The 72,089-nt window shown below is 38.9% G+C and overlaps 2 protein-coding genes across 2 annotated transcripts; both read left to right on the forward strand.

The window, feature by feature from the left end:
* The first annotated feature begins 35,158 nt into the window (after positions 1–35,158).
* Positions 35,159–40,561, forward strand: LOC131680879 (uncharacterized). Its single transcript, XM_058961594.1, has one exon. The coding sequence runs from the start codon at positions 35,159–35,161 to the stop codon at positions 40,559–40,561; it is 5,403 nt and encodes a 1,800-aa protein (XP_058817577.1).
* A 20,077-nt stretch (positions 40,562–60,638) lies between these two features.
* Positions 60,639–62,178, forward strand: LOC131685067 (uncharacterized). The gene is made up of 3 exons (XM_058968474.1): positions 60,639–61,049; positions 61,118–61,326; positions 61,390–62,178. Exons 1-3 carry the CDS (start codon positions 60,779–60,781, stop codon positions 62,143–62,145), a joined length of 1,236 nt encoding a protein of 411 aa, XP_058824457.1. The 5' UTR covers positions 60,639–60,778; the 3' UTR covers positions 62,146–62,178.
* Positions 62,179–72,089: the final 9,911 nt, after the last annotated feature.

A 72,089-nucleotide genomic window follows, 5' to 3' on the forward strand; every position in this document is an offset into this window, starting at 1 on the left:
CATCAATCATCAATCATCAATCATCAATCATCAATCATCAATCATCAATCATCAATCATCAATCATCAATCATCAATCATCAATCATCAATCATCAATCATCAATCATCAATCATCAATCATCAATCATCAATCATCAATCATCAATCATCAATCATCAATCATCAATCATCAATCATCAATCATCAATCATCAATCATCAATCATCAATCATCAATCATCAATCATCAATCATCAATCATCAATCATCAATCATCAATCATCAATCATCAATCATCAATCATCAATCATCAATCATCAATCATCAATCATCAATCATCAATCATCAATCATCAATCATCAATCATCAATCATCAATCATCAATCATCAATCATCAATCATCAATCATCAATCATCAATCATCAATCATCAATCATCAATCATCAATCATCAATCATCAATCATCAATCATCAATCATCAATCATCAATCATCAATCATCAATCATCAATCATCAATCATCAATCATCAATCATCAATCATCAATCATCAATCATCAATCATCAATCATCAATCATCAATCATCAATCATCAATCATCAATCATCAATCATCAATCATCAATCATCAATCATCAATCATCAATCATCAATCATCAATCATCAATCATCAATCATCAATCATCAATCATCAATCATCAATCATCAATCATCAATCATCAATCATCAATCATCAATCATCAATCATCAATCATCAATCATCAATCATCAATCATCAATCATCAATCATCAATCATCAATCATCAATCATCAATCATCAATCATCAATCATCAATCATCAATCATCAATCATCAATCATCAATCATCAATCATCAATCATCAATCATCAATCATCAATCATCAATCATCAATCATCAATCATCAATCATCAATCATCAATCATCAATCATCAATCATCAATCATCAATCATCAATCATCAATCATCAATCATCAATCATCAATCATCAATCATCAATCATCAATCATCAATCATCAATCATCAATCATCAATCATCAATCATCAATCATCAATCATCAATCATCAATCATCAATCATCAATCATCAATCATCAATCATCAATCATCAATCATCAATCATCAATCATCAATCATCAATCATCAATCATCAATCATCAATCATCAATCATCAATCATCAATCATCAATCATCAATCATCAATCATCAATCATCAATCATCAATCATCAATCATCAATCATCAATCATCAATCATCAATCATCAATCATCAATCATCAATCATCAATCATCAATCATCAATCATCAATCATCAATCATCAATCATCAATCATCAATCATCAATCATCAATCATCAATCATCAATCATCAATCATCAATCATCAATCATCAATCATCAATCATCAATCATCAATCATCAATCATCAATCATCAATCATCAATCATCAATCATCAATCATCAATCATCAATCATCAGTCATCAATCATCAATCATCAATCATCAATCATCAATCATCAATCATCAATCATCAATCATCAAGCATCAATCATCAATCATCAATCATCAATCATCAAGCATCAATCATCAATCATCAATCATCAATCATCAATCATCAATCATCAATCATCAATCATCAATCATCAATCACCAATCATCAATCATCAATCATCAATCATCAATCATTGATCACCAGTCATCGAATGGCGACAAGACGAAAAAACGAAACGACGAAAAGACGGAAACACGGAAGAAAGAGAGGGATTCCATGAGCAACCGGCCGACCGCAAAATATGACCATCGACGAGTCGAACGAAACTTTACAGTTGTGTTCGGCTTATAAATTCCCATATTTTTTCTGGCAATTGCAAAATTTTGATATAAGAGCAATTTTTGAAAAGGGCGTTTAAAAAAATTTTGCTCGAAAACTGTGTTTTTACCAACAAAACAATCTGAGAACTAGTTACCGGGAATTGATACTTCTGCACAAAAAATATACACTGAAAAAAATGTTGTGTCATCCTTCACAAAAGCTAAAATTTTTGTTAAACTTTAGAATTGCAAAAAAACTCATTTTTGATTTTTTTATATTTTGACAACAAAAACCTTTTGACGATTTTTTAAGACGATAAATTTTAGGTTGCCCACATTTTATGATGGGGTAACGTTAATAACTTTTAATAAGGACGTAATTACACGAATTAATTGTTTTTGTTGGTGCAAAATTCCACATATATCGACAATTATCGCATTTTTGAAGATTTTTGTTGAATGCATTTTGATTTGAAATGATTCTTAGAATTTTATTTTGTAATAAATTTACAGTTACGTATGTCAATTAGCATGAAATTTAAAAACATGTATAACGTTATTGTTTGAAAAAACGTTTTTACCGATAAGTTCTCCATCATGATTGATGATTGATAATTCAAAACGTTTTTTTTTCTTTAGGTTTTTGATGGAAAAATATTAAAAATATAAAAAAGTTTTTTTTTTGCAATTTAAAATTTTAACATGAATTTTTGTTTGTGTGAAAAATGGCACCTTTTTTCTGTGTATTTTTTGGTACAGAAGTATTCATTCATTGTAACACGTTCTCAGATAGTTTTGTTGTATAAAATACGGTAAGAGAATTTTTTTTGGAAACTTGCGCTTATTTTAAAAATTGCTCTGTAGTCAAAATAATCTTATTGACTGTGGAACATGTTTAGTCTTCCATGCCGGTGAAACGTGTAAAGTTTCATCGGAATCTAACAAGGTCGTTAACGATTTTAAATATTTTCGGACGAATCTTCGTGGAATTCCTCAAGACCGAAAGACGGAAGCATAACGGAAGAAAGACGGAAGAAAGGCTGACAAAATTCGGAAACAGGAAGAAAAACGGAAGAAGGACGGAAAGGCGGAGGAAAGACGGATAGACGAAAGAAAGGCGGAAAGGTAAAAGAAAGTTGGAAAGACTGAAGAGAGATGGAAGAACCACAGAAAGACGGAAACAGGACAGTAAGACGGAAACAGGACAGTATGACGGAAAGGCGGAAGAAGGACTGAAGACCGGTAGAAAGATGGAAAGACAGAAGAAAGACGCAAGAAACACGAAAAGACGGGACAATGATGGAAAGACGAAAGATCATATGTAAAACAAAAACACCAAAGAAAGACGTAAAGACGGAAAGACAAAAGAATATCGGTAGGAAGATGGAAAGAAAGAAGAAAATCGGCAAGACGGAAGAAAGACGGAACGATAGAAGAAAACCTGAAAACAAAATAAAGACGGAAAGACAGCAGAAGGACGGAAAGACGGAAAAAACGGAACAGCGGAAGAAAGACGGAAAGACGGAAGTAAAACGGAACTATGGAGAAAAACGGAAATACGGAAGGATGGAAGAAAGGCAGAAAGATGGAAGGAAGACGGAAAGATGGAAAGGCGGAAGACCGGAAGGAAGATGGAAAGACGAAAAGTCAAAATGAAGTCGGAAAGATGGAAGAAAGACGGAAAGATGGAAGAAAGACGGAAGAAACACAGAAAGACGGAAGAAAGACAGAAAGGTGGAAGAAGAATGGAAGACCGGAAAAAAGATGGAAAGACGAAAAGACAAAAGAATGGCGGAAGAAAGACGGAAAGATGAAAGAAAGACGAAAAGACAAAAGACCATAAGAAAAACAAAAAGAAGGAAGAAAGACGTAAAGGCGGAAAGACAGAAGAATATCGGCAGGAAGATAGAAAGACAGAAGAAAATCGGCAAGGCGGAAGGAAGACGGAACGGTAGAAGACTGAAAAACAGAAGACGTAAAGACAGTAGTAAGACGGAAAGACGGATAAAAAACGGAACAGCGGAAGAAAGATGGAAGAAAAATGAAACGATGCAGAAAGTTGGGAAGACAGAAGAAAGACCAAAAGAGGGAAAGACGAAAGAGAGATGGAAGAAAGGCAGAAAGATGGAAGAAAGTCGGAAATACGGATGAAAGACGTAAAGACGGAAGAACGACGGAAAGATGTAAGAAAGACGGAAGAAACATAGAAAGACAGAAGAAAGCCATTAAGACGGAAAAGCGGAAGAAGGACGCAATACCGGAAGAAAGATGGAAATACGAAAAGACAAAAAAAGACGGGAGAAAGACGTAACGGAGATGGAAAAACAAAAGATCATAAGTAAAACAAAAACACCAAAGAGAGACGTAGAGACGGAAAGACAGAAGGATATCGGTAGAAAGATGGAAAAACAGAAGAAAATCGGCAAGGCGGCAGGAAGACGGAACGATAGAAGAAAGACTGAAAAACATAAGAAAGACGGAAAGACAGTAGAAAGACGGATAGACGAAAGAGAAACGGAACAGCGGAAGAAAGACGGAAAGAAGTAAAACGGAACGACGGAGAAAACGGGAAGACGGAAGAAATACGAAAAGTCAAAAAGAAAAAAACGACGAAAGCGGCAAAACTGATAAAAATGACTAAACAACGAAAACGACGAAAATGGCGAAAAGGAAAAAAACGAAAAGATGAAAAACGACGAAAACAAAAAAGACGAAAACGTCGAAAATGCGAAAAGACGAAAACGACAAAAACGACAAAAATGGCGAAAAGGAGAAAAATCGAAAAGACGAAAAACGACGAAAACAACAAAAACGACAATAATTGACAAAAACGGCAACACACGACGAAAAAGTAAAAATGACGAAAATAATAAAAACGACAAAAATTACGAAAATTATCAAAATGACAAAAACAGCGAATAGGAGAAAAATCCAACAGACGAAAAACGACGAAAACAACAAAAACGACAAAAATTGACAAAAACGACGAAAAAGACCTAAACAAATGATGAAAACGACAATAACGGCGAAAAGGAAAAAAATCGAAAAGACGAAAACAGAAAAGACGAAAACAACAAAATCGACAAAAGCTACAAAAACGACGAAAAAGACGAAAAAAAATGACGAAACGACAATAGCGACGAAAACTGCAAAAGGGAGAAAAATCGTAAAGACGAAAAACGATGAAAACAACAAAAACGACAAAAATTGACAAAAACGACGAAAAAGACGTAAAAAAATGACGAAAACGACAAAAATGGCGAAAAGGAGAAAAATCGAAAAGACGAAAAACGACGAAAACAACAAAAACGACAATAATTGACAAAAACGACAAAAACGGCAACACACGACGAAAAAGTAAAAATGACGAAAATAATAAAAACGACAAAAATTACGAAAATTATCAAAATGACAAAAACAGCGAATAGGAGAAAAATCGAACAGACGAAAAACGACGAAAACAACAAAAACGACAAAAATTGACAAAAACGACGAAAAAGACCTAAACAAATGATGAAAACGACAATAACGGCGAAAAGGAAAAAAATCGAAAAGACGAAAACAGAAAAGACGAAAACAACAAAATCGACAAAAGCTACAAAAACGACGAAAAAGACGAAAAAAAATGACGAAACGACAATAGCGACGAAAACTGCAAAAAGGAGAAAAATCGTAAAGACGAAAAACGATGAAAACAACAAAAACGACAAAAATTCACAACAACGACAAAAACGACAAAAACGACAACAAACGACGATAAAGTAAAAATGACGAAAATAATAAAAACGAAAAAATCACGAAAATTATAAAAATGACAAAAACGGCGAAAAGGAGAAAAATTGAAAAGATGAAAAACGACGAAAACAACAAAAACGACAAAAATTGACAAAAACGACGAAAAAGACGTAAAAAAATGACGAAAACGACAAAAATGGCGAAAAGGAGAAAAATCGAAAAGACGAAAAACGACGAAAACAACAAAAACGACAAAAATTGACAAAAACGACGAAAAAGACCTAAACAAATGATGAAAACGACAATAACGGCGAAAAGGAAAAAAATCGAAAAGACGAAAGCAGAAAAGACGAAAACAACAAAATCGACAAAAGCTACAAAAACGACAAAAACTACAAAAACGACGAAAAAGACGAAAAAAATGACGAAACGACAATAGCGACGAAAACTGCAAAAAAGAGAAAAATCGTAAAGACGAAAAACGATGAAAACAACAAAAACGACAAAAATTGACAACAACGACAAAAACGACGAAAACGACAAAATGACAAAAACGTCAAAAACGACAACAAACGACGATAAAGTAAAAATGACGAAAATAATAAAAACGAAAAAATCACGAAAATTATAAAAAAACGGCGAAAAGGAGAAAAATTGAAAAGACGAAAAACGACGAAAACAACAAAAACGACAAAAATGACGAAAAAGACGTAAAAAATGACGAAAACAACAATAACGACGAAAATAGCGAAAAGAAGAAAAATCGAAAAGACGAAAACAACAAAAACTACGAAAACGACAAAAGCTACAAAAACGACGAAAAAATGACGAAACGCCAATAACTGCAAAAAAGGAGAAAAATCGAAAAGACGAAAACAACAAAAACGACATAAATTGACAACAACGACGAAAAAGATAAAAATGACGAAAATAATAAAAACGACGAAAACGACACTAACGAAGAAAACAACGCAAACGACGAAAAACGACAAAAACTACAAAAAATCACGAAAACTGACAAAAAATTACAAAAAAACGACAAAAATGACGAAAACAACGCAAACGACGAATAGACAAAACGAAAAGGTGAAAGCGACGAAAATGGCAAAAGGGAAAAAAGACGAAAACGTCAAAAACGACGAAAATGACCAAAACGATGAAAACGGCCAAAACGACGAAAATGACAAAAATCGACGAAAAAGATGAAAATGACAAAAATAATAAAAACGAAGAAAACAACGCCACCGACAAAAATGGCGAAAAGACGAAAAAACGAAAAGGCGAAAACGACGAAAGGAAAAAAAAGACGAAAACGACAAAAATGATGAAAAGGAAAAAGACGAAAACGACAAAAATGACGAAAAATTACAAAACGACAAAAATGACGAAAACGACAAAAACCCACGAAAAACGACGAAAAAGATGAAAATGATGAAAATGACGAATGGAATAAAACGACGAAAACAACAACAACGAAGAAAACAACGCATGCGTCTAAAATGGCGGAAATACGAAAACGACGAAAAGATGAAAACGACAAAAATGACGAAAACGGCAAAAAATGTCGAAAACGACAAAAACGACGAAAACAACGCAAACGACAAAAACAACAAAAACGACGAGAAGAGACGCGAAAGGGCGATAAGACGAACAGACGGAAACACCGCCGTGTTCTTCGAAGATTCTATTTTTTGTCTAAAATTTCATATCAATGTTATGCAGTTTTTATTATTTTTTAAGATGAAAAAAGTCACTTTTTGCAAAAACCGTTCGCCAAATTTTTTATACTAATGACTTTTTTTTATTAATTTTATCCTTTCGGTTGAGCTCTTGAACTGGAATAGTAGTCAAGGGAAACCTCTTTAAAAAATGCATTTTGCGGAAGTTGTTATAACTTCGACAAATATTAATATTTTTTCATGTTCATAAATAGATTCTGCGGAATAAACATTCTTGTTTCCACAGTAAGGATTGTATCGATCGAGATGACCTCTAGTGATAGTGGGGAGATTTTTTTGAACCGTATTTGCACTGCCGTAGTGCATTTTCTTGGTTCCAAGTTAGACCCATACCCATACGAGAAGTTGAGCGCAGACTGAAAGATAAAATTTGTATCAAGCAATCTAATGTTATTTATATTCAGAGCAAGTTATTTCCGTTAACAACATGCGCCACTACGTCGAGAGTGACAATGTTTGGTTCAAGATCCACGTGTATTACGAAGATAACGCAATCGAGGTACGACTACATGATCTATCTGTACACACACACTTGATGGCACTAGTCACCAATTCAAGTCACGATGCGGAGAAGTTCTTTCGATTGGCGATCGATGAAAAATGAAGGAACGTCCTTTCAGACATTAACAACGGTGTTCGAGTGTTTGGAATGCGGCTGAAGCACCCTATATTTTCCTTGGTGACCCTGCGACCTGGCTCTACCTATACTCAGACCACTCTGCGTACTTATGATAACCAGACTCTCACTTGTCAGTATTGCAAATAATCTGCACACTAAGGGAAAGCTTGCGCTGGATTGGCAAAGATTAATCACTATAACTATATCACCAAAATGAAGGTCTTGGATCGTCATAAAACATCGTAGAAGACATCATTACTGTACGCTTTACCGTTCTCGAAATTTTGAAAAAAATTTCGAACGTGTTTGGCGAAAAAAGAACTGTGCAATGCTATATGATCACCAAATATCACATTCAGGTTTAAGAAAATCGGTGCTGTTCAACCATTTTCCAGAAAATAGCACGTATTTTTTTGTATAACATATACAATCGAAATGTCATTAAATTAAATTGCGACATATTTTCTTCTTTACTTTTAAATTTAAAAAAAATCCTCATTCCTATCGTAAATTTTTCATATTGTTCATTTGTGTTATGAAAGAAGTAGAGCTCGGCCCTGATTCAAAGATTAAAGTATCGCATCTAAATTTATATAAAAATGTCTGAAAAAATGTTAATCGGCAACGACCCAATCGTGCGTAAATGGTTATTGAATTAAAATTATGCATGACTTGATAACACAGTTGCGCGTTTACTGCGTGAACGAATTGCCACTTCATGCAAACGCAATAATTAAACACAATACTTATTCATTGTGATGGTTCTATTTCAAATCTATCATTAGAACTCAATCAACCATAATAATGGCCAGAGCAGAAGTTTGGCATGATAAATTTTCGACACGTAAACCGAAATAATGCAAAGCTCCAAGACGCCCCTTCAACTTTTTTTCCGAGCTATTTCCAGAGTGTCAAATGACACTCACGCGCACACCATATCGATTCCACTGTGAAATCAGTAATTGAACCACACGACCTCATTAATTCGCCCCACCAAGTACAAATAGCTGGCACAGAAAAACATTACATCGGTTTGGTTCCATTACGCCCCAACCCCACCCGAGTGTCCAGCGCGTGTCCCATCAGGAAGCATCTGCCAAGTGGCAAAAAGCGCGACAAAAAGCACATCCGCTAAAGCTTCCGTCAGGCGGAAAGCAAATCAATCAATAATTCAATCAACCCCCACATGACAACAGCGCCTGATGGATCTTCCCCCCCATTGGTTGTACTCAGAGGAAAAGATCCACTGGGACCCCATCGAGAGTCCATCACAAAAGTAACGGATGCGTTGGCTCTGTGCCTCCCTGTGCCCCGCTCACTCACTTTCTCCTGAATAGAGACCGGTCAAATCGTGGCATGAGCAAGTTGAATGAATATTCCAACCACTCGCTACATTGTGCGCCCAGGACCGGTTTTCCGTTGCTGATGGTTTCCCAGTACACGCCGGCTGTGGTAGGACAGTCTATTATCCATCATCGTCTTACATGGGACCGATCCACTCGGCAAGCTCCCGCTGGGTATTGAGTGACGGTTTATTTTTTCTACCAGGAACTTGGCTCTCTGCTTGGTACAGTAAAATGAAATGAAAAACGCTTTTAATCCACCTAACAGTGTGATGAGACATTTCTTATAACTCTTATCACTCTCTTCGGATATTATATCGTTTGAGAACATTTAGAACTTGATGCTTCGCGATGTTTTTGATAACACATACTACATGGGATAGTGGCAGGACTCAGAGAATCGCTCAAATCAGCATAGGACAACATCAGTGCTAGAAATCTCAAACCAAATCAATGGGAAGGCGAAAAAATGGCCCATAAAATAGACATACAAACGAATTATTGTTAATGCTCTGTTAATAAAATATCTAAATTCCTCAATCAATGCATTGTGGTGGGAAAACTGATTTTTCTAAAGGGGTTATGTATATTGTACTGAGCCAAAAAAAAATCGATTTTTTTTTAATCGATTTGAAGTTTATACTTTACTCAAATTTCCAACGCGACTGAGAATTAAGAAATCAACGCTTTTTCTTTAAAAAACCCACCATTCCACTATGGGTCACAAGGGCGGTTCTTCGGTACAAAAATCAATAACTTAAAAACCGTTCGTTTTAGAGAAATTATGTCTGAGAGAATATTTTTGGAAATTAAATTTTCTTACTTTTAAAGCAAAATGTAGCTAGGGTGGTCCTCTCAAACATTATTTTCGAAAAATTATGTTTAGAACTAAATGGTATAGCAAGGTACTTACTTCAGCAAAGTTGTAGAAAAATGTTTTTCAAGTAACATTTTCAAATGCATCAAAGTTATAGCATTATAGCATTATCGGTTTTCATGTTATAATTATTTTTCTTCTTTATCTTAGGGTGTCATTTTAGTGTTTCTGAAAAAGTCAGTTTTTTAACTATAACTTTTTAAATAGTTAGTCTATCTTCATACTCTCTATGAAGCAATTTTAGTACTTTTCATTGCGCATATTTCTGCTGAAGAATGTGAATCGATATCATTTTTCGTTATCGAATTACGATCATTTTTTTAAATAAAAATGATAGTTTTCAATGACCTCTAACTCAGAAGGTTGCAAAAACTAGCAGCTAAATTTGTACTCTTTCGAAGGTGCATCAAAAATACTGTAAAATATCTCAAAATCAACTTTTGCTTTTTTGTCATTCAGCGAAAAATGTTGACATCAACATTATGATTAAATGACATCAGCATACGGCTGTTTTTAAGGGTCTGGTCATTGCCATTTAGAACCTGCTTTACTAGATCAAAAAGTCGAGTTGTTAAATGATTTTTTGAGCTTGTCAAATATATGTACACAAATATTGAAAACGTTAGGCTCAGACAGATATTTATTTTACTATTCTACGTAACTACTTTATTATCATCGTCATCCTCATAATTATTATAATCACAATCATCAACATCATCAGCATCGTCGTCGTTATAGTTATCTGAATCGTGTCTCTTTTCTCAAAGTGCTAACTCATTTAATATTCGCGTTTACTGTATCGGGATCTTCTAACTGCAAGAACCGGATTAGACGAGTCCATTGTTCTAAAGAAAACATCTTCCATGTTCGCGACTCTTGAACAATTTCTACCGTGAGTCAGTCGATCGTTCCGAGCCTCAGCTCCTTGTTCGCTCATGAAACTTGTTGGTAATGGAAGTGTTGACATAATATAAAATGTAGCGCATTTTGCCTTAAAAAGCAAATGAATTAAGGATTACCCTTCATTCTGTTCTAAGTAAGCGACGAATTTCTGTGAATGCTGGTTTGGGAGGAAGTGCAGTTTGAATCTTTTGTAGGAACTGTTAACGGCTTCTCAAAATATTTCGAATTTTTATCGAGCACTTTCGTCTCAATTCGATTACTGTCTTTCCAAAATTGATCAAACCTTTTACATGTTTTAATTGTTACAGCTTTTGCATTCTGAGTGAACTTATTTTTTTCATTTTGTCCCACATCAAATTATCTCATTATTTCCTCAAACACAACTTTTATTTTATTTTTATTTTCACCTTTGGCCACTTTCCAGAGATCGAACAACTTTATTTTATCCATTTTAACAGCACTAATAATACAAAGCATTACACGCGTTGATCAAAGCAGTCGTCGGCTACTGCGATTCGATTCATGAATGAGATTGATACCAATTAAACTGTCACGACTCGTGGTGTTGTTGTTTATATTTGACATCGAAGGGCAAAAATGCTGACTTTGATTTTGAAATATTTTATAGTATTTTTGATGCACTTTCAAAAGAGTACAAATTTAGCTGCTAGTTTTTGCAACCTTCTGAGTTAGAGGACATTGAAAACTATCATTGTTATTTAAAAAAAAAATGATCGTAACTCGATAACGAAAAATTATATCGATTCACATTCTTCAGCAGAAATATGCGCAATGAAAAGTACTAAAATTGCTTCATAGAGAGTATGAAGATAGACTAACTATTTAAAAAGTTATAGTTAAAAAACTGACTTTTTCAGAAACACCCTAAGTTAAAGAATAAAAATAATTATAACATAAAAACCGATAGTGCTATAACTTTAATTCATTTGAAAATGTTAACTGAAAAACATTTTTCTACAACTTTGCTGAAGTAAGTACCTTGCTATACCATTTTGTTCGAAAAATAATTTTTCGAAAAGAATGTTTGAGAGGACCACCCTAGCTACATTTTACTTTAAAAGAAAGCGAATTTAATCCCCAAAAATATTCTCTCAGACATAATTTCTCTAAAATGAACGGTTTGGGAGTTATTGATTTTTGTCCCGAAAAATCGCCCTTGTGACTCATAGTGCATTCAAAGAAAATCAACAGTGCATATTTCCAGACTTGGTTTTATTTCCAATTTAGAACTATTGTGTTTTTTACATCCTAGATTGCATGATTCAGTGATCGAAACCCAAAACTTCATGAAGTATTTGAAATTATTAAATTAAAATTTGTGTTTGCTATTGAAATTGACAAAATGATAGTATATATAGTATATAGTCCCTTTGGCGATTGTTTACTTTTTCGGTCCCACCTATCAGCATTGAAGTATCGCCCTTACGTTTTTTTACAATACCAATTTTACAATTGGTGGAGGTTTGGTGAAAATCGATCTTAATGTCTAAACGGCATACTTCCGAAACCGTAATTTTTGAAGTTTTAAAATTATGCAGAATTAATTTTCCAGAAAATAGTAACAGAGCAAATAAGTACCAAAGTCCAAAAAAATCAATTTTTGTCAAACGTTATTTTTTCGAGTTTACATCAAATCTCAATGTTTCATGCATTATAATGTCATTTGGCATCAAAAATACAAATTTGATTTTGAAAATTTTTCATTTCAGTTTATATGGGAATTTGTTGTGTGATTGCACTCTTCAACTCGTAACTCCGGAACCGGAAGTCCAATCAATAAAAAATTCAATAGCAGCCGATGGGAATATTGTACCTTTCATTTGAGACTAACTTTGTGCAAATCGATCCAGCCATCTCTGATTAACAGAGGTCACATTTTTTCCACATACACACATACACACACATACATACAGACATACATACACACAGACATTTTCCGATCTCGACGAACTGATTCGATTAGCATATGACACTCGGTCCTCCCGGTCGGGATTAGATCGACGAATTTTAGAGTGAATGAGAAAGGCAAAAACATTTTAAGCAATTGTTGAAATTTATGCATTTTTTGTTGAGCAGTTCTATGTTTCATAGAATTAAATCAATTTTAACTTCGCTTCCTATTAAATAAAGACCCTTATTACAGTACATTTCTACAAAAACGAGCTCAATTTGAAAATAAATCTGAGGATTATGATTGATTACAGAACTCTGGAATTTTCTATTGGAATGTTTTCAGGCAGGAATTTGATATTTATGCTATTAGACAACTGTGAAATCAAGACCAATAGATCAGTAACATATCAGGACCCCCTTCCGACAATTTATCAAAATTCCTCATGATGTTTACAACAACAGGTTATCAATCTACGGATCAGATAATTGTTATTGTAATATTGAATTAAATCAGTCAGCATCAATAAATTTTCAACTTCAATCCAATATTTGTTTTGGTGTGGTGGGGGGGGGGGGGGGGGGTTGTATGGTGTTAAACCCCAAAACCTTCTCTTGGCTTCGCCGTTGCTTGGAGTTATTTATTTCGCTTCTCATTTTCCGATATGTTTCAGATCGATCCGATGGTTATAAGTTAGCAAAATTGCAGTCAGAAAGTTCGCACAAATGAACATTTTTGTACTGATAAGTTATCAAGTTCCTTCCAGATAACTTGGAAGTGTTCGGTGATTATTTCTAGCGGTTGTAGATAGTAAAATGAAATACAAAATTCGTTTTATCGAAATAATGTTTGGTTTATTTCAATGGATTATTACTATATTGAACAATAAATAAGCGACAAAGAGTAATCAACAAACAACAAGCCATAACTTTTAAAGTATTCAAAATAGATATTTGAAGTCTTCAGTAAAGTTATTCGCAAAAGTAAGAGCTACAAATTTGCTGAAGGCATCATTTCGATATAATCACTTCCAAAAAAATTTGTGGAAATATCTCACTCATAGGGGGATTAATCAGCAAAAGCACAATACCAAAAGAAAGGGCATATTGCCTCCATTAAATTCTCCGAAGATACTATTGACCTAAAATAAGCCGTTTTGGCGTTAATAATAGATTACATGTTTTTGGTCATATTTCTGCCTATGGGAAATGATAAAAATCTTTAGTCCGCATTTAATGTTAAATATCTCTTTTGACAATAGTACGATTTCAACAATCTATAGCTTGTTCGAAAGGTATTCGTTAAAGCTGTCTAAAAACATATAAATTGTTAATCTACATTGTCAATTTCGGCAGATAATTTAAAAAAAACTGCAAAAAACGCCATTTTTGAGCATTAAAACATTCATATCTTGGAAACTAAACATCAGAATCAAAAACAAATTAATAGCGTTCATACTGTTTTTTAGTTCTTTCATTTAAAATCGGTTTGGATAAGATCGGTTCAGCCATTGCTGAGAAACACGAATGAGAATTTGTCCGTTACATACACACACACACAGACACACACACACACACAGACATTGTCCCAAATCGTCGAGCTGAGTCGATTGGTATATAAGACTCGGCCCTCCGGGCCTCGGAAAAAATCTTGAAAGTTTGAGCGGATTCTATACATTTCTTTTATAAGAAATGTAAAAAGCTTGAATATCCATTTTATGGATTTTCCACTTCGTCCGTCTTCAGCCAACTCATTGTTGAATCGAGGGTGATACATTAACTTGGTACGCACTTACCTATACGACTAACGCGGTAAACATCTGAACAGATGTTGTTGAAAACTGTCTAAAATAGATATATCTGTATTAGTTGTGTTCCAATTTCACGCTTGTTGATGTCAATTACGGGGAAACATTTGAAACTGTCGTAGCTCCACAAATCATAGCACCAAGGCTCCAAGCTCGAAACAACGTTCCAGCTGGACAAAGTCAAACTTCAATTTACCGCCCCCCTCCTCTCACACATACACACAGACACTTGAAGCGAAACCACCACCCATTAGAAGCTGATGGTAATTGAGTCTTTGGAGTGTGTTGCTTCTCCATGTTTTTTTTCGTTTCTTTCTCCTGCACCACGCCCACAACCAACTGCACTGACAACGGCTTGGACGAGATATGTAGGACCAGTTTTTTTCCCCCATCGTCGTTGTTCGTCCTTGAGGCGAGTCCAGCATAGCATGTCAAGCTTGACGTTGGTCAGTGTCACTGGCGATGTGGCGATCGTATGTGAAGCACGTGGAAGATACCTCCGCGTCACATTTTCAACCCCCTGGGACTGAGCGTTGAGGGTATTCCTGACAGCGTGTTGAGTTTTGCTACATTTTGAATATTTTGTTCGTTTCGGTAAGAGCTAGCGAAACGAGTAAATGTTATTATTGCGTGCATGCCAGTGTGACTACAAGAAGTTTGGTCGAAATTATATCATTTTTCATCTACAAGCGTTTAGAATGTACGCTTAGAATATGAAAAGGTAATACAATACACAATAATCAACTTGTAGCGAAACAATCACAAAATTCTCAAAATTTTGGTGTTTTTTGAATCAGCGAAAAATCAATCAATAGCAATCATGAAAAAATTCAACCCAAGTGTACTAATTCCTAAATCTTACTGTTGCTTATACAGACTTTCGTTGTTATCCCGACTATCACAGATTAAATAAAAGGAACAACTCATTGCCCCGTGTTACCGAGAGTGGAGCAAGTAAGGTGATTTTGACGCATAACCAAATACATCACGTGGTTTCCACATGCACCCTAAAACGATACCACATTTAAATCGTACGTAAACAGAAACAAACAAAATAGGCCAAAATTCGAAATGTATTCCAATCCATGTTCTCTAGACAGAATTTGTTCAAAATTGTTTTCTTGCACATAGTTGGGTGTTACTAAATTAAATGTCTCGATATATCAAGTCTGATCAGATTGATTCAATTGGTGCAAATTTGTCGGTCATTGGATTTGGTGAAGAAGTTTAAAGTATGCTGGGACAGAAACAACGGAATCTGAAGATAATGTCAGATCATTTTCGATCTGACATGTTTAACCTTTACAGTACCATGTTAAAATTTTTCTGAAAATTTTGTTTAAATTTTGCTCTCATTTCGTCAATGTTTGACCGAATTGGATGGAACCGGCTTTAAAAGAACTGGAATTTACTCCAGTTTCTATGTACCAAGTAGCGTTGAAATCCGTATACCGGTTCCGAAGTTAATCTGAATTCTCGTGGGGTATATCCGGCATCCCAGTGGGGTGACGGACGAGTTTTGAAGAAACATCCCATAAATTTAAGTAATTGTGTTTTGAAATGTGCTACATATTACTACTTCCCATTGATCCTTCACAATAGACATAAATTGGACCAATCTTGGCCACCGGAGAACTGTTCCGAGATAACCTAAGAAAATGTATATATTTTTCTATCATTCCAGCAATTTGGGTTCATAGCTTTATACGAAATGCGAAGTTCTTCCAATCATACGGTTCTACAGCTCCCTCAAGCTATGGCCATTCCGGCACAGGTTCCGGACGGATGGACATTTGACGCCATTTTGAAAACCAAGATGGCGGCTTCCGGTTACCACAAAACAGTGAAAACCACCATCAATATGGGTGTTATTTGAAAGAGGATGGCCGGAAATCGATAACTGACGCCATTTTGAAAACCAAGATGGCGATTTCCGGTTATCACAGTGAAAAGTATCCTCAATACGGGTGTCATTCGAAAGGGAGTGGTCAATAGAAGACAGAAATTGATTTTTAACGCCATTTTCAAAACCAAGATGCCAGCTTCCGGTTATCACAAAGCAATGCAAACCACCATCAATAATGGTGTCATTGTAATGCGCTGGTGGTCAGCAAAATCCGGAAATTGGTTTTTTGACGCCAATTCGAAAACCAAAATGGCGGGTTCCTGTTCCAAAAAAAAACAGTGAAAACCGTCTTCAATATGGGTGTCATTAGAAAGGAGATGGTCAGCAGGAGACGGAATTTGATGATTGACGCCATTTTGAAAACCAAGATGGCGGCTTCCGGTTTCCAAAAAACAGTGAAAACTACCATCAATATAGGTGTTATTTGAAATGGATTGGTGAGAAGAAGTCCGAAATTGATTATTTATGCAGTTTAGAAAACCAAGTTACCGGTTTCCTGTTACTGCAAAACAGCGAAAACTATCATTAATATGAGTATCATGAAAGGGGTAGTCATAAAGTGATTTTTGACGCCATTTTCGAAAACCAATATGGTGGCCTATATTGATGGTAGGTTACTACAAAACAGTGAAAATCATACTAAGTATGGGTGTCATTTGAAAGGGGGTGGTCAGTAGATGTAGTGTTGGTGGTGGTACTACCACCTTTGTAACAGGACTGTCCATAGCACTGAGCAATCTTTACACGACAAGAATGACGTGTTCAAGCATTACTCTCTGACCATACTCAGCATGCTACTGTATGAAGGGCCAAAAAGGAATTGCGTGGTCGGAAACTGACTTCGCTCACATGTACTACGGAAGATTTTGCTTCCAATAACAAGACCATATAAGCCGATCACAATGCAAGCCATTGTTATACAAAGTAGAGAAAATCCTGCGCAATGTTCACGAAATGTTTGCAACAAGAATCTGGCTACTCCACTTTTCCTGTCCAAATCGTTTCAATAAGATGGCTTGATGGTCCCTCTCAATTCCCATGTATTCTATGTATGGGTCATTCCGCGCGCAGTGATCAGGGCACGTGTAATCGACCTTTACGGATTTGAACCAAATTAGGAGGAATTGTTCATCTAAGACCAATATATAAAAACCCAAATTTTGGTGTCAATTGAATCACCCCTCTGGCCATGGGAGCAGCAACCGCCCCCCCCCCCCCCGCTTTGACAAATTGTCAAAACCTTTGATTTCCAGAAGTGGCAGGGTCATTAGAACAGGCTTAATATCGTGCGGGCTTAATTTTTGCCTTCTGATAATGAGGGTCGAGCTTAGGCAGAATAACTACGAATCACTCGAGTTCACTATCATGTGTCCTTGATAAAGGTAGACGTATCTATCTTTACCGTGACAACCGGCAAAAATTAAGCCACGCAAGATCACCACTGAAAACCTGTCGACGATTAGCATCAATCTGAATGATGATTGCTGCTGTTCATCTCTGTATGCCTTTTGAATGCCGGGATAGATTTTTATTAGACTATTGTCACTGTTCTCACAGTCGTGGCGGGTTTGCTACATTGTGTAAGGCAGTGGCTGTGTCTACAGCGGCTACCCACCGCTGCCGATGGAATCCCATCAGTTTCTTTTTCTTTTTTCCCTTTTTTATTTCGACTATGTTAGTCACATTTTCTTTTTTTTTTTTTATACGTTTTAACGACATTCAATTAGCTAGAGATTACTGGGTAGGGAAAGTTATGAAACTTAGAGCCATAGTACTCAAGTGAGAGCAAGGATGTGAAGTAAACAGATCGGAAAACTAGAAGTGGCAGGGTCATTAGAACTCTAATGACCCTGCCACTTCTAGTTTTCCGATCTGTTTACTTCACATCCTTGCTCTCACTTGAGTACTATGGCTCTAAGTTTCATAACTTTCCCTACCCAGTAATCTCTAGCTAATTGAATGTCGTTAAAACGTATAAAAAAAAAGAAAATGTGACTAACATAGTCGAAATAAAAAAAGGGCCTTTGATTTCCTTTTAAACATATCTCCGGTTCTATTTACTCTAGAACAAAACCGTAAGATGGGTTTTGAAGAAAATTGTTCAAGGAGTTTAGAAAAAATATTAGTTTTTGGCGGCAGTGCTGCCAACTATCCGATTTTTCATCAAAATAGCAAATAAGCGATATTTTGAAGCAAAAAAAACGCTATTTCCCATATAAAATCGCAAGCACACAACAATAAAAAAACAACTTGAGAACTCTGAGTTCACACATCATTTATCGTGAAGTAGACGAGAAATGATGGAAAACTATGTTTTTGGTTTCCTTTCAGCAGATCAGGGTCAATTTTTATGACCGTTTGAAGATTATTCCAATTTTGGCCAATAAAAATAGATTTTTATATGATAAAATGCGAGTTCTTCCCTTCAAAATAGTGCATCTCAGAATGCGCTCAAATTATATTGAGATTGTAAGTGTTTTTTATGCAAAAATATATGAGGAATACGATGGCATTAGAATTTTCAAAATTAAAATATGTATAATGAGAGAAAAATAACTTTTAATATATAAGTGAAAAAATCGCATAGTTGGCATCACTGCCGTGAAAAGTTAATTTTTTTATAGACTCCTTGAACAATTTTCTTCAAAAAACATATTTCGGATGAATTCTATAGTAAATAGAACCGGAGATATAATCAAAAGAAAATCAAGGGTTTTAGCAATTTGTCAAAACGGGGGGTGATCCCATGACCTGAGGGGTGATTCAATTGACATAAAAATTTAGGTTTTTATATATTGGCCCTAGATGAACAATTACTCCAAATTTAGTTCAAATCCGTGAAGGTCGAATTTGAATCTTTTTTGATCACTTCGCGCGGAATGACTTATATGTATGATGATAGATAAAATTACATAAAATGTATTGTTATGTGTATAATAAACAAAACATTTAGTGGACATAATTAATATATGTCCTGAAAATAGAACAATGAAGAAATAATTAATATAATGCTCATGCTGCTCGTTACTAATATAATCAAAATATCATGCAGTGTTGATATCAATCAATTAAAAAGTGTCAAGTATAATGATGAACATAATGGAAAAAAATGAATGAAATCAATATTATGAACAAATTGAAATTTTTTATTATAATAATAGCATAGCATAGCATATACGATTGCACAAATCGTAGGTGACTGTACAATGATCAGCTAATATTTAACAAGATATCCACTATACCACGTCGCAAGAAAAAACATTTGGGATTAACACGTGTACACTAGACTGCTCAGAAAAATAATGAATTTTTGAAAACTCAACCGGCCCACCCCTGAGTCAATTACTAGTTCCACCAGGAGTACTTGCTCCAAATTTGAAGCAAATCGGGCAAGTCTAGCTACCGGACCAACGCGTCTGAGGTTTGTATGGGTTTTTTGACAATTTATATGGAGAAAACTGACTAGCTCGAATTTTTACCGTTAGGTGGCACTGTATATACCGAATTATCAGTGTAAGTGAAAATAAAAAAGATAATTTGATTATCTACAACTTTGTCGAAGACTGCTAGTCAATCCGGCTTTGCGAAAAGAAGTTATTAAACTTTTAGCGAAGTGATGTCTGAGTCAGTTTTGCATGGGGCCTAGCAGTGCCTGGTAGTGTATCAGTACTAGGTTCTAATAAATTAAATATTTTTGTGAAATAATGGTTGGATTTAGCTGAATAGTATGTTCGGAAGAATTGCAGTGCATAATACGAGTTATGTTTTGGTTAGAAAAATTTAGTTCCACCTGTAACCGCATAGATGGCGCCAACACTAACTTTTCAACGGAGCGAGATAGAATATTGAGATGTTTGGAAGAATTACTGCGAAATTCCTGTTCTACGACTTTGTAGAAGACACCCACACACCTGGACGTATACCACACTATGAATCCGACACCGACACCAACCACGAACGCGTGAATCAACAAATACATCTCCAATGCAACGCACGATCACGACCCGCAGTATTGAACAAGGAAAAATACACATGTCCAAATCGAAAATTATTATTATCATAATATTGCCGTTACTTTTAAATTGCGATTGACAGCCCATAGGAACATGGGCTAGAATGAACTAATCTTGTTGAGATCTGCGTTCAACATGTTGACAACAATATGATTTAATTCGGTTATTCTCGCATCGTAATGACTACGGAATTATTGTTGGTGTGAAATAGTTGCTACTTGAGCAACTTGAGTGACCGTTCATTTCTAAATAAAACAAATACCGATGATGATTTTGACTATTTTGTGGTACCGCCATCTTGCTTTCCAAAATCAATTATTAACCGTATCTGCCGACCATCCACTCGCAAATGACTTCCATATTGATGATAGTCTTCACTGTTTTGTGGAAACCGGAAGCCGCCATCTTGGTTTTCAAAATGGCGTCAATCATCAATTTCCGTCTTTTACTGATCACCCCATTTCAAATGCCACCCATACTGACAATGGTTTTCATTGTTTCCTTGGAACATCTTAGTTTTCAAATGACCATCTCCTTTCTAATGACACCCATATTGAAGACGGTTTTCACTGTTTTTTTTTTGGAACAGGAACCCGCCATTTTGGTTTTCGAATTGGCGTCAAAAAACCAATTTCCGGATTTTGCTGACCACCAGCGCATTACAATGACACCATTATTGATGGTGGTTTGCATTGCTTTGTGATAACCGGAAGCTGGCATCTTGGTTTTGAAAATGGCGTTAAAAATCAATTTCTGTCGTCTATTGACCATTCCCTTTCGAATGACACCCGTATTGAGGATACTTTTCACCGTTTTGTGATAACCGGAAATCGCCATCTTGGTTTTCAAAATGGCGTCAGTTATCAATTTCCGGCCATCCTCTTTCAAATAACACCCATATTGATGATGGTTTTCACTGTTTTGTGGTAACCGGAAGCCGCCATCTTGGTTTTCAAAATGGCGTCAAATGTCCATCCGTCCGGAACCTTTGCCGGAATGGCCATAGCTTGAGGGAGCTGTAGAACCGTATGATTGGAAGAACTTCGCATTTCGTATAAAGCTATGAACCCAAATCGCTGGAATGATAGAAAAATATATACATTTTCTTAGGTTATCTCGGAACAGTTCTCCGGTGGCCAAGATTGGTCCAATTCATGTCTATTGTGAAGGATCAATGGGAAGTAGTAATATGTAGCACATTTCAAAACACAATTACTTAAATTTATGGGATGTTTCTTCAAAACTCGTCCGTCACCCCACTGGGATGCCGGATATACCCCACGGGAATTCGGATTAACTCCGGAACCGGTCTACGGATTTGAACGCTACTTGGTACATAGAAACTGGAGTGAATTTCAGATCTTTTAAAGCCGGTTCCATCCAATTCGGTCAAACATTGACGAAATAAGAGCAAAATTTAAACAAAATTTTCAGAAAAATGTTAACATGGTACTGTAAATATTAAAGAGCTGACAGCTAGTTGTGCAATTATTTATGAATGATAATTATAACTACATATTTAGGATGCATCAGGATTCAGCTCAGTATTATAGCAGCACAACAATGTATTATAATCGAGATACTTTCGCGTATCTACTAAAACTACACAAATATCATTTGGTTGATGTTAAGTCAGACCGGACTAAGGGACATTGTATTGATTTCGAGAAAAACGAGTTTAAAGTTTGAATCGCAGCATCCTTTACGTTATAATTCGAGATTAATTTTTGCCATAATTCTTGCTAATTATAACATATTTAAAATCTGGTAAGTGTTGAATGTAGCCGAAGAAATTCTTTATCCAACGCTATCATTATCTCATTTTTTGAGGTTTTGCGACTTAGTCCGGTCTGACTTAACACCGACCATTTGACAGTCAGCATTGCATCAATCATTTCAAATTGGGAAGATGGTGGACATGGGTCAAGAATTTTATGAGGTACTAGCTGATACCCATCGTGCGTTGCTGCGATTTTCAACGAAATAGGAGGAAAACACAATTTGTTCCGAAGCGCCATCTAGCGGGCAGATAACCCCCAACCAATAGCACACAAACACGTTCCATAATAAATGCCAGCTATGTATAAATTTTGACGGCAATCGGTTAAGCCGTTAGGGAGTCCATAAATCATATACATACAAACATTGACTTTTATATATTATATATATATATATATATATATATATATTATATAATATATATAATATATATATTATATATATATATTATATATATATATATATATATATATATATATATATATATATATATATATATATATATATATATATATATATATATATATATATATATATATATATATATATATATATATATATATATATATATATATATATATATATATATATATATATATATATATATATATATATATATATATATATATATATATATATATATATATATATATATATATATATAGATAGATAGATAGATAGGTGTGAAATTACATTGGCAAGTTCTCTTGGGGTAAAGACCGTCCTAGATGGCTAATGTGACCAAAGCGGCAAATTTATGTAATTGAACACCAGTTTTAATAAGTTTTGCATCATGGTGGTTCCAGTTTATATGGGGATTTGCTGTATTACCGCGCTTCTCATCCACTAACTCCGGAACCGGATGTCGTATCAGAAATAAATTCGATAGCGCCCTATGCCTTTCATTTGAGACTAAGTTTAAGAAAATCGGATCGATTATCTTGGAGTAAGATGTAAATTCACCTAAGGAACTAAGCCACTTTCCCGAAGCTTCCAGTTTCACAGAAGGAGTCCAAAGTGGTCAATGTGGGTTTGATTGGGAACCAGTGAGCTGAAACAATAAATTCAAGCAATTAAGAACACATTTAATAGGGGTGGAGATAGCGTAGTTGGTAAATCGATTGCCTTGTACGCAGATCACCTGGGTTCAAATCCTAACCCCGCACATAGGGTTAGAGATTTTTCTAAAGAGATTTCTCTAACCCGACAAAGAGGCGAATGACCCTAAGGTTAAAACCTCTATAATCAAAATAAACGAAAAAACATTTTTAATGAGTTTTTGCATCTTTTAGATAACATGCTGATACCAATTTATATAGAAATAGCATGCGTGATCGCACACTTCAACCCGTAACTGGAAAGGGACCGTCCATAAATGACGTAGCATTATATGGGGGAGGAGGTAGTTTTGTATTTTGTGCTCATAGTGTGAATTATAAAAATTTGTCAGAAGTAGTTGTTAGGAAAACTTTTTTTATTTAAAGCTTCTCCATTATTCAAATACAATGAGAAAGCTTCTTTTATGTCTGTAAAATAATAAACATTAGACTTTTGACAATTTATGATGGGGTAACGCGAATAACTTTTAAATAAGACATAATTACATAAATTAATTGTTCTTGTTGGAGCAAAATTCCAAATATCTCCAAAATTATCGCATTTTGGAAAATATTTGTTAAATGCATTTTGATTTAAAATGATGCTTAGAATTTTATTCTGTAATAAAATTACTGTTTTGTATGTCAATTAGTATGAAATTTAAAAACGCTTTTAATCCACCTAACAGTGTGATGAGACATTTCTTATAACTCTTATCACTCTCTTCGGATATTATATCGTTTGAGAACATTTAGAGCTTGATGCTTCGTGATGTTTTTGATAAAACATACTACATGGGATAGTGGCAGGACTCAGAGAATCGCTCAAATCAGCATAGGACAACATCAGTGCTAGAAATCTCAAACCAAAGCAATGGGAAAGCGAAAAAATGGCCCATAAAATAGACATACAAACGAATTATTGCTAATACTCTGTTAATAAAATATCTAAATTCCTCAATCAATGCATTGTGGTGGGAAAACTGAATTTTCCTAAAGGGGTTATATATTGTACTGAGCCAAAAAAATCGATTTTTTTTATTGTTTTGAAGTTTATACTTTACTCAAATTTCCAACGCGACTGAGAACTAAGAAATCTACGCTTTTTCTTGAAAAGGGCAATACTAGTAGTGATACCATTCAAAGAAAATCAACAGTGAATATTTCCAGACTTGGTTTTATTTCCTATTTAGGAGCTATTGTGTTTTTTTTACATTCTTGATTGCATGATTCAGTGATCGAAACCCAAAACTTTATAAAGTATTTGAAATTATTAAATTAGAATTTGTTTTTGCTATTCAAATTGACAAAATGATAGTATCGCCCCTTTGGCGATTGTTTACCTTTTCAGTCCCACCTATCAGCATTGAAGTATCGCCCTTACGTTTTTTTTACAATAACTAACGTTTTACACCACCGATTTCGTCCGGGTTTTTTTCAATAGCGATCATTGTTACTATTTACAGCTGGTATCAGCTTAATATTCCTAAAAAATACGAAAAAAACAGTTTCGCCTCAAAACTGCTAGCAAAAAAAGTATCGCCCTGTTTGTTTGCATGGAGCGTGGAGGGCGAAACTTTAAATAAACAAACAAAATACAGTTTTGCCCGTTGTATTTTTTGCTGTAGTTTAAGAAAGCAATATCGTAGAATCCAAATTTTTAGGTTAATTTGTTACGTTTCAAAGCCCTCATTCGCATGTATGAAAAAAGCCTTATGTTTACAATTGTAAGTATCGCCCTTTTCACAAAAAAGCGTTGAAATGAAATCGCAGCTTCTGATATCACGCTATCTCTGAAGTGCAAGCGTGCATAGTTCCAAATTTTACTTCGACATCGACTTTTTCTAAAGGTGACTTCCTTGATTTGATCACTATTTATTAAAAAACCGCGGTTAAATAAAAAATAAAACTATTAAAAAATTTCAAATAGTTTATAATTTTCACAAACTTATTAGGTAAAATTGCTTTCGTAATATTGTGTAGGAAAAAAGGTGAAAATTTCAGTTTTTTCTCTATCTGCAACATATAAACCCTTAAGTATACCAATTAATTGGTATACGAATTGGAATAGGTTCGCCAAATTTTGGAAGAAGTCTATAGTCCCTTGAAAACTACCTAAAAAATGTTGTAGTTCGAAGCAATAAAAAATCCCCAAAAATGAAATGTACCTATTAATGTGAAACACAGTGAATAATACATACAATAAAGACCCATTTTCATCAGTCTCGTGGTGCATTTTAGGCTGACAAAATAGGGACATTGACTAAATCGGGCAATTTTTTTTCTTTATAATAAACTGAAACTGTTAAAATATTCTTCCCGTCCCTTGATGTGGTCTGATAACTATTTCTGATTATGATGAACTTTTTATTTTTGCATATTTCCATCTTCATGATAAGGAAACATGCTCAAGAAAGGATTTACTCGAATTCAGTCTTGTTCGTCTGCTAGAGCCCATCAAACATGTGTTCATATTTGGCTGATAAAATCGGGGTTTCAATTTATTATAATAGATATTCAGCATTCGAAGAAGTTTCTTGTGAACGAGCGTAGAACGACTTTGTTTCTACTTACTTGAAGTCAGCGGCGTAGCCAGAAATTCGGTTTGGTGAGGGTTTGGTGAAAATCGATCTTACTGTCCAAACGGCATAGTTCCGAAACCATAATTTTTGAAGTTTTAAAATTAAGCAGAATTATGTTTCAGAAAATAGTAACAGAGTTCGTGTCTTTAGCGAATTTGTTGAGTCTTTATTGTAGTCATGAATGTTAACCTGAGAAAATTCACCATAAATACTTCTTGGACGATATACCGTCAGAATTATTTTATCAAATGAAGCGCTGTTTAACGTTTGTAAAACTCATCGAAAATACTAAACCTCCGAGATTGGCGGTTTCAGAATGATGCTATCCTTAAATTACCGTTTTTGAGCATTTGACCTATACATATAATTGGCCATACAACAAAAATGAAATGCTCATCAAAATCGATCAGGACCTGCTAGAATCGCATGGAAATCGTCATTTTTCATAAATTTCTCTCTACATTCGGAAAGTGTTATCCTCGTTATTAATCATATTACGTTTTCGTCTCAACTCGACGCATTCCCAAAATAAAAACCCGTTTTAATCCACCTAGTGGTGCAATTGTGCTTGTCTCATTTGTCCAGACTACGATTCCATGGCTGGTTATGTTCAATACAATGGTGGAAATTAATATTACATGTTCAGTACGATATGCACATACATACAATGGATCGACAGCCACGATCTTGAGATACTATGTGATACTGAAACATCGCTTGAAACCAGCGGCGGATCATGGAGAAAGATCCGGGAGGTCCGGGTCCTGCCGAAAATTTTCAACTTGTTAAGAAATTTTAAACTAGTTTTAATTTTAAAGTAGCAACCCCTCACTGCATACTCCCTCCGGGCCGGTATGATTGACGACTTTTAGAGTGATTGCATAACCTTTCTATATGAGAAATGCAAAAATGTGCAAAAGTCCAAAAAAGTCAATTTTTGTCAAACATTATTTTTTTCGAGTTTACATCAAATCTCAATGTTTCATGCATTTTAAAGTCATTTGGCATCAAAAATACAAATTTGATTTTGCAAATGTTTCATTTCAGTTTATATGGGAATTTGATGTGTGATTGCACTCTTCAACTCGTAACTCTGGAACCGGAAGTCCAATCAATTAAAAAAATCAATTGCAGCCGATGGGAAGGTTGTACCTTTCATTTGAGACTAACTTTGTGCAAATCGGTCCAGCCATCTCTGAGAAACCGAGGTCACATTTTTTCCACATACACATATACACACACATACATACACACAGACATTTTCCGATCTCGACGAACTGAGTCGATTGGCATATAACACTTGGCCCTCCGGGTCGGAATTAGATTGACGAATTTTAGAGTGTTCGGAAAGGCAAAAACATTTTTAGCAAATGTTGAAAGTTATGCATTTTTCGTTGAGCAGTTCTATGTTTCATAGACATTAAATCAATTTTAACTTCGCTTCCTATTAAATAAAGACCTTTATTACAGTACATCTCTACAAAAGCGAGCTCAATTTGGAAAGAAATCTGAGGATTATGATTGATTACAGAACTCTGGAATTTTCTATTGGAATGTTTTCAGGCAGGAATTTGATATTGATGCTATTAGACAACTGTGAAATCAAGACCAATAGATCAGTTACATATCAGGACCCCATTCCGACAATTTACCAAAAGTCCTCATGATGTTTAAAACAACAGGTTATCAATCTACGGATCAGATAATTGTGATTGTAATATTGAATTAAATCAGTCAGCATCAATAAATTTTCAACTTCAATCCATTTTTTTTCTTGGGTGTGGTGGGGGGGGGGGTGTTGTATGGTGGTAAACCCCAAAACCTTCTCGTGGCTACGCCGTTGCTTGTAGTTATTTATTTCGCTTTTCATTTTCCGATATGTTTCAGATCGATCCGATGGTTATAAATTAGAAAAATTGCAGTCAGAAGGTTCGTACAAATGAACATTTTTGCACTGATAAGTTATCAAGTTCCTTCCAGACAACTTGAAGGTGTTCGGTGATTATTTCTAGCGGTTGTAGATAGAAAAATGAAATACAAAATTCGTTTTATCGAAATAATGTTTGGCTTATTTCAATGGATTATTACTATATTGAACAATAAATAGGCGACAAAGAGTAATCTACAAACAACAAGCCATAACTTTTAAAGTATTCAAAATAGATATTTGAAGTCTTCAGTAAAGTTATTCGCAAAAGTAAGAGCTATAAATTTGCTGAAGACATCATTTCGATATAATCACTCCCAAGAAAATTTGTGAAAATATCCCACTCATAGGGGGATTAAACAGCAAAAGCACAATACCAAAAGAAAGGGCATATTGCCTCCATTAAATTCTCCGAAGATACTATTGACCTAAAATAAGCCGTTTTGACGTTAATAATAGATTACATGTTTTTGGTCATATTTCTGGCAATGGGAAATGATAAAAATCTTTCGTCCGCATTTAATGTTAAATATCTCTTTTTATAATAGTCCGATTTCATTAATCTATAGCTTGTTCGAAAGGTATTCGTTTAAGCTGTCTAAAAACATATAAATTGTTAATCTATATTGTCAATTTCGGCAGATAATTCGAAAAAACTGCAAAAAACGCCATTTTTACGCATTCAAACATTCATATCTTGGAAACTAAACATCAGAATCAAAAACAAATTAATAGCGTTCATACTGTTTTTTAGTTCTTTCATTTAAAATTGGTTTGGATAAGATCGGTTCAGCCATTGCTGAGAAACACGAATGAGAATTTGTCCGTTACATACACACACACACACACAGACACACACACACACACAGACATTGTCCCAAATCGTCGAGCTGAGTCGATTGGTATATAAGACTCGGCCCTCCGGGCCTCGGAAAAAATCTTGAAAGTTTGAGCGAATTCTATACATTTCTTTTATAAGAAATGTAAAACATGTATAAAGTTATTGTTAGAAAAACTTTTTTGCTGACAATTTCTCCATCATGAAATCGCATTCAAAATGTTTTATTTCTCTTTCGGTTTTTGTTGACAAAATATATAAAATTAGAAAAAATGGGTTTTTCTGCAATTTGAAATTTTAACATGAATTTTTTGTTTTTGTAAAAAATGACACATTTTTTTCAGTGCATATTTTTTGTTCAGAAATATTCATTCAAGTCTACGCTCTTTTAAAAAATTGCGCTTGAGTCAAAATAATCTTATTGACTGTGGAAAATGTTAAGTCTTCCACGTTGGTTAAACCTGTAAACAGGGTGGCCAGACCTACCGATTTATCGGTAGTCCTACCGATTTTGGTCTTCCCTACCGATTCCCAGACGACCAAGGGAAAACTACCGATATTTTGTTATTCCTACCGAAAACTACCGATTTTTATTGATTTTGGACACATCCTACTCAACATTCATTTTTAGGTTGGATTTGATCTGTGATCTGTGTTTTCAGTATTTTACGATTCTATGTCAACATTACGTTTTTGGGATAACAACCCGGCCTACCGATAACTACCGATAAACTTTTAGTGACCCTACCGATATTAAGGAATTCTATCTGGCCACCCTGCCTGTAAAGTTTAATCGGAATCTAAGATGATCGGTCACGGTTTTCGAGATTTTCGGACGGATCTTCGCTCAATTGCGCGTCCGTTAGTCGAAGATGACCGAAATGATTTTCTCAAAACAAATCTCAAATGGAAGGTATAATATGCAGTTTAGTGTAGTATTACCCTCACTTACCCTAACACCTCCATCTTTCGTCAACCCCCCTCCTCTTGGTCGCTCTTGCACCCGTATTAGGGCATTGAAAAAAAAACTCATTTTTGAAATTTCAAAGGCGTCCAAAGTAAGTAAGGAGGTAATGTCAAAGTAAGCTCAGATGCCAAACTTCATATCATTTGGACAATTTTAGACCTCCATCCACTTTGCTTGAAGTTTTTGGCATTGGTTCCATGGGAAAATACAGTGTGTCCCATTTAAACGTTCACCCAAATTTTTCAGAATAACAGTTTCTCGAAATTTAGAAACCCTGGTGCGTTCGTTTGTTATTGTAGTTTAAGTGAAAAAAGTGATGTCCCATATTTAGAAGTTCACCTTATTTTTTGCCTTTCTCATATAGAAAGGTTATGCAATCACTCTGAACATCGTAAACCCAATCCCGGTCTAATTTTTAGGCTAATATAGGTTTTCAGTATTTTAACAACCCCTCCAAGAAAATTTCCTAGTTCCTCCAAAATAAACTTCCCTAGTGGGTCTGTAAAACCAGCGGAAAATTTGGTTTGAAGTGATTTTGAGTTTTTGAAAACTACTTTAAACTTGAAACTAATTTAAAATTTGTTAACAAGTTGAAAATTTTTGGTGGAGTCCGAAATCCCCGAACCCTCCTCCCGGATCCGCTGCTGGGTTCAAGTGTTTCAGCGTCGACATATAGCTTCTCAAGTTCGTGGCTGTCGATCAATTGTATGTATGTGCAAATCGTGTTGAATATGTAATGGAAAACACACGGAAAAAAGTTCGTTCATAAATTCATGAACAAAAGGTCACGATTCCGTGAACTGAACGATTTACGAAAACCATGACCAAGTTCCTGAAATTATGAATAATAAACCTCGAATTCATGAAACTGTTTGTGTTGAGCTTGAGCTTGTGCGACTACCCCTGGCTGCTACTCCGTTATCGATCGGGACTAGCTGAAATTGCACAGGGAATCAGCAGATAATTATGCTTGGGAGTAGCGAAACATCTTTCAATGTGCAACTCCTGGTAATCCTAAAGTATTTTTGATCAATACCGGCGCCGGCCAGGCCCGAATGTAGATCGCGGAAGAAAAGGGAAGGAATGATTAGTCCGATACTTGCTTTTGCTAGAGGCCGTATATACTACTGCGCACTCCACAAGTATCACGGGAGGAGGAGATATTTGTTAGTATAGAAGTTGGATTTTAAATCTTCTTTGCCGACACCAGAGAGGTGATTACCTGGACTAGATATCGATCCACCAATTTCATGGACCGGGGACCAACGGCTTTACTTCCCTTCCGAAGGAAGACAGATTTTTTCACCTCAGAAAAATCTCAACGACCTCGGTTGGAATTGAACCCAGGCCAACTGGAATGAGTGGCGGTCACGCTTATCACTCAACCACCGGCGCCGTCATCGAATTCATGAAACTGTTTGTGTTTTAAAAAAACTAGTTCGCCCTGAATGGCGTTACATTAGAATGTTTGATTAGGGCACTGTTGTTGTTCCCTGGACATGTTTAGTTTTTGTTGTGATTCTAGTTCTTGATTTGGGAATACACAGCCGCCAGTCAAATGTTGTTCATGAGTTCATGAGCTTATTCGCGATTCTTGCGATTTCTCGTCACGTTATTGTGCAATCTTATTCATGATTTCAGGATCTTAGTCGCGATTTTTGTAATTTCTTTTCACGTTATTGTGATAATGTAGTTAGGAGTAGATTGATTAATGTTCATGCTTTCAGAATCTTAGTCACAATTTTAGATATTTTTGTCACGAGTTGTGTGATTTGTGTTCATGATTTCAGGATCTAAGTCACGATTTCTGTAACTGCTGTCCATGTTATCGTAATATTTGAGTCATAAATAGAGTAATTCATGTTCATAATTTCAGGACCTTAATCATGATTTTCGTAGTTTCTGTTCATGTTACCGTAATATTTTATTTTAGAACTTATTTCCAAATTTGACACAAAGAGCAATATGACTAATGTTTATGATATCAGCAGTTTTATTATGGCATTCGTGAATTCTTTTCGCCTATTTGTGATATATTATTTTATGGTTACTAACGGTTTTACATTTCTTACAACAGAAATGTATAGGATTCGCTCAAACTTTGAAAACTTTTTCCGAGGCCCGGAGGGCCGAGTTTCATATACCAATCGACTCAGCTCGACAAATTGAGACAATGTCTGTATGTGTGTGTGTATGTGTGTATGTATGTATGTACAAAATATCATGTAATTATCTCAGCAATGGCTGAACCGATCTTAATGAAACTAGTTTCAAATGAAAGGCCTAACGCTCCCATTTGACACTATTATTTTTGTTTTTCGATATGTTGTTTACTTTCTGAGATATGGGTAGTTTTGTCAAAACAGGGCTAGCTTGAAGCGAATAACTTTCGAACAAGGCAATAATATCGCACAAACTAAACAGAAACGAAAAGCTTATGAAAATACCTTTCCAACAAGCTATAGATTGTCAAAATCCGTTCCCAAACGGCGGAGATATTAAACATTTTGTGTTTTTATTCCTCGCTTATCAATTTTCACCAACTGAAAACGAGATCGTTACGTACAGAGTATTTCTTTACTGGTGTTTTAGGGGTAAAACTAAACCGATTTTGAACATCGGGGTATGAAAACACATCTACGTGATTCAAGGAATTCGATTATGAAAGCATTTTGTGAATTACCTATATAATAATTGAACTATTTCTCAAAAAGCAATATGTAAGTTCATTTCAAATACAAAATAATGCGTTCATAGTGATTTTTTTTTCTAGAGTTCATGTATTTATCCCTTGGATTAGGCGTTGCGTTCAATCGTGAAGTAAATACTGGATGGTATATAATTATACAGTTCATCAAGTAATTCACATAGTAATCAGATAAGACTTCTCATACAATTATACTCGTGGCATCACCGAAAGAAATTTTTGAATCCCAAAACTCTAGCAAAAATTTAGCTCTTTGCAAAATTTAGATTATATTGGTTATGGCGCAAAAATTACTACTTACATTATTTATAATAAGGATGTAAGGAATCAATATATCGCATAATATACCTATAAAAATAAGGTCTGGCATGGCCTCACCTGCCCTCCCCATCTCTATCTCACTCTCTCTTTCTCTCCCTCTCTCTCTCTCTCTCTCTCTCTCTCTCTTTCTTCATGTTGGTGACAACTTTCACGACTCACATCTATCTTGCTATTTCTCTATCCATTTCTAAGTTGTGTGATGAGATTCTCTGCTAATCTTTATTAATATTCAAGCTGATTTCATGTGTGCGATGTAATTGTGAAGGTTTGAGAAAACAAAACTATTTTTTGTCTGTTACCCTATTATTTTCTTTGCATTTTAGTGTAAAAGAGACCCGCGGAAACAAGTTTAATAATACATCCTACATGTCAAATAAAATATTTGTAGTCCGAGAAAATTTGCAAAATATTTGCCTTATGGGAAAACTATAACTATTTTCAAGGTGATATTGGTATTTCGAAACGTTGCACTATGGGTAGACAAGTGAGCATCGAAAACTACATCAACTCAAATTTAATTCAGTTCTATTCAAAGCTTGTATAAACACTATAATAAAGGAAATTCATGATTATCTCAGAAAAATATGTGACTTGAATGGGAGGTGGGACATTCCACGTGCGATATTTCAACTCTTCGTATCTCTATTGAATTTTGAATAAAACATATGCTCAAATATGTCATGTGAAAACTAAGAACACCTTTTTGTGATGTTATTATTGAAAATGCACATATCAATGGGGGATGCAAGTACAAGGTGTCTGCTAACTTATCGTCGTCCATATCTGCTCTATACTGAGTACACTTCAATTGAAGTTTCAATGGAAGTCACAATTAGTAGTGAGGCATTGGATAATTCAGCACACGTTTCGTTCGAGTTTTCCATATTGTACAAGTAAATTAACGAGGATTACAATCAGAGTTTATGCATTGGACAGATAGTTGATCTGACTACATTTTTGCCATCCGGACAGTTTGAACCATTTCTTTTTCACAGTAATGGATTGTCCAGGGCTTATTTATCCATATTTCCTGAACGAGAATTCCGAACGAAACAATATGCAAACTATAAGGATGACTGGAAAGAGACTGCATTATAATCAACTGAATGCACGCCTTTTATGCTATCGGCATAGCCTAGACACTTCACACTATTTATTTTAGTTCAAATGAAAACTTTGAAATATCTACTTGTCTCTTTTATGAATCGCATTCTCCATCTTTTGCTCTATGTTCAAAGGGCTTTCGTGAGATTTTGTCTACTTTCCGAATCTGTAATAAGTTTTGATGTAGGCGTTCATTTGATAAAGTTATGATATATTTGTCGAATGAAGATTCGTCAAATCGTTGTAAACGTCACGAAAGAATGTGTCATGTGACCTTGTCTCACTTTACTATATTCAATTGCGCGTTAAATTACTGGACCAGCAAGTTATATTCTGCACAATATTTTTCGGGAATATATGACCAAAAAGTAAACTTTGTTGTAGGTCAGATGAAGTTATTGGTCGGCACTGTCATGCATACGGTAAAATGTACCACCCTGTGAAGTTTCGTTTCCAGTGTTCCGCTCGTCGCACCATTTCTTGGTAAGCCGTTCGGCTCTTTCACTCTCGAATGAACGTATACACATATATTAGCTGAACTGAATGTCATCTGTCTGAAGGAATGAGTAGTCAGTTCGAATAAAGTCACCAGTTGAGGTAGAAGCCATAGCTCGGCAGTTCGTGTCTTTTAGTGACAATAAATAATAGAAGTGCAGAAACGGTTTTTCATTTTCTGCAAGATTGCTATTAAGGATTTGGTCACAACATAATTTGGTGCCGTGACCAGGATTCTACGGCCTGTACGTGACAATTTACCGTCATTACAACATCGCCCGACATTGTACCGAGCCATACCGTATCCGCCATCACGAGACGCCGTTATTGGGACAAAGCAACCAATTGTTCATGGGAAGAAAGGGGCCGCCATCACACTACTTCGTGGAAGCCAACCGTTTTTTACTGCGGTCGATCATAAATATTACAAGGCCTAATTGATTTAGGCAGCAGGCGTTACCGTTCACTAAAGGACACTACTGGTCTCGTAGTTTGTGAATCGCTGCCAACCCAACACTGTTGAGTGTCCTCGGTCGCTGGCAATTTCGATACGTGTAGAAATCTATCTACTTTTCGAGTCGGTTCGGAGCAACTTCTTGAAAATTTCAAGGCATATTGTTGCCTTGGTCAGGCCGAGTATTCTCGAGTGGTGCGGGCGCTGCGGCACCTGTTTCGGCTTTTCATGATGGATGGAGCTAAGAGTAAGCAACAGCTCAGCATTCGGCGAACGACATTGCTTGCGTCACTGAGCCGAGCCCAGCAGTTTCTACAGGGGTACGTGGCCGACCGCGATGCTCTGCAAGTGGCCATTCGGTTGGAGAATTTAGAAGTTTTATGGCAAGGTCTGGAGGATACTCAAACGGCTCTGGAGGAGATGGAAACAGATAACGAAGCGATGGTGAGAAACTTGCAGTTCAGGTCTGATTTCGAACCCAAACTTTTCGAAATAAAAGCTGGTCTGCTTGGTAAATTGCCTCCAGCAATTAATTCTATAAATGAGCTCCCTCTAAACCCCCCACCGCAAATTCACTCTGGTCTCTCTGGTCTAAAGCTGCCGACAATATCTCTTCCTGAATTTACTGGTGACTACCAGGAGTGGCTTGGCTTTCATGACACGTTTCTTGCGCTAATTCACGCAAATCCCGACGTAGCTGCCATACAAAAATTCCACTATTTAAAGGCAGCTGTCAAAGGGGAGGCATCTCAGGTAATCGAGTCGATACCCATCAGCGCAGCCAACTATCCTCTTGCCTGGGACGCCTTGGTAGCTCGATATTCCAACGAGTACTTGTTAAAAAAACGACACATGCAAGCGCTACTAGAAATACCACGGATGAGGGAAGAATCTGCTGTCGCTTTGCACGGACTCGTGGACGACTTTGAAAGGCATATAAAGGTGCTAAAGCAATTGGGAGAGCCTACGGATGCCTGGAGTACAATTTTGGAACACTTGCTCTGCACAAGACTACATCATGAGACTCTCAATATGTGGGAAGATCACGCTTCTACTCTGGAAGAGCCTTCTTACCCAAAACTGGTCGAATTCCTTCAGCGTCGCATGCGGGTGTTAGAATCGATTTCGGTAAATCGCGATTCTGCGCAATCCGTTTTAACACCATCCATTTCTGGATCTTCAGGAGTCAGTCAACGATACAAGCGTCCAACTGAGTTACTGCTGTCTACACATGCGGTAACAGAAGCTACGAATGTCAACTCCCCAATCCGTCCGACAGCCATCATGGGGCAATTGAAAAGGCTCTCTTTACACGAAAGAATGAATATGGTGAGCACAAAGAGGCTGTGCTTCAACTGTCTTTATAATGACCACTTCGTCAACAACTGTCCCTGCCAGACTAGTTGTCACATTTGTCGAAAACGTCACCATACACTTTTACACCCAGGTTACGTTGATAACTCTTATGTTCCCCAGAATCGAGGCTATAGCAACACGGGTGGAAATTCACAGCAGTCAGCACAAATAAACGTGGCAACGTCAACTATCGAGCATTTCACACCGCAATCAATCGCGGCTATCAACGAAATTCAAGGGTCGAAAATTCTCGCGCACGCAGCACGAAATGAGAATGTGTTTATGCTCACTGTAGTTCTAATCATCGTTGATGCCTACGGTCAAAATCATTTTGCTAGAGCCTTGTTAGACTGCGCATCACAGCCCAACATAATCAGCGAACGAATGGCTCAAATTCTCCGGCTTAAGCGAAATAAGGTGAACGTTCAGCTTCATGGTCCAGGTGGTATCGCTGTTCGTTCCACCGACTCAGTGTTCACCCAAATTCACTCTAGGAAAGAAAACTTTTCGCGTGACGTAGAGTTCTTGATCCTACCGCGAGTAACAGCTGATATGCCTGCGAGCGATATTTCGATTGATAACTGGAGCATCCCCAAGGACCTTTTCCTGGCAGATCCAAACTTTAACAAGCGAGCAGAAGTTGATATGATAATCGGCCTTTCACATTTCTTTGCTTGCTTTAAAACTGCTGCACGCGTGCATTTGGCACAAGATTTGCCCGAGTTAGTCGACAGTGTCTTCGGTTGGATTGTCGCAGGCTCAGGTGATCATATTCCCAACTCTGCTGATCAAGTGCAGTGCAATGTTTCAACAACTTGTCTCGTCTCTCTCGAAGAAAACTTAGAGCGCTTCTGGAAAATAGAGGAACTTCCCCCGCACTCGGATTATTCTGTCGAAGAACGCCAATGTGAGACTATCTACGCATCAACCGTCACAAGGGACAGTACTGGCCGATATACTGTGCGCCTACCACGCCATCCGGACTTTGATGCCAGGGTAGGGAACTCCAAACTGGCGGCGCTTCGAAGATTCAAACTTCTAGAGCAAAGGCTCGATCGAAATCCCACACTGAAGAAAGAGTATCACGACTTCATGAAAGAATACCTCACTCTCGGCCATATGTGCCAAACCCCCAAGGACGATGAGCAAAATTTCAAAGGTTACTACCTTCCTCATCATCCCGTGCTGAAAGAGTCCAGTACTACAACGAAAGTCCGCGTAGTATTCGACGCATCCGCTAAAACTTCGACCGGTTTTTCCTTGAATGACTCACTTTATGTTGGACCAGTTGTCCAGGACGACCTCCTGTCGATAATTTTGCGATTCCGCACGTACCTGGTAGCTGTGGTTGCGGACATTGAAAAAATGTATCGCCAGGTCTCAGTGCATCCTTCTGATGTCCCATACCAACGAATATTGTGGCGATTCAATGAAGCAGACCCAATTCAAACTTATGATTTGTTAACCGTTACATATGGACTTGCACCATCGTCCTTTCTAGCCACACGCACCTTGCAGCAGTTAGCCGACGACGAAGGCGTGGCTTATCCCATCGCAGAGCCAATTCTACGCAAAGGGTTCTACGTAGACGACTGTTTAGGCGGTGAACAATCGGTTGAAAAGGCAATTCAGCTGCGTGACGAATTAATCGAGCTACTTCAGAAAGGTGGATTCAGTCTGCGAAAATTCACATCCAACAAATTAGAAGTTCTACATGGCCTGTCCCCAGAGCAAGTAGGCACACAATCATCTCTTACTTTCACCTCCCAAGAAACGGTCAAAACATTAGGAGTAGGCTGGGAACCTGAACACGACATGCTTCGTTTCGATTCCAACGTAAAGCACCCCGAGGATGTTGCAACCAAAAGGTCGATTTTATCGTCCATTTCGCAGCTCTTCGATCCGCTTGGACTAATAGCACCAGTTGTGATACGTGGGAAGCTGCTTATGCAAGAGTTGTGGTTGATGCAAAGTGAATGGGATCAACCAGTTCCAACGATTATCAAAGAGAAATGGTACGCGTACTATAAGGATCTTCCTAAAATTGCCGAATTTCGCACCGAACGCTATGCTTTCTTGCCGAATGCTTCAGTTAAACTGCACGTGTTTTGTGATGCTTCAGAAGCAGCCTTTGGAGCATGTGTCTACGCACGGTCAGCCGATACCAAAGGAAACATAAGAGTAGAGCTACTTGCATCTAAGTCTCGGGTCGCCCCCTTGAAAAGAATTACTCTGCCTAGACTTGAACTTTGCGCTGCTGTCATTGGCGCCCAGCTACATGCGCATGTGGTGAATGCTCTTCAAATCGAAATTAGCGAATCTCGATTTTGGTCAGATTCGACGGTGGTACTCCAGTGGTTACAGTCTCCACCAAACACATGGAAGACGTTCGTTGCCAATAGGGTTTCTGAAATACAATCCAGCACTCACGGCGCACGATGGAGTCACATTTCCGGTAAGGAAAATCCGGCAGATTTGATATCCCGAGGAATGAGAATGGACGATTTCCTTTCAAGCGATTTATGGAAACATGGCCCACACTGGCTTCTTCAAGCAGAGAATGAATGGCCTGCTCCGACAATGCTCCCGGCGTTAACCGACAACGTAGAGGTTAAAAAAGTTTTCGTCGCCGTGATTCATAACAAACCGGGGGTTAATCCAATGTTTACCCGCTATTCGTCGCTTGATAAATTGATTCGCGTAACTGCGCACTGTCTTCGATTTGTCGGTAACATGCGCTCTAAAACTCGCACGCATCCTAGCGTTACGACTGATTTTCTCCCCGGCAAGTGTTTATCGGCAAAACAAATATCGGATACCCAATCACACTTAGTACAACTTGCTCAAGCGGATGCATTCCATGATGAGCTGAAAGACCTAAAAAGAGGAAATAATGTGTCAAAACATTCATCGGTTCGATTACTTAGCCCTTTCATAGACCAGAGGGGAACACTCAGAGTGGGGGGTAGGTTGAGATTATCTGACGAATCCTTTCACGCAAAACATCCTGCTCTATTGCCAAGCTATCATCCATTTACCCGATTACTTCTCACATCCTACCATCTCAAGTTGCTTCATGGTGGTGGCCAACTCACTCTAGCCACTGTGCGTGAAGAATACTGGCCCCTAAATGGAAGGCGGATGATGCGAAGCATTATACGATCATGTGTTAAATGTGTCAGAGCAGATCCAGTTCCAATCCAACAGCGTATTGGTCAATTGCCCGTACCCCGAATCACTGCAAGCAGACCTTTCACCGTTACTGGCGTTGACTACGCTGGACCAGTTTACCTACGAGCACCGCATAAACGAGCCGCGCCACCAAAAGCATATATTAGCGTTTTTGTATGTTTTTCAACGAAGGCGGTGCACCTAGAACTCGTCTCCGATCTAACAACCGCCGCCTTTCTAGCCGCTTTTCGGAGATTCACTTCTCGTCGCGGTTTACCCACCCACGTTCACTCCGATAATGGAAAGAATTTTCAAGGAGCAAAAAACGAACTACAGGAGTTATATCAACTGCTATCAAATGAGAACGAAATTTGCAAAATCCAATCCAAGCTTGCCAGTGATGGAATTACTTGGCACATGAACCCACCAAAGGCTCCACACTTCGGGGGTCTTTGGGAAGCAGCAGTAAAGGTAGCCAAGAAACACCTTCACCGCCAATTGGGCAACGCGAGACTTTCATTCGAGGATATGTGCACGGTACTGGCGCAAATCGAGGCCAGCATGAACTCCCGTCCGTTGACACCATTAACAGAGGATCCAAACGATCTTAACTCGCTCACTCCGGGGCACTTTCTCATCGGAAACGCGATACACTCAATGCCAAATCCGGATGTCCGATGCATCCCAACTAATCGCCTCGACCATTATCAGCGAATGCAATTGCTGCATCAACAATTTTGGCATAGGTGGCGAACGGAATATCTGCAGGAACTGCAACGCGAGACGAGCGTTCGTTCAGCAAACACGAACATTAAACCCGGACAGCTGGTAGTCATCCTCGACGAATTCCTCGCGCCGCTAAAATGGCCGCTGGCGCGCATCATCAGTATACATCCTGGCCCCGACGATCTCGCTCGTGTAGTTACTTTGCGAACTGCTAAAGGCGTCATTCAACGACCGGTAGTAAAAATCTGCTTGCTACCAACACAGCATGATGAAACAGCGTCTGCAGACACATCCACAACAAAGGAAAACATCCCACAACCAGTCCCAACAGATGATGATCCGGATCACAGCACTGCGGAAGAAAATTTATATAGTCATTAAGTTTTTCTAATAATTCGCTTAGTTGTTTAAAATTATCTTAAGAAATATGCTGCTAGAAGCTGATAGGTCCGCCCGGTTGTACGCAAATAAGTGCAAACGAGGCCGCATCGAAAAATAATTGAAACTGACATTTCAAGGTGGTGGCGATGTTGTAGGTCAGATGAAGTTATTGGTCGGCACTGTCATGCATACGGTAAAATGTACCACCCTGTGAAGTTTCGTTTCCAGTGTTCCGCTCGTCGCACCATTTCTTGGTAAGCCGTTCGGCTCTTTCACTCTCGAATGAACGTATACACATATATTAGCTGAACTGAATGTCATCTGTCTGAAGGAATGAGTAGTCAGTTCGAATAAAGTCACCAGTTGAGGTAGAAGCCATAGCTCGGCAGTTCGTGTCTTTTAGTGACAATAAATAATAGAAGTGCAGAAACGGTTTTTCATTTTCTGCAAGATTGCTATTAAGGATTTGGTCACAACAATTTGATTTCCAAAGCAAATTGAACGTTCCAGGTTTCTGATAACTAATTAAGGTCTATCAATAATGTTGAAACACTAAATAATCACGACGCCGTCAAGTAAAGAAGCGTGAAAACGAAAAGACTAAAACAAAAAAGGATAGAAGCCCTAGAAATTTTGTTCATCTGCGTTCATTTAATCTACTTTATTCGTTTCATCATTTGGATTCACTCTGATCAGTTTATTCATTTCGTGCATTTTAGTCATATCATTCATTTCACTTATTTTATTCACTGTTTTCATTCAATGCATTCTATTCATTTTCCCAGTTCATACATTTTGTTTAAAATGAAGAACATTTTATTAACCTGACTATTTTTTCAGTTTTGTTCATTTCATCCAAATAATTCTTTTGACGCAATTTATTTTTTCTATTAATGTATAACCTTACAACATCGATTAATTCATCATTTCAATCAATACATTTTCTTCTTTTTTATTCATTTTGTCAATTCACTTCATTTTGTTTATTTGGTTCGTTTGTTTCATTTATTCATTTAATTTATTTTTTATTCATTTTATTTTCTTTGTTCATTCCATTCATTTTATTAATTTGAACCCTTAAATTAATTTGATTCATTTAATTCATTTGATTCATTTAATTCATTTTGTTCATATCTTTAATTTTATTCATTTCAGGTTCAGTCATTCCATTTATTTATTTCATTCAATTTGTTAGTTTGAGTCAATTCATTCTATTAACTTTATACTTATTTCTAAATATAGTCTAAATTTTCATTAATTAAGCTAATATAATTTGATTCGTGTATTTTATAATTTTGATTTACTACTTCGCATGAGTTCTGTAAACTAATGAATGATCCAACAGTGATATGTGTAAGAAATGTCTCATCTCACTGCTAGGTGGATTAAATCGGTTTTTTTATTCGGAATAACGTAACATTATGAACTGAATCATAAAAATGTGACTGATTTGCGATATCTTGTTCTGAGAATTATATCACGCACACTATTTGGGATTCTCAGCGCAGTTGTCATTTTCTATCCATATATCACCATGAACCTTATCAAACGAATAACGATGATCGAGGTTCTAAAAAAAATTTATATGTAATTCTCGTGTTTATAACTATGTTCGCCAGCAGCTGGGCATTTCATAAAACAATGCATGGAATAAAAATGATTCTACGAATAATTCTCCAAATTTTGTGAAAGAGTTCACGGGAAAATTTCATTATCATGTTGCATTAAATTGTAAATGATTAGCTTCTAAATATCACCAGCACGCAAAATAGATCGTAAATCATGTACTAGATGTCATGAACCAGTTCACGAATACATGAATAATATTTGAAGAATTTGTGAACTATTTCACGAGCACTAATATATTAGAGATCATGAATTAGTTCACGAGAATTGAATTGATTCATGAATACAATTTTGAATTTCGCGAAATAGTTCACGATAACATCCAGAATATTTTGAATTATTGAACTAAGGCTCCTATATCTATGAAAATCTTCATGAGTCAACCTTTGGTTTTATGCATAATGTTCATAAAGTTGTGAACTAGTTCGCTTACTGAAAATCGCATTAGAAATGACTTGGCAGAAACCGCGACTGAAGTTCACAAAACAAAAACAAATAGTTCCACTAAAATAAACGTTATGCGTGCGTTACTGAAGGGAAATTGAACATAATTATAAACCACATGATTTTTGTTCATGGTCTTGTTTTAATAACATAAATGCGTAATTGTTCCAGGATTCATGGCACTTTATTTACGATTTTGGGAACAATTTTTTCCGTGTAGTTTGGATAAATGAGAAATGCACAATTACACCACTAGGTGGATTAAAACAAGTTTTGAGTTTGCAACTACTTCAAAATTGAAACTTTCGGGATCCACCGCTAGTTTCAAGTGTTTCAGCGTCGACACACAGCATCACAAGTTCGCGGCTGTCGATCCGTTGTATGTATGTGCAAATCGTATTGAATATGTAATTTACATTTGCTCCATTATATTGAACATAACCAGTCATGGAATCGTAGTTTGGACAAATGAGAAAGGCACAATTGCACCACTAGGTGAATTAAAAAAGGTTTTTACTCATATTTTCCCATAGCACCGATACACAGTGGTCTCGAATGTAAGTTTAGCAGGAATTTTACCAATGCAATCAAACTACTTGAACTCGTCTAAATCCCAGGAAATGAAACTTATTTACCAATAACAACAATTGCATTCTGTTAGAATTTTATCATGCTATGCTGACAGGGAATGGACGATTGACGTGCGTCGTTACCTTTATCGTACCTTAATCGAATCGAATCGATAGTACAAACTGAGCACCGGTAAAAGTGACCAACGAATCCTAGGAAGGATTACCCACTTTTCTATCATATATGTCAGTTCTGCATCCATTCCCTGACACAGCTTTCACAAATACTCAGACGAACACATTCACAGATAGACAAATGACTAGCACATAAATATTGTACTCTAGTATTAAAAACTAAAATTATTACTACAATAACACTAACAGGCTTCTAATTTAACATTTATTTAATTAATCTGTGCTCGATAACGAAGTAGATCGATAAATCGCCACACAATGACCCTCACTGCACGCCGCGTCCGCCAACATTGCCATTAAACTGTGAAACAATGTTTGCAAACACGGGCCGCTGCAAAACTCGATCCACGTCGATCCGTCAGGCGGCCACGTCAGCGTGCATAGGCTAATCGTTGATCATTAGTCAAGAACCAGAAGCCATCTCGGTGTCCGCGATGCACCACTATCGAAGCGTAATGCAATAACAATCTTAAAGCAATTATCTGTCAAAGGTTCTCTAGAACTGATGCACGAAATACACTTGATGATGTTTGCAATACCATCAAATTCATCAGCCTAGTGGAGGGATATCGGCCCTAGATAAATAATTATTCTAACACTGGTTCAAATCCCTCAAGGTCGATTTCAACTTTGCATCTTTTTCGATTACTTCCCGTGGAATGAGGGGTTATGTTAAGAAAGAAAGTCATCTTGCTAATTGGTCTGTGCGGTTTTGACTGGACACCGTACTTAGCCTAATGTCAAGTTCCACCCAAGAAATCCTTACCAGCTGTGGTAAAAGCATATTTGATACATTCTAAAATTATGGGGTTATGTTGACTAGATGTTAAATAAATCTAATATTGACAAATCAATTTCAAAGTCAGGAATACCACAAACATATAAGAAATTTGAAGAATACCACGCAGTACAAAGCTTACGTAGCTTAGTTTGCATGTTTCTAGATCCAAACAAAACTAGCGATGCTTGAAATGCATCCAGGAGAAAGCAGTGCTTTCATTATAATCATAAGTCACTGCGCTGTACATAAACAGGCATAAATGATGCATCGCAACACAGCTCATGTGTGCATTTTTATCCCTGTCAGTCAAGAGGCTGTCAGTTTATGTGCAAGTATAACGGATAACCAATTATTTTTCTAGTGAGGCCTAAGGTCACACACAGGCACATGAGTTTTTTAGAATGCTACTCCGTTCCGTGCGCCCAATTTTACTTTGCTGTTTCATCTTGCATAAGTTGCATTTCTGTGTCTGGCAAATGATGCACTGTGATGGTGTCGACATAATATGTTGCAAATCGAGCTTGTTATGATAGAAATTTTTTAACATTCCTAGGTTGCTAGAGTCATTACAGAATAGCTTTCCAGTTTAGTTACCTAAATCCTGTTAAAATAGAGTAAAACCATCCAGCGTCCCACAAGTGACATATAGATAATTTAATCAGTCGCTATGTTGGAGCAAATTTCCTTAAGCATCGACAGATTTCAGGTTTTAATGCGGACATCACCATAGCAAAATAGCCTAGTTCAAATCCCATTAAAATATAACCCCATAGAACCGTAACCATCACAGAGTATCCTGAAAGCCGAGAGAATAAAGTGCTAATCGATATACCTAATCATGCAATCAGAGTTGACGAGAGGGAGGGAGGGAGGGTTTTGCACCAGTTTTCATTTCGAGCCGATCTTTACCTTCTATTTCAACTCACTCTCCTCTGGGACTGTTCCAGTTGTGTCACAGAAAAGTTAGTTGAATGATTCCGATTGAGACAATATATAGCTTCTAATCCGTACCTAAAACTGGTCTTATCATCACTATTGTATGTTACATCTTTTTGTGCTGGCCTTTACGCCCCACTATTAAGCCTTGTTATTGCACTCAACCACACTGGGGATGGTTTTATTTCTATGTCTGCACGAACCACTAGCACTCACTGTCAGGAAAATCGGTTTTCACTTCCATGTGGTTTCACCTGTTCAACGACACTCGCACTTTATCTTCACACCATCGTATTCCTCGGGCAGCAGCACCAGCGAGGAACCATTTCCGTTCCGGTGGGCGGAAGAAACGGTGGGGTTTGCCTTTGTGGAAACTTTTACCTCACAATTGAAAACTCGCGTCTCTTCGATTTCGTAGCAGCCAGTGCAGGCACGTACAACGTGCAGAACGTATTCCGGTTGTCTCCCACAGCGCGCACAAAACTTTTCCTTGGCGTAGTTTTAATTAAATTGGTGTTTGAACGTTTTGGACGTATTTCACTAGCAGACCAGCTTTGCGAACGCCTTCTGTTATGCCGTCACCTTTACAAAACTACTCAAACATCAGCTGTTCCTTCAATCAGAATTCGGGCAGCATCCGGTCCGGCGAGATTTCAATCGTACCCATGTCAGTACTGAAATCAACCTTCTGCGCCCAAATTTATCCTAGCACCACAACCGTAATCAAAAACCATAGAAAGTAACCGCGACTACCGACAGCGCCTACATCGACGACGACGACGACGCCTTTTCTGACCACCCACAAAGGTGCACGGGGAATCGTTCGACCACTGTCTGACTGGCAGCGCCAGGACGCATAACACCGCACTCGGGTTGAAAGTTACGACAAGACTGGCCTCAGCTGGTAATGCGGGCGGCTGTGACCGTGGACCGCTTGCTCACCCAGCTGGCAGTGGCAGGCTCCCGTCGAGAGTCGAATGGGTGGGTGGTGTTGAGCGACCGGGCGCTCCCATTCGATCGGTTGCTGCACGATCCGAGCACGAGAAACCACTGGAAAACACGAAGGCGAACCGAACGTTATTCCTGTAGTCGACACTGGAAAGCAGCAGGCTTCGACTAACGGGCGGTTGTTTGGTGCAGCCTCGTCGTTCGACTTGGGGCGGCCTACTTTATACGTTTTCCGCACCACACCACCACCCCCTGATTTGCGATGGATAACGACTGGAAAAGGAAGCTCGTGTTGTGTGCTGTTTGCGGCCTTGTATGCAGCAGAAGTAAACAAACTCACAGACCGTGGGTGTAGGTAAACTGCAGTGCCCGGATGGAATGCTGAGGAATGCGAGGACTGTTCCGGTGCCCTAGTGACAGTGTTTGCTATTGAGCACATCTTTTGGTTTTACCGATGGTCAGATTTTTAGGGTAGGCTTTATCGTTTGCAGGTATAGCAATTATCACTATTATGAGTAAAGTTTCTCGATTTATGAAAATCTTCCTATAAGTAATGTTTACTTCCTATATTTTTAAGGTTTCCTGCATCCACTTGATCGTCTTTAAATCATGAACTCGCGTTTCGATTGCGTCTCATCAGTATCTGGAAGACCTACTAGACACTACCAGGGATGCCAAAAGCAAAGTTCTCTTTTTACCAAAACCGACCCTTTCGTGTGCATATACTTTCTAAAAAGTCTGATTCGGCATCCGTATCGAACCAATTGAAATAAAATTTGATTCATAAGAGATTTTCTGTATGAACTCCATTATAATAATCATTAGTTTCAGAGCGCAAATATTCAAATTTTAACAGCTATTTGCTCAAATGTTTAATAAACTTATTTGTTCAAACAAGGATGTAAGTTTTCTCTGGTGCAAGTTTGTTTCTAGAAATTCTGCTCAATATTCGTGTGTGTTTCGACAATTAATATTTCTGAATTGAATTAGGGCGCGTTAATTGCACCGCATCCACAAATCGCCTGCCAGATCCGAACAAACTCTGAAGCGGTAATACTTGGCGTAACGCCGCACGATTCTTATCCAGGGTCGAACGTTTGCTTTGACATAAGTTTTGTCACGATATAACACGATTTGGTTTGCGTTGACATGTTACTTCTCATTTCGGGTTGGTGTAATTGGTGCCTTGAAAAAAGGTAGTATTGAACGTTTCTTGGTTTTCCGAACAAAAAAGATTGCTGGAATATCTTGGAAGATTATCTAGTAATTTTTATCACTTTAAGCCAATGATACAAATCGCATTCAGAATGAAGATCTCAACTGTGCAAAGCATTCTTTCTTGTATGTGGGAATGTGCTATTATGGGTTCTAGTTTCCATTGTTTTCGTTTCGGAATTCTTGATAGAATGAAAATTTAGTGCAGTTCTCAGTGACAATTTGGTAATGACGATGATGATCTGGTTTAACGAAATTCGTAATAAACCAATTAATGTGGGTATTTTCGGGATGGTCTTGACGAGTGGGTGTCGGTGGTTGATATTTAACGCCATTTTGAAATCCTAGATGGCGTCTTCCAGTTCAACGAAATTCGCTATAAACCAATCAATATGGATATTTTCGGCATAGTTTTGACGAGTGGGTGTCGGAGGTCGATGTTTGAAGCCATTTTTAAATCCAAGATGGCGACGTCCGGTTGGGCGAAATTCACTATAACCCAAAAAATTCGAGTATTTTCGAGATGGTCTTGACGAGTGTGGTAGATATTTGACGCTATTGCGAAATCCAAGATGGCGACATCCAGTTAAACCCTTTCATGCCCAACTTTTTTCTAGTGCAGGTAGGGTTCTCAATTTTTACCTTCTAATGCTCATTACAATTCTCCTAGAACCTTTTACAATAGTTCACTTGTGTGGAAAACGTAGCCAAAGTCAGCCTAAATTTATAAGTTTTATCAGTTTTCAATAATATTGCAACATAACGAGCATATATGAAAAATTCATTTTCCGTCATCAACGTAAACTGTCCCTGGCAGCACTGCTCCATCGGAATCCAATCAGACTAATTCCAATAACTTCAGTTCTAGAGGTGATCCTTGTAACTGTTAATACTCAAATGAAAGGCAATAGTCACATTTATTAGCCTTACTTGTTTTTGTGAACCAATCTTGTTTCAATCAAGTTATAGCTGTTTGAAAACGTTGTTGTTCACAAGCCACATGGGCATGAATGGGTTAATGAAATTCGCTATATAAACCAATCGATATGGGTATTTTCGGAATGGTTTTGACGAGTGCATGTCAGAGGTCGATATTAGGAGCCATTCTGAAATCCAAGATGGTGACATCCAAAAATCTAATAAAACAAATAGGGAACCAAATTCGTCCAAGCCATCGGTTATTGGTAAGTTGACGGAAGGGAACCTAGAACGCCTCGTGAAATGTAATGAGGAAACCAGCGAAGAAGATGAGTGCTCAAGCAGCAGCGATGACGATTCGAGCGTCAATGGCAAGGACGCTAGAGATAATGCCAGTGTTGCTCCAAGCAGACAGCAACGTGTCGGACCGAGTAGGGTGCAACTAGCTGCAAGAAGTGGCCTAACAAAGAAGCTTCCTACTTTCTCGGGGAAGCCTGAAGAGTGGCCTCTTTTCTTCGGAGCTTATCAAGCATCGAACGAAGCTTGTGGTTATACGGATGTCGAGAATTTGGTGAGGCTCCAAGACAGCCTGAAAGGTGTAGCTCTGGATGCTGTTCGGGGACAGCTTTTACTTCCGAGGTCAGTCCCAAGAGTAATCGCGAAGCTCCGTCAGCTCTACGGTCGCCCCGAACAACTATTACAAAGCCATCTAGACAAGGTGCGCAAACTTGAACCGCCAAGAGCTGACAGGCTAGCCAGTTTCATCCCGTTTGGAAACGCGGTAGAACAGCTTTGCGAGAATCTTGAAGCAGCGGAGCTTACACTGCACCTAGTGAATCCGATTCTGATCCAGGATTTGGTCAGCAAGCTCCCAGATGGAGAAAAGGGCCAGTGGGTGCAGTATAAGAGAAAAAAGAAAATAGCAACACTGCGTACCTTTACCGACTTCGTCTTCAGAATCGTGACAGATGCATGTGAGGCAAATCGTCAACATCGATTACAAATTAGATACCAGGTCTACGGCCGACACAGCTGGAAGAAGCAAGCCGAAGGAAAAAGGCGCAGTATAGGGTGATGAGCCTATTTTCACCATACTAAGCAAGATGCCTCACTAATTCGGTAATTTCTTGCCTTACAATCAATGGAATGCGTAAAAATTGACATGAATCGCTTTGCTTCGTTGTTAAGAACCAATATAATAACACAAATGCGTTGAAAACAGTAAAATTCTCGTGTTTGAGCACAATGAAAACTCGAATCGAGTGCCCCTATTGTTGCGCTACCATTTGACTCAATGCGTTGAACAAAGATGGCAGACACTGCTCTAACCAACGGCTTCAAATGGGTAGGGTGATAATAGAAACATGGTGCAAAAAGGCTCATCACCCTATAATCACAGCGCGGTGAGTCAATCGGAATCCAATGTGTTTGAACGCAAGAAACAAAAACCCTGCCGTGCATGACAGCGCGAAGATCACCTTCTGCGGTTTTACCAAGACTTCCGCGATCTATCGCATGCGGATCGGATGCGAATTGTGACGAAATGGAAACTCTGTCTCAATGATCACAGTGGTCAATGTCGCTTCAAGATTCGCTGCAACGTGGGTGACTGTAGAGAACCGCACAACCCACTAATTCATCCAATAGGAAATGTTGTTGGCATGGGTGCATACATCAGATCCGGCAGTTCCATGATGCTCCGGATAATCCCGGTGCAGATTCATTGTGGAGACAGATCACTTACTGTTCTCGCTTTCCTGGATGAAGGCGCATCCGTGACGCTAATTGAAAATAATCTGGCTGAACGCCTGGCACTCACAGGGGTGGGAGAGAAGCTGCTTATCAACTGGCCTTCTGACGTTTATCGTGTTGAGAAAAATTCAAGGCGGATGAACGTGTGGACCTCAGCGGTGGGCGTTGGTGACTCGGAGAAGTTTTTCTTGCACACAGTTAACACTGTTGAAAAGCTGATGTTGCCTCACCAGACGTTGGACGCTAATGAGTTATCGTCACAGAACGAACACATGCGCGATCTACCAATCGCATCATTCGATGGTCGACCGGGTGTACTAATCGGCCTCAACAACATCCATACGTTCGCCCCTTTGGAAGCAAGAATTGGAACGACAAGGGATCCGATCGCTGTTCGCTGCAAGCTCGGTTGGACTGTATATGGACCGCGTCAATTGAGTTCAATTTCTTCGGGCGGTTTTCTGGGGTATCATCAAGCAATATCTAATGAAGAACTGCATGATATCCTGAAGAGCCACTACTCGCTAGAAGAATCAGTGGTTAAGGTACAAGAAGAGTCGGCTGAGGATCGACGAGATCGATTGATCATGGAGAGAACTACGAAACGAGTGGGAAATCGTTTCGAGACGGGGCAACTCTGGAAAACGGATGACGTGAACTTCCCAGATAGCTATCCCATGGCGTTGCAACGTCTGAAGCAGCTAGAAAGAAAGCTGCAGAAATCGCCAGTGGTGTATCAAAATGTTCGGCAGAAGATAGCAGAATTGACCGGTAGCGGAAAAGACAAAGTTTGGTATCTTCCAGGCTGGTTTTGAGATGAGGAACTGGGTTTCGAATTCGCCGGTGGTTTTATCGGCTCTGGGCGAAAACAAATCGTCGAGGTCAGTCGTTTTTCAGCAAAATAAGCAGTCATCCAGTGAGCGTGTGCTTGGAGTGTTCTGGGATTTGAACCAAGATGCGTTCGCCTTTTCCGTTACTCACCGTGCAGAGATTAAAGAGTATTTGTTTGAAGACAAGCGGCCGACAAAGCGGATCGTTTTAAGCTGTGTCATGGGACTGTTTGACCCATTGCGCCTGCTTTCGCCATTCACGATCCATGGTAAAATTCTTATACAACATCTCTGGCGAAATGGGTGCGAATGGGACCAACAGATCGATGAACCAAATTGGTGTTTGTGGAAACAGTGGACGGAGTTGCTGCCTAAAGTGGAGGCCCTACGCATTCAGCGATGCTATCTGGGAGACACTATGTCTTCGTCGATAGAGACGCTCGAGCTGCACATATTTACTGACGCGAGTGAAAACGCCTACGGTTGTGTTGCGTATCTATGATTGGTCGTTCATGGAACAGTTAAGTGTAGCCTGATCATGTCACGAGCCAAAGTCGCACCACTGAAGCGGCAGTCGATCCCTAGGTTAGAATTGATGGCAGCAGTTTTGGGGGCCCGAATGAGGCAAACTATTATGGAAACGCACTCTTTGCGAATCGGTCAAACTATTCTGTGGACAGATTCGCGAACGGTACTGTCGTGGCTGCAGTCTGACCAGCATAAATTCAAGCAGTTTGTTTCGTTTAGGGTTGGTGAAATTTTGGAATTAACCCGAATACGAGACTGGAGATGGGCGCCGACAAAGTAAAATATCGCAGATGTGCTCACCAAGTGGGGTCGTGGCCCACCAATACACAACGAATCGGAATGGGTTCAAGGTCCCTCAGTACTGTATCTACCGAACGAGCAGTGGCCTTCTGCTGAATCAATCTAGAAAACCTCAGAAGAAACTAGAGGTATTATGCTGTTTCACGCGGTGGTCGAAGCCGATACTATTTCCAGCTGGGCGAAACTAGTACGCGTGGTGGCAACCGTTATGCGCTTCATCTCCAACTGTCGGCGTAAAAGAATTGGTTTGCCGATAGTGACTTATCAATAATCAGAGTGTCACTGTGGGTTGATCAAAACGGAGTATTCGACAATCAGGAAACCGCTTCAACAGGAGGAACTTCAAAAGGCAGAAATCGTTCTGTGGAGGCAAGCACAATTCGAAAGTTTTCCCAATGAAATGAATGCTCTAACAAGGAATCTACATAGGAAAGATGATCAGCCACAGGAGAGGATTGAAAAATTTAGCACTCTGTACAAGAGATCACCGGTGTTAGACGAAGAAGGCGTTCTGAGAGTACGCGGCCGATTGGAGACAAACCAGGAACTGCCCTTCGACATGAGGTTCCCAATCATCCTATCTCGAAAAAATGACATCACGAGAAAGGTGATCCTACACTTTCACTACAAGTACGGCCACGCTAATAGGGAAACTATTTAATGAACTACGTCAAAAATTTTGGATACCAAAGGCGCGTGCTGCAATACTACAGGCGACAAGGGATTGCATGTGGTGTAAAATGAATCGATGTGTACCCTTTGTTCCAATGATGGCACCGTTACCTGTTCCACGTATTACCCCTCACCTACGTCCTTTCAGTGCAGTAGGTGTTGACTATCTAGGTCCGGTCGAAGTCACGGTGGGACGCAGAAAAGATGGATCGTCGTATTCACCTGTATGGCTATGCGGTACATCTCGATGGGGTGCACAGTTTGAGCATACAATCCTGCCTAATGGTCATCAGACGATTCACTTGCAAGCGCGGAGCTCCGGAGCAAATATTTTCTGATAACGCTACGTGTTTTCGTGGAGCAAACGCAGCGACGACGAAGATGATTCAGAAGATCAATGAAGAATGTGCAAGAAAGGTGATATAAACCGTTACTTCGTGGCACTTTAACCCTCCTGGAACTCCGCACATGGGTGGCATCTGGGAAAGGATGGTGCGATACGTCAAAGAAGCCCTGAAAGTTTTCGATGATGGGTGGAGACTAACAGATGAGACCCTTTCAACGAGTCTAGCCGAAGCAGAAGACATGATTAATACTCGTCCATTAACATATGTTCCTCAGGATGACGACGGCGAAGAAGCCATTACACCAAACCACTTCTTGCGTGGAAAAGTGACCAATTTGGACATGCTTCTGGATGGTTCCGTTGACTTTGCTGAAACTTTGCGCAATGTTTACAAGCGGTCACAATATATAGCTAACATAATGTGGGATCGCTGGCTGAAAGAATATCTGCCCTCGCTAAATCATCGCACAGAGTGGTTCGACGACCAGAAGCCGCTCGAAGTTGGGGACCTAGTGTTCGTAGTTGATGGGAAGATCAGGAAGAACTGGGTACGAGGAAGAGTTCACAAGGTAATGCAAGGAGCAGATGGAAGAATCCGTCAAGCAGACGTAAAGACGGCGGATGGCAAGGTGCATCGGCGTGCCATAGCGAATCTAGCGGTGTTAGAAATTCAAAATTGTAAATCCGGATCTTCAGGATGAGCCACCAGATGTTACGGGCGGGGGATTGTTCACACCGCTGGGTAGTTGGAGTCGGTATAACTGCGGACCCCCCGATAACTGACAGTTCACCGTGAAGAAAAATAAAACAAAAACAAAGTGTATTAAGATGCAGGAAATTCGGAATCTATATTAAAATAATTAAAAGTTCAGTGTAAGGGAATGATCGGCTGAATTTAGGGAATCTATTTACGCAACTTAACCCGTAAGTAAAAATAGAATTTCAATTGATGAGAGTTTGGACAACATAAAATAACGAACTTGCTGTTGCCTAGTTCGTATCACACGAGGACTGAGGACCCAAGTCGCATGCATTACATCGTATTGCTTTGTACGGGTATAGTACGGGTACGGGTACGGGTATAAGTATCTGGAAGAAGAAAAAGGAAAATTACTGATTGAAGATTGAAAATATAGGAAGAAGAAGAGGAAAGGATCAGGAAGTATCAAAAAGGGGGGGGGGGGTAGGTGGCTTAAACCCCCCCCCCCCCATGAGGGTTTTGAATGACTTTTAAAAATTTATTAACGTCCTGTTCAAGAATAAAATATACTGAAAACCGTTTTGACACATAAAATGTCATTTGAGTTCGGTCACTCTAGAAACAAGTCAATGAAGAAACCGAGGACGAAAATTTGTGAGGATGGCTGAAAAGGGATGTATGTCAAGCTGGACGGCTTCTCTGAAGGATCGGTTCACGTTTCGATAAGCTTCGATATTAGCAGCAGTAGTAAGTAGCCAGCAGATGTCGATCAGCGCGCTAGCAACGGCAGCTAAGGAGGAAAAACACGAAGTTGCAGAAAAATCGGGATATCGTTGTCTAGAGAAATTTTACCGCCGATGATTATTCCGTTGGAGTGGCAGCGAAATGGATCGCGAAAATGGGCATCGGCATAGGGTGAAATACCGCTGCCGAGAAGTTCTCAGCACCAGCTAGCAGATAAATAGGAACGACTAGCACCAAGAAGGATAAGAAGCCCGGCGAAGGTGGTTGTAAACAGATATAAATTCTTATGGTTGACACCTCCGGATCGACTCATGTCTCAACAGGCGACGATATTTGCAGAAGACCCGAGCAGGTCAGATATATCGCGAAGGTTGAACAGCAAGTAAGGAAAAGTAGCTATGGATAAAAACATGCCGATTAACACAAAACAAAATAAGCAAGAACACAATCCCTACTAAAGCAGTACTTAACGGTTACCCCGGATGGATGAGGATTGCGAGATAAAAGAGGTTTAGGTTTAGTCGGTTGGCTTAACAACTACTACACACCAATCCGAATCCACCACGAGCCAGCAGGAAGCGCACAGTGGTCGGAAATGTCAAAAACGTGAACTTCGTTCACTAGAGGCCAAACCATCGAATATATTCACAGGGTGTCTTTGGAGGAATTGTTCGTATGAATATTCCACACAATCTGATAAAAATTAAATTGAGGCAAGGCTTACTATGATTGAACTAGAAAAATTAGCTTTTTATACTGACGAGGTAGAAAGTTGGTGTATTCGACAGTGGCGGATCCAGGGGGAGGGTCCTGGGGGTTCGGACCCTCCCCCCGAAAATTTTGAATTTCTTAATAAGAAATTTCAAATTACTGTCACTTTTCTAATGGTTTCAAACTCAAAATCATTTCAAACTAAATTTGACCAACAAAACTGATTTTCATTAAAAATATGGCCTAATATTTTAAATGGATTTCTAAAAGTATTATATGCAATTCTTTTGATTATATTTCCTTGTAGTGGAATTCCGCCACATTCTGCAGTCCTTGACTGACGGCGAACACGGAGTGTGCGAGAAATATCCCCATAGCGACCACCAGGCGCATCTGCCAATGGAAAGCTGCTGCAGCACGGAGAAGGACGACCGGCAAGCTAAAGTGGAACAAAAACCTCTTTATTGAGTCACTTCGGCAAACAGCGGAATCAAGTACGTTGATGCGGCTTATCTAACAAGGATTGTGACGGCTTCTGACGTTACAATGCCACGAAAACTGGAGCCATGTAGTAGAGGGTGTGCAGCTTACTGGCTAAATGAGTAGCTCAGCACGATATACGCTGCTTGTATTAGAGCCAGAAGGCGGGCTCAGATAACAAGATCGGAGAGTGAGATACTAGCGCAAGCCATGTTTTAAGAAGCTAGGGACGCTTTGAAACGGGAGATCAAGCTTAGCAAGCAAGTTTGTCATAAGTAGCTGTGCTAAGAATTAGACGCCTATCTCTAAGGGACGTGTACTGAGTCGTCACGAAGAAGATAACGGCACGTCGGCCCCAACTGAAATATGCTCAGGTAAGTTAAAGATAATCGTTGAGAGTCTCTTCCCGATGCACGATCCAACTACCTGGTCACCGATACCATACGGCGAAGAAGAAGGAGCTAACACAGCCAAGTTGCAAGCGACTCACGACGAGCTCAAAGAAGCGTCGATGTGACTATAATCAAAGAAACCCCCCGGTCCGGATGGAATTCTAACCGTGGCGCTGAAAGGTGCGATCCTGGCATATCCGGACATGTTCAGGCTACTCCTGCTGAAGTCTTTATATAATGGTACAAAAGCTGGTGTTGCTACCAGGGGCAGCGAAACACTTTACGCCCGAGTGGGTAGAAAGCATAGGGTGAGGGGTCCATTATTAAGGATTTTTTCCCTTTTCGCAATGCACACGCTTACATTACATTCACATTAAATCACGTTCGTTCATGCAAATGGAATTACGGTACATCGATGTTTTCAAATATGTGTAGTGCGAGATACATGCGTTGCACATCTAAATTTTTTGAAATGGTTCAAAATTTCGAGTGGGTAATTACCCACTCGGTTATTTTCGAGTGGGTAGTACTACCCATACTACCCACGCTTTCCGCCGGCCCTGGTTGCTACCAAAGTCAGGGAAGTCAACGGGCCATCCAGCCTAGTATAGGCCAATGCCGCAGCGCTGCATAGAAGAATGAGCCACCTCCTAATGAGCTACTTCCAGAGCAGAGTGTTGCTGTACGAGCCGAGCGAAGGGCACAAGTGAATGCGAGTCACAGCGGGCGTTCCTCAGGGCTCCATTCTCTGTCCAACTCTTTGGAACGAGATGTACGATAAAGTCTTAACGCGAGAACAAACTTTACTACGCCACACTCTCACCGAGCAGTCGGAATACAGCAGCAAAACAAAAATCTCGCCCTCTTTTTGAAATGGACCTATGTGCAAAAGGGAGCCTCTCTTCATTTACTTTCTCTTTCGATTATCACGGCTTGACCATTAATCTTTCTAATAATGTTCCAGTACATATTGGTGTGGTGTTATTTCGCATATTATGCAAAGAGTTAGGCAGCAAACGCAAATGCGACCGTGTTATTAGCGGAAGAGAAAGTAAACAAAGCGAGGCACTCGTTTGCACATAGGACCTTTTCAATAATTTTGCTTGAAATGTATTTTATTGCAGTACGAAAAAGTGTACTCGGTTTCGCTACCGTTCTGGCAAGAGCAGTAGTGATGCGTCGCTGTAGTGGGCTGTACGGCACGTACAAATATTAATGTACCGGAAAAAATGTAGCTTACCGGTACCGTTCGCGTCCTTGTCTGGGGTGCTGCGCTGAAAACCAAGCTGAACCGTGAAAAGCTGAACAGAACATTCCGGCTGATGGCAGTACGTGATGATTATATACAGAACAATATCGTTCATGCTAACTACGATTCCGTGGCTGGTTATATTCGTGAACACGCGCATTAAAAAGATAGTAACCCGTCAGAGTAACAATTTAGCTTTGGGTGGAAATACACCTGTAATAGAGTAAAAACTCCGTAGAGTGTATTGTTTACTTAAAGTTATGCTCACTAGGGTTCGTCGCGGTTGCGGTAATTACCGCAACCGCGCGGTATTTACCGCACCCGCACCGCAAAAACTGCGGTGCGGTGAGACACTTTTTCTCGCGGATGCGGTGCGGGAAATGAGCTTTTACCGCGCGGTATTACCGCAACCGCACTTAAAAAAATAATTGATAAAGTCTGCGTTAAAAAGTGAATTAAAACTTTGACTTTTAATATTTAAGAACGACGAAAATTATTACCTTACAATAGGGAAACATAATAAACATTTAATTGCTCTATCGTTACTTGACTTTTTACAATTTGTTTATTTTAATATGGTAAAACAATCTGTTAATAAGAAATAAAATCTATAAGCTGTGTCCAATATAATTTGGCATTATTATTTCTACGACATATTTTGAACACTGAAAAATTTACAAGCGAACCCTTTCAAATGTATAAAATGCACAATCCAATCATTGAAAAACAATTGAATTGTGCTGTCAAATTTAAAATGCATCATTTCTCCCGATTCCTCTTGGCAATCGTGAAATTATGAATCGTTTACGATGACATTTTCTCAATTGTGAATTTTGATTAATTTGGAGAACTTAAAGATGAACTTAAAAAAGTCTTAAGACTTAAAAACAACCCGAAGAATGAAATTATCATCATCAAAACAAACGAATTTGGAGGAATCAGCAGTAAGGGAGACAAATGTTTGAAAAGCGTCCAAAATAAGGAGGGGTCCAAATTAGGCTGATAACCTTATCATTCGTTACAACTCATACAATTTTAAGGGAGCAATTTTAGTATTTCAATAAGAATACATCCATTTCTTGAAAAATACAAAGTAAGAGTTTTGAGATGGGATGGATACCTGTTCTGTTATGTGTAGAACGACTTCTGATAATTAAATTCAAAGTTTTACTATTAATTGCTGCGGAAGAACGTTTTTGTATGTATAATGATGAAATACAGCTACATTTCATAGGACTTCAGAGCTATGCTAATATATACCTTGTTTCTAACGTATTTTTCTCAAGATGTACGGCATTTTATTAATAAAACTAGCAAAGTTGACATTTTTTAATAAATGTTACATTCTAAGGAGTCCGTCAAAGTTAATGTTCGTGTAAATAGGAAATATTTTTTTTATTATATGTAGTTATACAAATAAATTAATAATTATTCAACACACTTTTCAAAAATACAGAATTTTACCGCATTTACCGCATTACCGCGCGGTGCGGTGCGGTAAATGCAGTGCGGTTGCGGTAAGCGGTGCGGTTTTATGATTTTTATGCGGTTGCGGTGCGGACTATCCATTTACCGCCCACATCCGCACCGCGACGAACCCTAATGCTCACCGCTGTTCGATACCGTTCACATTTAGTTTGTAAATTTTTGTATAGTTTCGCGATTGTGAATGGTTTTGTGCGTTCAGATAGCTGTAGTAAATTTTGTTTTATATTTGAATATTAATAACATAGGGCTTAGGTAGGTCACAGCTCTCCTCTTGCTGTTATATTGGTTGCTGTTTATGCTGCAAGGGAGATGACAGTTATGCGGCGATTTTGTGATGGTGGTGTTTGTTTTGGTGGATTGAAAAATACGGCCATCGTGAAAAATCTTGATAGTGACAGACCACGGACAAATACAGACGTCCCCGTTACACCAGGTCGGGACAGTTTCTAGCCACAATAGCCGTAGTGCGAAGTGCGCGTGTGTGACGGAAAGTTATCCATCGTAAAGTGCCAGCCCGTGGTTTGAGCACTTGTTTATTTTGTGGTGCTGGATCGCCGTCGGGAGAAGCTACTCATCAAACAATTTTTGCTTTCCCGGTTAACCCCAAAGGATCCAGACGCACCAATCCGCCCTCGCTGGGAAGGATAAGCCGAATGAGCCTTGCTCTCCTTCCAAGCTAATAGCCAAGGAGGGCGAAGCAGGGTGGACAACGGCTCCCCCTGGGAAGAACACTGTGGTATCTTCCGGGATTCTTTGCGGGGAGCAAAGAATCCGGTGATTCGTCACCACCGTCGGTAAGGAGGTTCCGACAAAGGAGCAAAACTCACTTCCCTGGCTAATTATTAAGGACCGCTGCCGGAGCAGCCAACGACCAAAGGAGAACGCGGCCGTTGTTGTTCCGGCCGGTTGAAATAAATCGTCCGCCTTCCCGCCATCATCAGCAGCAACGGACGGAAACGACCAGCGGTGGAGAGTAGTGGAAGAAGTAAAGTTAAATTTTAGCTTTTTTGTTGTTAACAAAAATCCGAAATTTTGTGGAGGCACCTAGACCGCCCTGAAAAGAAGGGTCCGCCGGGCAAACAAGAACCCGAGTGGTGACCAAACCGCTACTTACAAGATATTTTCATTTTAACTTACGATTCATACGAATAAATAAATTAATAAATACACGAAAATGAATTAAACATTATTACATAAATAAATCAATACATACATAAATAACTAGATAAATAAATAGTATATCAATAAACAGTCGTTGGGGTCGCTACCGCACGTGTTGGTTCATTTGCGATTTTCAATTTCCCACATTACACATTCGCAGGATGGGCTAGGAAATTGTCTGTGCTCAATTTGCGATAAATCGTTACCATTGAATGAAGAAATAATCTTTAATTGTTGTCTATTCAAATGGAATTCCTTTGCTGCGAGTTATCATCTTTTTATTGCTGTTTATATTCTGTTCTTTTCTCATTCACTATGAATGACTATGATGCCAACCAATGGCTGATCCATGGGGGTTCGGACCTCGTTCGGAAATTTTCAATTTGTTGAATTTAAAATTTGTTTGAATTTTATATTAGTTTCAAGCTCAAAATCTTTTCAAACCAAATTTGACCATCTATACTGATTTTCATTCAATGAACTTTTTACGTATTACGTATTGTACAATGTTCATTTTAAAATCGAAATTTCGAACTCCTCCCGATTTTTTTTTGGATCCGCTTCTGGTACCAACGATAAATGTATTAAGTGTTCGATGATCATGGCATCTGTAATTATTCGCTCTTTGCGGAGATTGTTTTATAAACCATTACCAGAGCGGGTGTTAATTCCAATTTCACCATATTTATTCGAATACGCAATTAACGGAATTATAGGGCAGTTGAAATATACTAATCAGTCTACCCAATCACAGTTAAAATATTTTCGATTTGTTTATTTGAAGAGCACAAACATGGGTGAATGAATGTAGCGTCAGAAAATTTTCTACAGCCCCACTGATCGTTTCTAACGAGGTTTGTTAAACTTTAGCGCACAGCTACAAAACAACATAGTAAATTTCACAATAGATTCGCAATACCTACCCAGCACGACTGTATAGAATCAGTTCCTGTGTGTAACGCTATTTTCGTTTTCCGATCCGAGTTGGTTCCTATCGAGCCGTCTTTCTTGTTCTCTTTTGATGACCCTGACTCGTTGAAGTCGTAATCTACAGTTGATAAGCGGCTTCGAATGGCCGGCTTACGAGCATTTCTCGCAGCAGTTCGGAACGGTAGTGTCCAACCGAAAGTGAGAGTGATCACATCGATTGGCTCCTATCAGTAGTGCCGTGTAGTTTTATAGTGCGTAGGTTTTTGTTTTGTTAGGCTCGATATTCTTACGACGTTTGTGCAATGCTGTCTGTTTTGGCAAGGCGATCACCCCGGCGGCAATGTTACGTGGCGATGCAAACAATCACTCGAAGGGCTGCCTCCACCGAGAAAGAACCGAGCAAAACAGCCCTGTACGAATTTCATCAAAATAACGGTGGAAAGCTGGTCGATTTTGCCGGCTACTGGCTGCCAGTTCAGTACGGCGATCAGAGTATCATCAAGTCGCATCTGTACACCCGAGAATATGGTTCGATTTTCGACGTGTCTCACATGCAGCAGACCTATCTGAGAGGTTTGGCTGGCTGTTCACTGATAAGAGATTGAGACGGGTCAATTAGCACTTTTTCCCGCTTTTTACAGGCAAGGATGTCGTTAGCTGCCTCGAATCGGTTTGCACCGCTGATATCAAGGGACTGAAGAATGGTACCGGAACGCTGACCGTGTTTACCAACGGGAAAGGTGGTATTCTGGATGATCTGATTGTGAATCGAGTCTCGGACGATACGCTTTATGTCGTTTCCAATGCATCTCGCAAGGAAACGGATATGGCCGTTATGTTAGATGCAGTGGTAAGAGTATTTATTGAATCAAACTATGTGATCAGTTGAATCATTATACGTTTACCATTGCAGGCATCTTTCAAAGCCAACGGGAAGGATGTTTCGGTATCGTTTCTTCCCAGTGACGAGCAATCACTCCTGGCTATTCAAGGGCCAAGCGCGGTAACAACTCTACAGAAGCTGTGTACCACCGACCTTTCACGATTGTTTTTCATGAACACAATTAGCGACACTATTGCCGGAGTGGAAAAATGCCGCATCACCCGCTGCGGATACACGGGGGAAGACGGAATGGAAATCTCAATCCCTTCCAACAAAGCAACGGAAATCGTATCCGCACTGTTGGATTCCAAAATCGGTAAACTAAAATTAGCCGGTCTAGGTGCTCGAGATTCGCTCCGATTGGAGGCTGGACTGTGCCTGTACGGGAACGATATCGATGAAACAACAACCCCGGTCGAAGCCGGTCTACTATGGTTAGTGGCAAAACAGCGTCGTGCGGAGAACAATTTCCCCGGCTCGGACATCATCCTGAATCAGATAAAAAACGGAGTGACCCGACGCCGGGTTGGATTCGTAATGTCCCCCGGATCGGCACCGGCCCGGCAGCACGTAGAAATCTACGACAACGAGCAGCATAAAATTGGCGAAATCACCAGCGGTTGCCCGAGTCCTTGCTTGCAGCTCAACATCGCGATCGGATATATTCGGGAAGTGTCGAAAAAAGTGGGAACGGAAGTTATGCTGAAGGTACGGGACAAGTTCTACCACAGTCAGGTTGCGAAGATGCCGTTCGTACAGACCCATTACTATCAACCACCGAAATAAATGATTTGCTCGGATGATGCTCAAACGCTTTTATGTGTGATTCTTTTCATGTGGCTTATCGCAAGAATTCAAATGTTGCCGCTCAAAAAATAATAATTGTTTGCGATCATTACACAGTTGTTGTTTGGGTTACATACCTACCTAATCAGTACGACGGGTGATGCTTTTGTTGAGCATTCCGACAGCAATGCTTCGAAATTATACTTGCGAACTGAATGTCTTTCGGTTTACTACTTGGGATTGCTCTTGCCACTACTTTATAAAGGTAATCAGTTCTCATTTTAAATTCCTTTTTTAATACTTCAAATGACTGTAGACAATATTTCAAATTCCTTTTTTAATATTTGAATTGACTGTAGACAATGTTTCAAATTTTAACCGGGCATCAATCATCAAAATTCCTTTTCTTTGTTGAACACAGACAAATACAGATTTTCTATTACAAGCATTTTCAACAAAATCATTTGGCAGTGTTGCCTTCAATCCTCAATTTGCACACACGCAATTCTACACCGTTACACCGCCATCAAGTTTCATGCTGAGATCCTCTGCGCAGGACCGGCGAGGAGCTTTCAGCCCTAAATACACGTCATTGCAGTAGAGCAAAAAAATCGACGGTCCCAAGTTGCTTCCCTGCGCTATACCTGGCAATCTCCAATGACAACCATTATCTCCCGCTCATAGAGCTAGGATTAAAACAGCTGCAAAACCTACCGATGATTCTAAATTTATACTTTTCATCGATTGTTATGTGAAAACTGGCGGATAGGTTGGTGCAAATAATATCAGTTTGAACGCAACATTTTATATTCCCTATTATGTATGATGCTATTGACCATTGATCAGCCTATCTTAAGGCATGTTCAAGAGTTCTATATTCATAGCTTTAACAATTGTTTTTTTTTATAAAACTGAAAACTTTTCCCAGCAGCAGATTTAGCGGATATTCTATTCAGTTTAAAATACTTGTCACGCAATGTCGTTAGCGTCATAGGAAATGTAAAGTTTTCCCTGGTAGGAATACCAGGTCTTCAGAAATGTTTGCAAATCTGCAGATTTTTCAATTATACTGCAACTTTTTCGACAGCAGATATTTTGTAGTTATTCTAATTGTCTGTAGTTTTTTTTGTAAATTTTATGTAGAAAGTTAAACATTAATTTATGTCCAAATCACACGACTGCCTAATAAGTCGCTAGGGTGGGTGCTCCTATAGTTGAGGTGTACCAATAGTTGCAGTAGTGGGTTGTACGCCTAACTAAGGTACCAACCATCAACAAATATTTTTTATCGATTCTTCGCACTAAAATTCAGCGACAATAAAACTGTTATCCTTGAAATATTGATGAAATGATGTCACTATTAATCTTGATCAATAATCGACTTTAAATCCAAATTTCTGCCAGTTTTAGTAACGCACAATCGACTGTATCTTTTTAGGATATAGGCGTGATTCGGAGTATCCGGCTTGTTCGATTGCTACAATGATAATGATCTTATTGAACATGAAAGGTCCTTTGGAATAATATGAAAGTAGATAGGAAATCGATGATATTCGTTTTTCAGATATTAGCACATTTTTCATTAAATTTCCTTTGCATTTTTTCTGAAATTTAACTTTTACCATATGATGTCTGAGCGCAGAGTTTCGGGGCGTTTTTCAGTAACTTCGCTTAAAGGAAATAGTTCATATTTCTTTTGGATTAGGAATCGGTTTTCCTGTTTCCACTGGATTTATCAAGATATGAAGCAAAATAATTATGGACAAGATATTCTTTTAATGAGTTTAGTTGCGATTCTTTGTATTATCACCATGTCACATCTTTATTAGATTTGCATTTTATTTTTTAGAAATACACGAACGAACACGAACGAACTCAGTTTTATACGGAGCCGGCGTGCAGAGAAATCCGTCATTTTTATTGGCGCGTAATAAAAAGAAGCATCCGAGCATTGCTATGCCTAACGATACGTTTGACTCATGCCGAATACGAAAAGAACTCGATAGCCGGTGCATGCGGAAAATCGGAAATATGAAGGTCCCACCTCTAAAAAGTAAATGACGCCAGATTCTGAGTCCCACATTAGCTAATACTTCCATATTTATCAATCCAAACTCCTCTTTTGAGCGGGACCTGACCCAAACCATTCTGAATACGTCCAAACAACGTGCTCGATGTCTCGGTAACCCTTGCCACAAACGCATAGTTTACTATCACTGTCATAACTCTGGTTTGCGATTGAAATTCGACTACATCAATATTTCCGATTACCAATACATTCATAATCTCGCGTCGGTTGAGCAGGTGAGATATTCCAGAAATAGAAGTGAAACATCGGGCAATACACAAACAACGATACGGTATTCGTTCCAAGTTGATAATGCAAATATTCGCTGTAGAACGGAAATAGTTGCTTCCACAATCAATTAATTCGACAAAGCAAACAAACGAACAAAAATATGTGTATTCTGTAGATGCACCGGATGCCTTCAGTTGTCGAAAGTCACCATCATAAACAGGAAAGATGCCATTGTGCCAATCATCTGTAATTTGAAGGTATTGTAGTGAAAGGTGTTTTTCCGTGCACAAAATTTTGTTAACGTTATAGAACACCGTCAAATCAACCTCGAAAAACCAGGTCGTGATTCTGGGAGTATTGTGTTTAATTTGAAGCATCAATGCTCGGATCTGAAAGAATAAAACCAGTAATGAATATAGAATTCAATTGGATTTTCGTATAAACAAGCTGTCTCACCTTTACTGCAACCATCCCAACTCCCTCACGAGTAAGAGCTTCTCCCAGTACGGACTGTATGTCTTGAGAGGCCTGCTTCAAAGCATTGCAAACTGCGAGAATCGCTATTACTATACCGCAGTACTCGAACCACCAGATGGTGTGCATTCCGCTGTGGGCAATGTTATCCTTCTGGCCGGTGCGAATTGCCCGATAGGCAGCGAAGAGGGACAAAATGCCATACGTTACCACAATGGTGCAGTAGAATAGTATCTGTAAGTGAGCAGATGGTTAATTTTCAATTACTTCTACGACGATGCGAGTCCCTTGCAGGATCATTTTATCGGCGGATCGGTATTTGAAGAACATACCTCTATAAATATCAGTGAACTTATTTTGTTCGATAATTTGTACAAATCATCGTAAAGTTGTGCTACGGTTGATACCCGAGTGTCCAGCTCCTCCAGGCTATGTTTAGCTCGAGATATTTTCACTTTAGATGATTTGTGTATACCTAAATCTTGTCTGTAATCAGAGAACAAAATTGAAATTTGATCAAAAATAACAATCATCGTATCAAAAAATGACGAAAATGTTGTATTTTAACTTCAACTGGTAAAATTACATACAAAAGCTTTAAATTTACATTAACATTTCAATGCAAATTGAATGAGTCGAACTGAGCCTCATTTGCGGTTACCTCAGCACTTCTTCCAGAAACCAAATTCTTCTCAGCAGCACCAGTGCCATCACGAACGCATTCGTCGCCATCACCGAGGCTGCGTAGCTAATATAGATCTTTCCACCGTAAAAGGACAGAACGGTCAAAAAGTCCCCTAGCAGCACCAGTGCGCTCAAGCTGGCCACGGTTACGACCACCAGGTAGAAAATGGCACAGAACACCAGCAGACGACTCTCGAAATCGTGGTCAATGGAAATTCCCAGCGCACTAATTCGCAAATCGATCCACCGCAGACGACTCAAAATCGTTCCCAGAAGATTCCTTTTTGTCAGCCGAAGCACAAGAGCGACCGGCAACGAAACGTAACCAATTTCCAGCATTATTTGGCCACCGGCGTCCATGAGGGGTGAACCGCTGGTGAGGTACGGTGCGTTGACATTCCGGATAGCGAAAAAGACGTAGAAGGGCACATTCACCACAAACAGCGCCAGTCCGGAGCGAGTCCAGATCGGAACCATTGCACCAGTCTCTTCCGAGCCGGAAAGTCGAAAGGTGTAGGCACCGAAACCGATCGCTTTATTGAAGAGAAACAGCGAACGAAAGCTGTCCATTCCACGCTCGGGGACGGTTTTCACTTGACGGAGGAATTTGGACAGGAAGAATTCTCGTGAGCCTACCTTGGACCAGGTGGAAAAATGATTTGAATCAAGTGTGGAAGTCTAGCAACATTTATAGCTTATTGTCGATTACATAGCATCACAACAGCAATTTAAAATTCCAATGATGGAATTTTCAGGATCAGTAGTGATGGTCATGCAGCTGTATCTTAATTACTCATAAACGATATTTTGGTAATGTTGAATTTCATGAAATTGAAATTTATTGACGAACATTTTGAAATCCAGGATCGAGTTTGAAACTGAAAAATTGCAAATCGTATTTCCCTTTCGAGGCAGGAAATCGGATTCGAACTTCAATTTATTTCCTATAGAATAAACAAAACTATAACTCGTAAGTTAAATAAAAATTTGGACTAAACCTTCGCCTAACGAATTCACAGTAATTGATATTTTGAACATCTTTTTCGTGTCCCCAGTATGATGTTAGATCTTTCGTCCTTTGATTGGTATCATTATCAGCATTATCATCAATTCTGCATCAATTTGCTATGAATACATAAACATCACACACCATAGATTATCCTAAGGTAATTTGATTATGCATTAAATTGACTTCATTAATTCCGTTTATTATTGGCTGGTATTTATTTCGTTTCGGCAGAACTAAACTGAAAACATATGTACTGTACAAAACATGACACAGTGAGAACATAGAACTGTACAATAATAGTTTGGTTGGTTTTGTAAGTAGCTATTGTTCGGTATATGCTTTGTCACTGGTTGGAGCTGACTGTTGATTTGGAAGTAGGATGTTTGGTTTACTTTGGTCCTGTTTAGGAGGGTATACAGTACTATTTCAATAATTACTCGACATTTAATCCATGGCACGCTTGTAACTTGGAATCATTCTCATTGATTCATTTCTATGAAACTGCAAAAGTATCCTGAAGGTTATGAAATACTCATGTTTAAACTCGAATTGATCAAACCAACGAACGTTTTCAAATGAGAAAGGTGATAATAGGAATTGTGTGACAATACGATCAATGTCCACTTTCCCTACCTTAGATGTCGCAAGAATTTTCCAAACTAAAGTTGTGCATTTCAAATTTAATATTCTTTTTTAATTCGTTTATTTGCCACGGTTCAAGGCGTTAGCTTCACGGAGCCACGGGTCTTTTATATATTTACATGATGTAAAAATAAAAATAATGAACATTTAATATAATATTAATCTAACCGATCCTGTACGCGCGACTTGCCATTGCGCGCGGAGATCCGTTTTAGTGTCGGGGAAATATTTGCATCCACGTCAACTGTATCATGGGGGTCATTCATATCTCTGTCGTCGTCGCATATGTCCGGGTTATCATCGCGGCTACTGCCTTGATGTTCGCGATCAGGTGTTGTTCCGAACTTCTTTCCCTTTCGGGTCACGAGCGTGAACCCTCCATTATTGCTAGTAGCTCCCTCATTGATGGTATTAGCTGTTGAGTTTGTGGTACTTGACGCGGCTTTCGCAGTTGTCGTTATTGCTTGAACAGCAGCCACAAATTTGGCAACCATTTGTGGCTCAGGGAATAATATCGGAGACTGAGTGTTGGCATTTTTTCTGCAGATGAGCTTTTCTTAGCGGTTTCTGGACAGGGTTGTCCGTAATGTGCCGTTTGTTCGCAGAACTGGCACATGTTAGTTTGTCTTTGATATGTACATAGACTTCGCTGTATAATGGTATCACTCCCTTCTGTTTTGTACTGCAGGGTAAGGTGGGAGGGAATGGGTTGGTCTACCCGCATTCTCACTACAAAAACACCACCTGGAAAGTAGTTCCTCCACGTGTCCTCCGTAATGGACTCCACTTCTCCGAAATACGACATGAATCTTTTAATGGCCACTTTGCAAGTACGTGGAGCCAAATCATGTAATTTGACTTCCACGTTTCCGTTATCCATATACACAGGGATCTTGATTTTTGCGGTGCCACAATCTAGCACATGTTTCTAGTTGTTTTGCGAAATGAATCTTTATTGAACGTTATCAGCACCGCGTGCCTGACGTGCCCCAACTGGATGAAGCTGACTTCCGAAGCTGCATTTTCACCTTCAGCAAATGTTCCACATCAGGAGGGTGTATGTCCTCCCGAAGCTACTCACGATACTGCGCACCTTAAATTAGATCCACAATTGCAGCTTGTCGACGAATGCAATCAGCCTGATTCCATCAACGACGTTCATCTGTTTTCTAAGGAACTTGTATGCTATGGCAGCGACCTTTCCCGGCCAGACCCACAATTGCAGCTTGCCGATGGGCACAATCAGCTAGAACCCATCACCGACGCCCATCTGCTTGCCACGGAACTTGGCAGCGACTCTTCCCGGCCAGATCTACAATTGCAGCTTACCAACGGACGTGATCAGCTTAACTCCGACGCCTGTATGTTGACAACAAAATCTGAAAGCAGAGACTACGATATGCTCCGATCAGATAACAGCAGTCTAAAACAATTAGAGCAATTTGAAGTTCCTGCTTTTGTTTACACAGGTAAATGCAATGAATGTATATGTTCTTCCGAAGTAGGACATACAGATGCTGCTCCCGCTGAAAATCCACCCCTATTACAGCCAGACGCCACCACCATCGCCGCTCGTCTTTCTACCGCTCAACCATCAGGACACTATCTGGAGGAACAACTTAGTATCTACTACCAGAACGTGAGAGGACTACGCACAAAAATTGACGAGTTGTTCGTCGCTGTTTCAGAGGCCGAATATGATGTCATTATTCTAACCGAAACGTGGCTGAATGATCAAATCCATTCGATCCAGTTATTCGGCCCAAGTGTACCGCCGTTTACCGTAAAGATCGCGATCCAGACAGTACAGGGAAAAAACGTGGTGGTGGTGTGCTTATTGCAGTGTCCAACCGGCTCTCGTCCAAACATAAAACGGATAGTAACGATCTCGAACAACTGTGGGTAGATATTCGCGGGCGCGATACTAATATTTGTGTAGGCGTAGTATACATTCCCCCTGATTCCGCAAGTGATATAGATATTATTCAGAAGCACATAGACTCAGCACTTGATATCGCAACTTCCATTCAACCCAACATGGCTCATCTACTGTTTGGTGACTATAATCAGCCAGGGCTTCTTTGGAAGACTACACCCTCCGGTTATGCCTTTCCAGATCCTTCTGAATCTATCTTTTCGAGAGCGAGTATTGCCTTATTGGACGGAATGTCTATATTGAACATGCTGCAAATGTGTACCGTAAATAACAGACGAAATCGAACCCTGGATCTCCTGTTCGTAAATGAAGAAGCTTCTATTAACTGCGCCGTTTCAGAAGCCCCTGAGCCATTAGTTGCCTGTGACGTATATCATCCTCCTCTTCTAGTAACGCAGATTTGTCCCCAGTTGGTTATTTTTGACGAAATTCTGGATGTCAGGAACTTTTCGAAGACTGATGTCTCTAGGCTTCAAAGTTCACTACAGGCAATTGATTGGGAGACTTTGTTAAATTCCGCGATCGATGTAGATGTTGCCGTAGAAAAACTTTCACTGGTCCTGAAACAGCTATTCAGAATAACAGTTCCCGCACCACGTCCTCGACCAAAACCGGCATGGTCCAATCGTCTGCTACGTAAGCTGAAAAGATTGCGAGCAGCTGCGCTTCGGCATTACACCAGCCGACGAAACCACATTACAAAACGAGAGTTTATTCAAGCTAGCAACAGTTACAAGACATATAATCGGTTCCTCTATACAGGACACGTAGCACAAACCCAATCAAACCTGAAACAAAATCCAAAGCAGTTTTGGTCTTTCGTTAACGGAAAACGCAAAGAAAATGGGCTTCCCTCCAGTATGTTCCTTGCAAGTGAAACATCAAGCACTCCAAGCGGCATCTGTGACCTATTCGCTCAACATTTCTCGAGTGTGTTTCAAAAGGACTCGGCTAACTCCACTCAGGTGGAATATGGCCTTCAGAATGTCCCTCATGATGTAATTAATGTAGGTAATATCCAATTTACTGACGAAGACATTTTAACTGCCATGAGAAAGCTAAAGTCTTCAACATCAGCAGGACCAGATGGTATTCCTTCCATTATACTGAAAAGATGCGCAAGCGCATTGTGTACGCCTTTAAGGCTAATTTTCAATCAATCACTATTGCAATCGGCGTTTCCCGTGTGTTGGAAAAAATCAGTTATGTTTCCCGTTTTTGAAAAAGGTGATAAGCAAAATATTGCGAACTATCGTGGCATATCCTCACTCTGCGCTGGATCAAAGTTATTTGAGATTTTAGTAGGAAACGTGCTGTTTCGTAAGACCAAAGCATGCATATCGAAGGATCAACATGGCTTTTTTTCAGGCAGATCGACAACTACTAATCTAGCCCAATTCACTTCGCTCTGTATTAAAAATATTGAAGTTGGATCTCAGGTCGATACTGTATACACGGATCTCAAGGCTGCATTCGATCGTGTAGATCACTCTCTTCTACTGGCAAAGATAAAGCGGCTGGACGCTTCGTCAAATTTCACAGGGTGGCTTTAATCATATCTCGTAAATCGTTCTCTATCTGTAAAATTAGGAAATAGCGAATCATACAGCTTCATTAACTTGTCGGGAGTGCCTCAAGGGAGCAATCTAGGACCGTTGCTTTTTTCGTTGTTCTTCAATGACGTTTGCTATGTTATACCTCCAGGGTGTAAACTTATATACGCTGATGATCTCAAACTATTTCTCATTGTGCGGTCAATAGAAGATTGCGTGGCACTGCAGCGACACTTAGATGCTTTTTGTAATTGGAGTAGTCGCAACTTGCTGGCTCTCAGCGTGGCCAAATGTTCCATAATATCTTTTACTCGCAGAAAAATCCAATACTCTGGAGCTACACCATCTCAGGGGAATCGCTAGAGAGAATGACAGTTATCAGAGACCTCGGAGTACTCCTGGACTCACAACTGACATTCAGAAATCATTACTCTCATGTTATAGCACAGGCAAATAGAAACCTCGGCTTCATAATAAGAATCGCCAAAGAATTCACTGATCCATATTGTTTACGGGCACTCCATTTCTCACTAGTTCGATCTGTCCTGGAAGCTTCAGCACCCATTTGGTGTCCTTATACGAACATTTGGATCAACCGAATAGAAGCAGTGCAGGCAAGATTCCTCCGTTTTGCTCTTAGAACTCTCCCATGGCGTAACCCAGCAGAGCTACCACCGTACATCGATCGCTGTCGTCTGCTCGATATGGAAACCCTAGCGAAAAGGCGGAACACATTTAGAGCAGTATTTGTTGGGAAGATATTAACTGGTCAAATAGATGCTCCAGATATTCTCTCACAAATAAATATCTATGTGCCCCCTAGAAATCTCAGATCGCATAACTTTTTAAGACTCGAGTTTCAACGCACCGAGTACGGTCAAAACGAACCCATTAGGGCGATGTGTAATGTTTTTAATAGTGTTTATGGCCATTTTGACTTTTCTGTATCTTGTGATATTTTCAAAAATAGACTAAGAAGGTTGACTTAGATTTTAAGATTCCATTTTTGTAATATTTGTAATTTTTGTTCTTGCAATACTGTGTACTATGTGATTAAGTTTAATTGTAGTGTAAAATCATTGTAATCAACTGTGAAAAATTTGAAAAGATGATGGGTTTTTACGCCCATTTGAGGATTGCTTCTGAAGCATATCCTGAAATGGGCTTTTCCCATTCTAGAAACATTTCATGTAGACCAACACAGGTCAGATGAAAAATAAGAATAAATAAATAAATAAATAAATCACCAATACTTGGTCTTAAGCGGAAAGACCGGAAGTCAATGGCCAACGTGTTAACCCGAAGAATCACATTTTGTTGATGAGCTTGTTTTATCCACGACCTGAT

Source organism: Topomyia yanbarensis, chromosome 2, assembly GCF_030247195.1.
Source record: "Topomyia yanbarensis strain Yona2022 chromosome 2, ASM3024719v1, whole genome shotgun sequence".
Lineage (NCBI taxonomy): Eukaryota > Metazoa > Arthropoda > Insecta > Diptera > Culicidae > Topomyia > Topomyia yanbarensis.

Coding starts and splice junctions, on each gene's coding strand:
- LOC131680879 (XM_058961594.1), top strand. CDS start 35,159: ATGGATGGAGCTAAGAGTAAGCAACAGCTCAGCATTCGGCGAACGACA.
- LOC131685067 (XM_058968474.1), top strand. CDS start 60,779: ATGCTGTCTGTTTTGGCAAGGCGATCACCCCGGCGGCAATGTTACGTG. Junction 61,050..61,117: donor GCAGCAGACCTATCTGAGAG/GTTTGGCTGGCT, acceptor CGCTTTTTACAG/GCAAGGATGTCGTTAGCTGC. Junction 61,327..61,389: donor CCGTTATGTTAGATGCAGTG/GTAAGAGTATTT, acceptor TTACCATTGCAG/GCATCTTTCAAAGCCAACGG.